This window comes from Homalodisca vitripennis, chromosome 3, assembly GCF_021130785.1.
Source record: "Homalodisca vitripennis isolate AUS2020 chromosome 3, UT_GWSS_2.1, whole genome shotgun sequence".
NCBI classification, from domain to species: Eukaryota; Metazoa; Arthropoda; class Insecta; order Hemiptera; family Cicadellidae; genus Homalodisca; species Homalodisca vitripennis.
In genome coordinates this window covers 142,694,928-142,767,016 of record NC_060209.1, presented here as the reverse complement: position 1 = coordinate 142,767,016, position 72,089 = coordinate 142,694,928, and the positions used below count along the sequence as shown (strand labels likewise).

The following is a 72,089-nucleotide window of genomic DNA, read 5'->3' as shown; positions in this document are numbered from 1 at the left end:
GGCTAGGAGCTGTAATTCGGGTCTTAGACTCTGGAATTTTTTTGTTCCCAAGTCTCATTTTTCTTTGGTAACTACTGTGTAGAAGTTGATGGAGAGATACAATTAGGGAATTTTGTGTCGGGTGTTTTGTAAGTGTAATGTTGTATTAATGAACGATGTGAATGAATGTAATGAACGAATTAAGGAAGAGAAGGAATTAAGGAATGAAGTGGAAAGGTGAGGAAGCAAATGGCGCGCCAACCACAGTTGTCATTACTCGGCTTGTTCTATTGTCATTACACTATGGCCACTCGTGTAAAGACTTGTCCCCAACCACTGAACGACAACCATGTCTTCCTCAATAAAAAGCGCGCCTGAAGCTCTGGGATTTGGAACCCAGAACCTCAGGCTTTGAAGGCAACGTCTTACCAACTGAGCTACGGAGAGTCTCGAAAGTTATAAGCTATATCTCTGCTATATAAGTTGTTCAATTAGGAGTGCTAGTTTACAAATTTATTAATAATTTTATATTTCAAAAAACCACTCAACCGATTTTAATGAAATTTGGTACACATATAGTAAATACTTAACTCTTTCGACTTAAACTTATCCATAAGGGTGAAATCATCCCCTATTTCTTAATATCATAAAAAATAAAAAAAAATATCAGAAAAATCTGAAACTTCAAAAACAACAAGCGAGTTCAACTTAAAATTTCATGGAAAATAACAAAATTTTCAAAAACTACCCCAATCATCCCTTATCTTAAAAGTCTTATATCTCGAGAACTATTGGAGCTTTTTTGCTGAAATTTGGTATATAGGATCAGTAAAATATTAAAGTATTTTTTAAAATCATAACTTCCGGTCCAACCCTTAAGATGACCTTGGAATAGTTTTTTGTTAATATCATCCCCATTTTTTAAGATATTCTTTTGAAATTAAAAATGAATACTTATATCAATGTCTTTAACAATTCTGTAAAAGTTTTAAAATTATCGATGAATAATAGTGAAAAATAACGTGATTTTTACTGAATTTCTCTAATATCGTTTCTTAATCACATCATAGGCTAAAAATTTCTCAGAAACCACAACCACATAACATGTCGAGTGTTTGTAACAGCTTTTTGAAAATCCATATTGATAATTATATCGTTCTTTGAACCAGAAATATTTGTCAAACTCTTTGTTGTATCAATGACATAAATAGGTCTATTCGCTAAAAATTCTTTAGGATTGTAATACATTTCCTTATTATTACAGTAAACTTTCTTAAAATCTTGATACATCTGATACATGATTCTGAAAAGACCTCCGGAAATGTTTAAATTTTTGTAATTCATCTGGATAATAAGAACGTTCAATTTTACTCTGATATTTTTTTACATCCAAACTATCAAACTTTGAAGGATTTTTTTCTTGATTATTCTGTCTATCTGTTTGAAAACCTATGATAACGAACTTGGGATTGAAGATATTTCTATAAAATATTTGTGATATCGAACGAATAAGTTGTTCCGGAAATACCTTTTTGTTCAATACATTGCCAATCTAGAAAATTAAACATAATGTTTTGGGACTTTTTGTAATTTCATCAATCAACCTAATTTTACTCGTGGTTTTTATAATCAATCATTGGAACTCTAATAAAAAAAATCTGTAATTGTTATTTTTCCATCAACAGGCATAACATTTCCAGTTGCAGTCTTCAGGAATCACATCATCGTCTTCTGCTCTTATAAAACTTAGATAAAATCCTCCTTTATAGATCGGAATAGTAACATTTTTCAAAAAAATCCTAATCCAAAATGAGATAAATTTCCAGCTGCTTCAAAAACACCAAATTTAAAATCTGATTCAAAGCCATTAGAAGTTTGAGAAATAACATCACTTTTTGAATACGAAATAGTTCCTTTAATTGTGCTTAATTGGCCACAGTTTTCGACTTCTTCTATCAATTTATTGTGTTTTCTTACTTCAATCTTAGAAAATAAAAACGGTATAAAATTATCGATTAATCTAACATTATCAGTTCCAAGATATGCTTGACCATCTTGTTTTGTTAAAGTTCCAGAAATATAAAACTGGAAGTTAGACGAGCAAAAGTTATCTCCAAAATCAATATTAAACTCAGTTCTTTTATTCGGTTCATTCAAATGTTGTTTACTAATTGGATAGAAATTTTTAAACTCCGCCCTTTCAATATCACTAGCATATTTTCTGTAGTCCGCCATTTAATAAGAGAAATTTTAAACATCGTGTATCATTTTTTCATCGATCTAATGTACGTTTTTATAAGAAAAGATATAAATTTTAGTAAAATAATTAAAAAGATTAGAGTCATTTTTAATGATCTACTTCGTCATATTCAGGATTCTCTTCCTTAAATTTTGCGATCTCGGTCACATATTTCAATAAAATCTGCACAGGATAGTAACCGCTATCTATAATATTGTTCCAATCAACTGTATCTTTATTTTCATCCAAAAACTTTATACTCAAGTGTTGATAGAGACAAAGAACAGACATATGATCTTTTAATTGATAATGTATATTTTCTTGAATGAACTCTGATGATAAAGTTTGATATTTAGCAATGTTATACCAATTCAATTTGTTTACGTATAATCTCATCATATCTTCGGATAATTCATATTTTTGAGAAATATCATCCCAATGTTCTTTTTTCAAATCTCTTTCGTGTTGCATGATAAAAAGATCGAAAGCACTGTAATGTCCCGCCATCTCTATTTATTAGGAAAAAATTTCAAAATCAAGTTTTTATAAATTGACTCTTTTTAGTGTTACATTCAGCACATTTTCCAGAAACTCTTTTAACTCCATTGATATTTGCATAGTATTTTATATCATTTGTTTCAGTTTTTGCCTTACACCTCACACAATATATGAGCGCCATTTATTTAGGGAAAATTTATCGTGCATAAAACCCTACGCGAATACCTATTTCAGTAAGATCTTCCTCCATATTATTAAGTTTTTTTTCTAATTTTTGAAATTTGATAGCATAAGAATCATTGTATTCAACAAATTTATGACCAATATTCTCAAAAGTTTTCGTAGCATCTAAACTAAACTTATCAAAAGACTCTTTAACATTAGTAAGTTTTTCATTAATTTCACCAACATCGTCTACTGATCTTCTATTTCTGGCTTCTAACTTGTCATAGACTTCTGTTGTAAAATCTTTAACATGCTGTTTATGATTCTCGTAATTTTGTTTTAGTTCATTAAACATTTTAATAGGATCTTCTAATTGAATCATTACAACAACATCAAATGGATTAATTCCTTTACTAACACCGCTAATTCTTTTTCCTTTAAAATCTAAGGCATTTTTAACATTCGGATCATGTAAATCAACAATATCGATGTTTTCTGATAATTTTAGAGGTTTTAAAATTTGTTCTTTAACAACAACATCATGTTTGTCAATACCAGGTCGAACACCGACAATTCTTTTTTTATTAGCCAAACTAACATAATTCTTTTCAACTTTGATCGCTTCAGTAATTTCATCAGCTTTTTTCGATGTGAGACATTAAATTGGTAAATAATTTTTTTACACCATCATCAACTTCTTTTTCCAATGTTTTTATTTTATCAGCAACTTCATTTGAACTCATGAAATTTGCAAGTTTGTTATCATATTCTGCTTTAAAATCTTCAATCTCGACAGCAAACATATCTGAATCTGGAAGGTTTTGTAATACATTTTCTAACTTGTTATCAAACTCATTTCTCAAACTATCAAAATTCAAACTATTATCTACATTTTGAATAATTTGTGTTCCAAATACGTCAAAAATATTTTGTGAATCCATATTTATTAAGCAATAATTTGTTAACAACTTCTTTAAAATCTTTACCATTACTCAGTTCATTCAACACAAAAACACATAAATGACCACAAATTGGGGGATCTTTATAGTCTTGAATCTGAGAATCATTGTAGTAGACGCTTGATTTTTTCAAATATTTAATCAATTCTATAGGTGGTTTGTCCTCAATTCTTCCATACGAATCAAAATAACATGCATTCTTATCATTTTTATAATAACAAATCCAATGCGTTCCACTTCCCATAATAGAGTCTAAATTCACAATTCCACATTCAAATTTCTTAACTTTTTCAGGTAATGTATCTCTCATGAAGATTCCTCTAAAATGTTTAATATTTTTGCAGATTTCTTCCAATTCCCCGAATGTTAAAGGTTTAAATTTTTTTTTTCAATGTTTGATTTCACGTAATTCAAAGTTTTTTCATCTAATCCAGATCCTTGTAACATCTTCCAACTCTTTATCTAACCAATTTAAAATGTTTCGAACAATAGGAATCACATCCTTTTTAACGATTGGAGCAGCTTTACGAACATAAGGAACAACATTTTTAACAACTGGAATATTTTCTCCAAAATCTAATAAATCTTTCAAAAGTCCACCATTTTTAAGTTCTTTCAACTGATTATAAGAAAATTCTATTCTGGTTCCTTTATTGTTTTTCTTATGTTTTTCGAGTTTATTGTATTGTCTATTTGTTAAAAATATCTTATCATCGCCATTTTTTAGTTGATCTATTTTAAATTGAATACTAACGGGTATTTTCTTCTTAAAAGCGGATTTTATTTTTTCTTTCTGATTTTTGCTGAAGTTTACGTTCACCTCCATTTATATAGTTAAAATTTCAAGTTCTCTTCGATTCCCATTCCTAGTTTTCTCTTCAAAAACATTGCTCCAGCTGTTGGAAGCGCAACAAATCTTTCACCTAAACTAGCATCTTTTGATAAAAATCTATCCATTGCCTTATCTTGCAAAACTTTATCTGCGATATGTCTGGAATTTGTGTCTCTATGTTTTGCATAAAAAATATCGTGTTCCATAGCAGCTTGATCTAATTTATTTATACCAGGATCTCCTCTTTTTAGTCTTTTTTCGAGTTTTGTGCCAGGCCCCAGATACTGATAAGTTGGTACGTGTAATTCAAAAGGTAAATTGTTGATAAAATCATTCAAAAGTCCACTACCCTCAATCATAGATGAACTTATTGCCGGCAAAACTCGTTTTAAATATTTAATTCCATCAGGTTTTTCAATCATTTCATCAAGTTTGTTCGAAATAAAATCTTTAATCGCTTTCTTTTCGTTCAAAAAATTGTTGTTTCCAGCCTTTTCTTGAGCATAAATATAATTAATAATTCCATCGAGTTTTGTCAAATCGTCGATATATCTGTATTCAATCTTATTATCACTGTATTTTCTTACACCTGATCCTTCGATTCGTTTTTCCCAAATTGGTTTAATCAAATTGAGATATTTTTTACCTTTACTTGACTTTGGTTTCTTAGTTGATGGATCATTATTTTTGTAAATTGAATCAGATTTCCATAAAATTTCTGTATACTTTTTCAAGTCTTCTTCAGAATATAAACCGTCTTTTGGAACATCAGTGCCTGTTAATAATCTCCATAAACCTTGAGTTCCTTCATATGTTTTATCTTCAATAATTATATCATTATGCTCAAAATTCACGGGCAAATTTCCAATCATAAAACTTTTCTTTTTTCTGTCCCAATACAAACCAAATTTATCATCCTTTGCTCTAGGAAGAAATTTTTTACCAATTTCACCAATTATTATATCCGTTGTTCCAGGACTTATTGGTTCAACTATGGTAGAGTCTTCAATGATTCGAGGTCTAAATGGTGTTGAAGATGGTAATTTTGGCAATTTAAACTCAGATTCTGGTATCGAAATATCAGCAAATTGTCGTACAACTGGAACCAAATTCATCAAATTTTGATTATCGCTTAAAACATTTTCAATTTTGCCCTCAACATTTTTTATTGCAGATGTTACAGGTTGATTAATTTTTTGAATAAATTCTTGTTCTTTTTTATCAATTCGAATCTGTTCTTTAAATTCTTTGATTAATTTCTTTTCTATTTGATCAAGTTTTTTTGCTTCTTCTGAAGTTACGTTCGCCATTTATTTAGGAAAATTTTGAAACGTAAACGTGGAACGTGGAAACGTGAACACGAAACGTGGAACGTGGAACGTGAAACACGAACGTGAAACACGAACGTGAAACGTAAACACGAACGTAAAACATGAACGTGAAACATGAACGTGAACGTGGAACGTGAACGTAAAAACATGAAAACAACTAGGATTATCACACGTTTATATTGGAAAATTTATTCAAATATTTGCCATTTTTAGGCTTCAAAGTTAGATTAATAGTTAAAAATCCGTAGTCTTCCTTCCAAATTTTATCACATAACTCAATAAAGTGGTTAAAACTCATATCAGATCCCACATAATTGTTATAAATCTTTCTCGAATAGTGATCATCTTGCTTAAAAATACACAACATATTCAGGTTATTTCTTATAACTTGTTTATCAACCTTTGAAAAGCATTGGGAAAGATAGATACAAGATATGTTTTTGTGACGAGACATTACGAAATATTCCTTAATAACGTCCTGATTTTCCAAAATACAATCATCAAAAACGATTAACGAATTGGGTTTACATTCGCTTAACGGAACTATGTCCTCAGAAGCATTATAAAAATGTGATATTTTTTTGTTTAAGTTTTTCTCAATATTTTCAAATCTTTCTTGTAATTTTTTATAGGCGTCTTGTTCTAAAGATTTACTAAAGACGTACAAATTGGAATAAGGAATCAACCTATTGTAGATGAAATTCAATAATAAAGTTGTTTTTCCACATCCACTTGAACCAACAATTAACAATCTGATTGGTTGATCTTTCTTATTTTCTTCAAACGTTTGAAGTTTTATCTGATCTTTTTGCTTTAAAAAATTTCTCCATTTAAATAGAAGATTTTCATCTTGAAGCAACGCTTGCGAAAATGAAGCTGTTCAAGTTGACTTCAGAAAGCTCTAAATTAGTTTTAAACTTGGAACATCCTATTCATTTAGAGGAAGAATCAAATTATTTTATCGGTTTAAGCGGCTTTTATTCTGACAATTTTGTAATAAATATTAGTGAAAGTTCTCCTTATTGTATAGGATTTAGTGAGAAGAACATAACAAAATATTATGGTTTAAACAAAGGATATTATACTTTCGATCAAATAAAAAATTCCCTTAAAAATTATCTGAAAACATTCAAACAATCAGATAAATCTTTAAACTTTGACGAAAACAAGTTTGAAATGCAAAAAAATTATCTCTCTAATAAAATTCAAATAAAATCACCAGTAAGAATAATGTTTTCAGCAATTATTGTAGATTTATTAGGGTTTGTTCAAGAAACTATTGAGCCAAATCAGGTATATTTAGGAAATAAAACGCCAAAATTTAGACCGTTTGATGTAATTGAAGTACATTGTAATCTCGTTGAACCTAGTTTTGAAAATCATACCGAACATTTACACAAAGAATCTGAAATTTTCTACACATTTTTCCCAAATGTTGCTTATGGATCAAAAATCAGTGAAAAACCGAATGAAATCGATTATATTCCAATTAGAAAAAATATTAAAAGAATTCAAAAAATCGTTCTAACTATACAAGACTCTGAGGGAAATTTATTAAATAATGAGAGTAAAACAACAATATATTTAAGATTGAAAAAGGAATAAAAATGAGTTGATGATGATGACAAAATTCAATATTTTTACTTAAAAAACAAGGGGCTATTCGAATGGCCCCTTAACAATCTTCATCCTGACACTGTTTTTATCAATGAATCTGGCCTTCATTCTCAAAATAAAAATTACTAGTTAAATTTCTTTTCTATCTAAATGGAGTCAGTTGTAGACCTACTCAATAATCAACTTAGATTTAAAAGCAAACATATCTTTACAATTGTTGACGAAAATAATGAATTTTGGTTTAAGGCTAAAGATGTTGCAGAAATATTGGAATTTAAAAATACGAGACAAGCTATCATAGATCATGTTAAAGAAAAATACAAAAAAAGCTTTGAAAACATAGATTCTGACAAGGGTATCGAATCGCGACTCTTACAAAAATTACATCTTAATTTTCATCAATGAACCAGGCATATATTCTTTAATACTGAAATCTAAAATGAAGATTGCAGAAACGTTTCAAAATTGGGTTTTAGAAGAAGTTTTACCGAGTATTAGAAAATATGGCGAGTACAAACTTGAAAACGAAAATAAGCAGTTAAAAGATGAAATAAAACAGTTACAAATTAAAGATGAAATGAAATCATTGAAAATAGAGAATCAAGAATTGCGAATGGAATTAATGAAGAGAGATATGGTATGTAAAGATTTTGATAAGAAAAAACACCATGTTTTTGTGTTAATTAAGAAGAATCACATGTGGGAATGGCCTTATTACGTTATCAGAGCTCAGAAACGAGAAATACCAAACCGATTAAAACATCTAAAAATAAATTATCCTGAATTAGAGATTTTGTTCATTGATGACGAACCAAATTCTATCAATCTGTATAACCAAATGAAAGAATCTTTGAATATTTTATACAACGGAAATCATTTTACTACAAATATGGCAGAATCTCGACTGATTTATAGAATATCTAAATTACACGATGAAAATGTTTCTAAATTTTACTAAAAACTCTCGATTTATTATATTTTGTTTGTAAATGTTTAGCATAACTAGGTAACCATCGTAGAATTTTTTTTTCATATTCACAAGGCATTTCGTTTTTATAACTTTCGCTGAAAATTTTTTTAGCACAATCTTTGCAAAAAGCATCTTTTCTATCTTTACTATACTGCCAGTTATTAAATTCAGAAATATTTTTAATTTCTTTACAAAAGTAACACTTTTTCTCTTCTAAAGTTAATTTGTTCATTTTATCATATAATTCCTTACAATAACAGTCTTTTCTATTCTCTTCTTGACACTTTGTACATTTCTTTTGAGACTCCATTTATATAGAAAAAATTATTACACGATGAAAATGTTAAACTCTTAACTTATGATATTTGGTTTGTAAATGTTTTTGATAATTATTTAACCATTTTATAGTTCTTCCACATTCACATTGAGTATCTTCATAATATAATCTATGGTGATTCTTCTTTACACAATCTTTACAATATGAGTCTTTCTTATCTCTACTATAGTGATCACTATTAAACTCTGAAATTTTTTTAGTTTCTTTACATTTAAGACATTCTTTATCTTCCAAAGTTAATTTTTCTATTTTATCATATAATTCTTTATGATATTCCCTTTCACAATCTTTGCAATTATAATGCATTCCATCTTTCCTATTTTTATCTTTATAAAATTCATTTAAATCTTTAAATTCTTTGCACTTTGTACATTTCTTTTGATGCGCCATTTATATATAGAAAATTTATATTACAGTTTTGACTTCTTCAATTCATATTCATAAAACTTTCCGGTTATTTCTTCATTATTTAAATCTTTTATACTATAAGTTACAGGATCTGTGTTATTAATTTGATAAATCACAAAGATTTCTCTTGACCAATTGTTCTTATATTTGTTCGAAAATGTTTGTTTTTTACTAACAATTCTTACATGATCATTGACTTTAAATTTAGTTTTCGTGTGAATTTCAGGTGGAACATACTTGAAAACCGACTCTAATAACTCTTTTTCTGCATCTTTATCTACGTCTTTAGGCTTCATTTTGATTGTGCTATGAACAGTATCGTTATATTTCTTTACGATTTCTTGAAGAATATCGATCCATTTAAAGTTTTTATTAATCTCAAAAAGAACCTTCATTCTTTCATTTTGAGTTCTGTTATATCTCTCTACAATACTTGATTTCTCTTCGTTTTCAGTATAATAAATCTTAATGTTGTATTTCCTCAAAACATCGTTAAATTCTTTATTTTTAAACTCTAAACCCTTATCTGTATGAAGTAGGTTAGGAGGTTTGTGATTGATCCTTATGGCATCTTTTACTATATCTTCGAAAGCTTTTGAAATATCCTTGCCGTTTTTTCTTTTGATAGCTCTTGACCAAGCATATTTTGAGAAAGTATCAATAACATTTAACATATACTTAAATCCATCATTTTGATCTGAATAGTTAGACATTATAACTAAATCTGCTGCCCATAAATCGTCAATTCCTAATGTTATAATTTTTCTCTTTTTAAACTTTTTTCGTACTGGTGCATGAATTTCTCGAGCTTCAATCTCTATCTCATCTTTAGTCTTCAATTCTTGCTTAACAGGTTTTGGATTTGGATTCTTTATAAACTTACTCTTGTTTGTCTTACATTTTGAACATTTTGCAGCAATTCTATACAATCCATTTTGAGTTTGAACGATTTTTGAATCTATATTTTTCGTTTTCTTTTTACACTTGTGACAGTGAATTAAATCATCTTCCATTTACATATCAAAGTTTCCAAGTTTATTTAATTCGTCTAATATATCTGTTTTATAGCCATACGGTACTGTATCGATCTTATTTTCTAGGACAATTCTCTTATCATCTTTAGCGTTCAGTGCCAGCTTGTTTATGGTAACAGTGTACAACTCATGTTTATAACTTTTGATGACTGTCATCTCCCTAAATTCTTCTTTATCTTCGAACAAACATCTCTTCAAGTTTTCGATATTTATTGTTTTATTTACAACGCTTCTCTTAATTCCTTTACACCTAACTGGGTTTTTATCTAGATATTTGTACGAGTACATCTTAGACCTTAAACCACAAAATTCTTCTAAAACTTCGCTATTTAACTCATCTTTGAATTTCCCTATTACCTTCTTATTTTTAGTAGTGAAACATTCATGATCTTTTGGATAATCACTTGTATCAAAGTCATCTATATTTTCTTTAATAATTTTAAAAGGATCTCGTTTCAATTCTAGAAAATAACTGTCTGTATCCATGTAACACAGATTCAAATCTGGATCAAACTTCTTTAATTTGTTGTAATAAAACTCGTACATTAGCAATTTTGAGAGGTCGAGAACTGAAAATCCTATGTAAATCGGTTTGTTAAATTTAACCTTTTGTTTGTACATGTGACTCGCTATACAGTTGTCGTCGAAGATAGTGAAGCTTTTGAAGTTCGTTTTCTTAGCTTGTTTCATTGAAAATTCTTCATTTCCAAGCTTAATATCACATCTGTTTCTCACATTTTCCATAGATCTTCCAAAAACTGAGTTGTTCATCAGCTTATAAAAGTCCTTTTCAAAGTCGCTTGTAGCTTTGGTTCTCATGTTTGTGTTAAAATCAATGTATTCTTTCATAAAAGGCTTCTGATCGAATGCAATAACTCTATTCACATGTTTCAAAATCATACCTTGTTCCAAATAGAACTTCAAATTTCTCGAATGAACAACGTATTCAGTTTTATCCAGTAGAGTTGTGCAAAGTTTGTTTTTAAAATGTTCTGGAGCAAGAGGTAAATCCTTGTGATGTTCGTGTAAATTCGTTGGATATCCAAGATCAACTTCGAGAATATAGCCATAATCTTCGTCGCCAGTGAGTTCTAAAATTGTTTCTTGCCACTCTTCTTTTGTATACGTTTTAGGATCCATCCACTTGATATCACTAAACGGCAGTTTTTGCATTAGGCCATACCCATAAAGGTTATTAGCATCAACGTATAACAAATAGTTTTCGGGCTTTGTCTTATCGAAATCTTTCAAATATTTGTTATTTGCTTTAACATATCGTTTAATACACTGAGAAATGCCCCCGCGAATGCCTTTTTCAATCATCAAATACATATCGTAATCGTGTATCAGTTGAAGCTCGATTTTAGTTAATTTTAACATTGCGTCCCATGCGAGACTGGGAGCTGTTAGATAGTGTGCCGGATCGAGTTTATAACAATTAAGGCAAATGTTTCTGAAATTTTCGAATATATCAGCGAGCAATAGAACATCTTGAATGTTATAGAGATCAGAGTAATTTCCTAGATTTTTCTCTTTTAATTTGTTCCAAACATTTAAGTAGTGTTGAAAATCTTTCTCAGATATGCTCTCATCTGTCAAAAGTGAATAGAAATCTTGAATTCTCAATTCTTCTGTGTAATCAAGTTTTTCAATACTGTCGATAAATTCATAGGGAAATATTCCTTTTCCAGATAGAATTTTAAAAATCTCGTCGTCGTCATTTGGCTGTCTTTCTATTATCTCATTCAGTCCATCTTGTATAAAATGATTTGTATGTTTGAAGTCTTCTCTCTTTAGATTTTTAGCTAACTTTTCTATAGACGAGGCCATGAATCTGAACGTGTCTACAAACGAAAACTTGATGAATTTTCTTGGCTTATCACCTTCGAATTCATAGCCATATCCAGAATTTACAGAATAATTTATATATTTTTCATCGGTGTTTGCAATCAAATCAACATTTCCATATTGTTTAGCCAATTCTTTTATGTACAAATGAGTATCGTAATTTGACATATTGTGGCAGAAAACGGGAATATTCTGAGGAAATTTCAAATTTAGATTGCAACATGCATGAGCTGCGCCTCGAAACTTGCCGGTTAAATGACAATGATCTCTCACTTTATTATAACTCTTATCTTTCCAACTATCAGGAGTAAAACCATACTGAATTGACCCAACATCATAAGCAGACCATTCACAGATATGACAAACGTTTGAATTTTGATACGAAATTTCTTCTTCTTCTGTCAATTTCATAGGTTTCATGTTCTTAGAATTATATTTTTTCGCTATGTATTTCGATAATTTATTGAGTTCTTCAAAAAACAATTTTGCCGGGACGTTTTTCAATCTTCTTCATTTTTGGCACGATAACATATCGGTTTGTACATGCGATTGGTCACATTCGACACTAAATATAGAGTAAAACCATAAGGAATGTGCCTCTGAATCTTGGTTGTAGTCGATCTTTGTGGATTGTTCTTGCATGTCGGAATTTTTTCTAATATGCTCTCAAAGTCCATATAAATTACGTACGGATGGTTAAATTTCTTTTGATAATTAGTAAATTTAGTTGTTTGACCTGGAAATGGCATAATTGGCTTACAAACTTCATGATTTTTACAAATTTCTAAGTGATCTGTTAAATCTCCAGATTTGTAAAAAATGGCTTAAACATCTTCTACACAAAAATTTTCTTTCTCTTTATGTTTAGACAACTGCGAAGAAACAAGCTTATTTAAATCGGTTATCAAAACATAATGAGATTTATCATCTTGTTTAACATACAATAAATCAATGTTTGTTTCAGCGTCATATTTTTCAGAAATTTTGTAACGGAACAATGTTAATATTTTCATCAAAACTGTAGACATTGATAGACATTGTTGGATACTTATACTTGGAATTGTAGCTTCGTTTTTCAAATATTTGTATATCTTTCAGAGACATTGGATACTCAAAACCTGAAAATATTTCGTCATTCACAAATTTTTCGTATTGCTTTACACGTTCACAGTCTCTTCTGGTTTTTCAATAGCACATCTTATTGAGTAAATAAAGCAAAAATCATCTCTATTTTTTTATTTATACAAGCTTTTTTATCTTTGATATTCTTTGGTAAATCGATGTATGATCCTGCATTCATCATTTCGTGTTTGTTTAAGGCTCAAAACTAGTTGTTTACAACTTTTAAATGTCCATCCGGAACCTTTATTTGGATTATTCGTTTGTTCTCGATGTGTTTAATTTATTAAATTGCTTAGTAATAAAGTCGTTTACGTCAAAGATTTCGTCTGCTTTGATAGTAAAATACATTAGACATGTTTGCGGTTCACCATTCACTAAAGTTCGTTCGTATTCACATTCCAAAGAGAGATAGCCCTTCATATTTTTAACATTTTCTTGAAATTTTTTCTATTAAATCTTTAATTTCTGACCGCATAATTGAAAGAATATTTGTAAATTGACATGGAATTGTCGTTCAAGTTTGTTAAAATGTATTGCTTGAAAAGACCGTGTATTGAGGATAAAAACTTCTACATCAATGATATTTTCGGATTTTACTTTAAGAGTTTTATCAATTTCTTCGATCATTTCAGACTTGGTTTTATCGTTAGTACCGATAGCCAACTTTTCAGCTATTGAATGAAGTTTTCATCATTAAATAGGTCGAGATTTTTTTCTTTTCAACTTTGAAATTTCTCTTTAATTCATTCACGTAATTTCTCAATATTAAACATGTTTTCGTGATCGGCAATTTTATTTTCTCTAGCCCACTGTCTTAAATAATTTAGTTCATTATTGTAAATTTGCTTGTTTTTTTCATGACTTTTAGAATTATAATGGCGATCATAGTTTTTTCTTACAATTTCTATTTTTGCAGAACGGACATGATATTTTATCGCGCTCCATTTAGATAGAAAAAATTTATTTAACTAAATGGTGCTTGTAAACCAACGATTGCGCCTCTCACGGCGTGATATCACTACGGATATGACGCATGCGAAGCGATTATCGTAGAAAATGAAAGATAAATTCGGGTTTACAATAATTGCCGAGTTGGAAGATTGTAAAGTACACTTGCCGAACAGATTTTTGACTGTTTTGGATGAGAAAAAGATTAAAGAATTAAACAAAAAAAATGAAAAATTACACTTGGTTGTTACTGAAAAGAAGACTATTAAAGATAAAGAAATTATAACAATTAACTTTGTAGAATAAAGTCTTAACTCTAAAACTTGCAGTCCCTCCCCACGTCATAGTACTGTTTTGATAAACCATAGTTGGTGTCTTTCTTCATAGGAATCACATGGAATATTATCTACAGTAATACCTTTTGTTTCACACAAAATGTGGCTATATTCTATAAGAAAAATTCTATAATGCTCTTTAATGAATTGTGTTGATAAATCTTGATACTCACAAAAATTCCTAAGAAATTCATCAATTAAGTCTTGATTATCTTGAAAGAACGTATAATATGGGAAAAATGTCATAAAAAAAAAAAACGATGAAAACTCTCTGTTTGTTTATTTTTTACTTTCTTTTCAATATCTTTCGTAATTATATTAAATATGTAATCCCTTATTTTTTTCGTTTTTTGTGTGTACACGTGTGCAGTTTTCGTTCTTTCTGCAAAAAGACTCTACAAGTTCTTTTAATTCTGTTTCATTTAAAGACGGTATCAACTGTTGTTGAGAATAAACCGGCAATTCACTGAATTCATCTTTGTTGCAACTGTTTTAAATGCTAGAAATTGTAGAGACTTTGGTGAGTTCATGTTGTTTGGTGACTATTTAGTAGAAAAGTTTTTTATTAAAGTATGTTTTTAGTAAAAATGTTTTAAATTGATTAAATTTTATTTAAGATAAATCCTTTATTCGTAGCAGATTTGACAACATTTTACAAAGCACAGCTTAAGAAAGTAGAAGCTCAGATTCGGTTAATTTTTTCATTCCACAGAGTAGATAGTAATGTACCGATCGCTTTTGGAGACGAACGACTGTAGATTCGGTTAATTTTTCATTGAGATTTGCTGTGTTATTTCTCAGCTTCCTTTATGGTACATTGAACAGTATTTTACATTGCTTTTCGGTCGGCTCCGAAAGTGCGCCAGGAACCCCATATTACTATCTACTCCGGTATATATATATATATATATTCTTGTATATGCTGACCTCCTCAAGAATGCTAGGTAGAAATAAATAGGCCCTATTGATTCATTTACTCGACTAGATTTTCTAATCATATCAACTACGTCTGACTTTAAATCTTAGAAGAGTGGTACGTGCTTAATACACTGTGATATATCGAATTCTTAGTAAATGTGTTAATTTTAAAGCCGGTTATAAAATTTGTAAATGAAAGCTATGAAACCATTACAAATTGAGCTTCGGAAAGTTAAGAGTGATTAAGTAGACGTTTCGAGAGTCCTGGAGACTCGACTGAAGTCCCCCCCCCACACCCGGGCCAACATTCCACGGCTACCTCGATCTGAACAGCTTCTTATGCTAATTCGATGCATAATCATTGCAGTATCGCCAGATTTAGAAGGAGGCATGCGGTGCAATTCTTGCGGCAATCTAATCCCATGACTCAGGTTCCGGTTTCGTGCCACATGAATGTCCATTTGTTTCTTTCAGCTTTGTTTCGAAAGATTATATGTTAGTCACAGTTTGATGAATAATAATTCCACTATCACAGTTTCCTGTGATCTCATTATCCGACTGAACAAACAAGTTATACCACTATTGTGACTATTGTGAGTATACCACAACGTTAGCAATTTATTAAATATGTACGCTATGTTTCTGTAATTAATTGTTTAATAAAGTACACATTGGTCGTGCTCTATAGTTTTCAGCACAATTACAGTCTTTGCTATTTAAAAACAATGTAATTTAGGAAATGTTGGGATTAAATACTGTATATTCTATAAAACTACATTGTGAATTTGAATTTACAATTTATTCTAAGTGTAACGTTGCCCTGTTCAAGGATAACTTTTATTTTTAGCTCGATACTGAGCTCACTAATAAGCTACCGGACAAGCAAGAATTATGTAAATTCCGTTATCAATCTCGGGGCGATATAATTATTTTCCCCTCCAACATGAAGCAAGTAACCTTCTGGTTATTCATTCTCTCCGTCTCGGCCCCTGACCTCCCACACATCCGCTCCTTTCCGCGGGCAACGCTCCGGTTCCATTTCGTCTTAATGCTGTTGTGTGTTCTCAGTCAATAATTTTGGGAATCGATTAAATTGCTGACCATTACTGCTTTTATCCAACTCGGTTGATCATGATATCAAATCTGATTCGGCTTCTGACGTCACCAATGAATTGTGAGGTAGGGTATTGTTTAAAATCGGAATATTCTTTTCACCTGAGTTTCAAATTCGGATGGCCAATCTGAGTATTTTATTCAACGAGGGAAAAGAAGTAATACTGTATATTTTAATTGTGCACGATGGAAAAAACTAAATCCCATTTTTTCAAATTATACTAAATAAATAGGCAAGTACTCTAATCTTAATTCACTGCATGTAAATTAGTTTGATAGCTTTCATTAATATTTGTTGCTGCAAATAGCTGTTTATTATCAATTTTTTTTAAGTGATTACATTATTTTCAGATTAAAATTAAAATCGTACATTTATTTTAATAAATATTTTTTTATTTGTGATATCTGTATAGTGACGTATATAAATTATGGGCCTCTAAAACAAAAAATCTACTAAATTACAAACCGTACATAATGCCTTTAGCAATCCTGCTTACTTGGATGAAAGAGCATTTCTCCCCAGTTAATTAGACGCGACAATGTGAATTGATAGTGACTAATATCCTAATTGATTACACTTATAATTGATTCAAACCAAAGCCTGGCACCATTATTATAAACCAGTCGTAACTGGAAAGTCCCTAGTTATTACAGGAATAAACGTATCCTAGATAAAACGTTGTTTAGAGTTCACCAACTATTGATATTTCCATGTGTCAATATGAATACAAGGAAGAGGAATGTGCGCATCAATAATTGAATGACGCGCATGTGTGTGATCTGACAGAGATGACACGTATGGCCACACTTCAGCAAGTTTTTATATGCACAGCGTGGCGCGGCAAGGCGCGGTGTAGGCGACACTGGGGCGCGTGGGTTCTGCACGCAGCCATTTCCTGCCTCGAGGACAGAAATAGTCCTGTCATTACCGGTTTTTTCGCCGCCTTTCCGTCGGGCCGAGCTATTAGTTAAAACTGCCAAACAGTCCCCAAACTAATGGCGTCGCGTTCATTCGGCCACAGCGATGGAACTGGAACTGGCTTCCTGGTCCCGGAGTCCGATGTAGACTGAGGAAACTTAGAAGAGGTTAATTACAATTCCTCTACAATATTCGTATTTCATCAATTTGAAATATATTCTAGGATGTCAGGATATTTTATACAAATGAATACTAAAATACAATGTAAAATTCATAAATGAAGAAATCAGTATCAATACAATGTAGAGTATATGCACTTTATAGAGTATTATTCGCAAAACGATGTAAAGCCAATATAAAAAATGTACTAATTATGTAAAAAAAGTGTAGAAGCCGTATATTATTTCCCATTATAACCATGCATTTTCTGTATTGATGATGTGCATGTTTGAAGCGTAGGGAAAGAGCAGAAGGGTAATCCAATGTCAATTTTTTTTTCTTGAGGCCCTGGTTTTCAATGTCCTTTAAGAATATTTAAATTGATTTGTAAGGTATGGATTATATTCAATCCACTATAACTTTAAGTCGTTCGGATTGAAGCAGGAACTACATTGTTGATCTGGACCTATTACAATTTGACATATCAAAAATTTGGGCCAAGCATTTATTATAGATATTGTATGTGTTAACCCAAAATGTATACCAGGTTTGGAGCCAAGTGAGCAAAGCCTGGGTGAAAACGTTTATCACCGTCACTGTTCTGGGCGCTTAGTTAGTCCTGGGTCCTTTCCAAAACTGACAGGCTTATTTAATGGATTCATTTCAAGGGTAGGCCTACCGTATAATTTGAAACTATTTCTTCGTTGAGCCTGCTGCGCGATTTATAGATTGTAAAGCCTAGTAAATTATAATCAGTGATTAGCATAAAAGGCTAAAGTTCGTTTTGGCCTACGCCCTACAGTAGCGATGACACTTAACATTTGCTATCAAGTGCAAATTGTACACTCAGAAATGGTATTTTACCACATTTCTGTCAACTTGCACATTCCTATAGCTGATAGATGGGTCAGCGGATGAGTCATTGCTCGTAGCAGGGATCGTTATAATAATAATAAGACAATGCAGTATTTACTGTTTGATTGATTTAAGCAATACTTTGTCGTTTTCACCGTATTGAATAAATACAGAGTGCGGTCATAATAAATTATAGTTGAGACGAGGATAATCTGAAAGTAACCAGTATATGGCAAGGAAGTGGGAAATATTAACGCCCAGTAAATGTTGGTGAGTGGGTGTTGGGGGGGAGGAAGGTTGTCTTGACAAAGCATGTACGTCATGTGAGTACTTTTCCTTGTTAGTTCCAACTATTTCCGTACAATCAAATTTCCCCTACTACATACAAGCTCAACTGTAACACCATAACTGAAGGTGGCTGATAAGTTAAACGTACGGTGATTTCTACATACGCGGAACACATCAAACACAAACAAAAATGGATGGAGAAGCAGCAAACATATATTTGCCTGTATATGAGAACCCTTGTAAATTAATTAAGTTGAACCCCTAATTAACTAATTACTTAACGAGTTAAAGTACACTTAAATAGCACAGTTTAAATTTGTAATTTAAACGTGTTCAAATTGTTTTCAATGAACTGTTTGGCACAATCCTAATCGGTCATAACATTCATTAATTACTCTATTGTACATAACGTAGCTATGGTGGGAAGGTTTGATTTATTGTGAATGTTGAGTTTAGCGCCTTTTCACCTTCCCTTAGTGCAGCGTCTGAAATCTGGCACTGCTAATCGGTCATAACATTCATTAATTACTCTATTGTACATAACGTAGCTATGGTGGGAAGGTTTGATTTATTGTGAATGTTGAGTTTAGCGCCTTTTCACCTTCCCTTAGTGCAGCGTCTGAAATCTGGCACTGTTTCCACTGTCAATATCAATAATTTCTCTCCTATCTTATTATAGAGTTTATCCTAGTTTTTAACATCATCAATTTAAACCCGTGCTATATAAGTGTGTAAAGTTACTAATTATATTTTGAACTAACTTGAGTTTTTAAAGTGAAGTAAATTATTTTTCTTCAAGAGTAAAACAAGAGTAAAAAGTCTCAATTGTTTTATATGAGTACTTATTATTATTTAAAAACCGTTATGCTTCATCTTTCAGGATAAATATTGCATAATACACAACTTAGAAAAATTAAAGTTACACATTTGAATATTGCATTTTTCTGTGTAACTGACTCAAGATATCGAACGAAGGTTTTCTACCATTAAACCCAGAATGAAAAACAGTTAACAAGGATATGTCAAGACTCTGTTTGTATTTAAAATATTTAACCCAAATACAAGTTGAAAGTCAAAATGGCATAAAAAATTCAAAACTAGCCATATAGAAACAAGGTTTTTTTTATTTGCAACATACTAAACTTTTAGTTTTTATTAGGTTGTATCATATACTCGTACATCACACTTTATGGGGACATTATATGTGATGGGGACATATATCGCTTGTAGCAGGGAGCACTTGTTATATTTAAGTTAAAAGAAAACTTTTGAACCTAATTTGTTATAAGGTAACGCATGTTTTCACTATATAAACACTTTTCTAGTGCGCACATGTTATCCATATACTCGTATACAGTGGAAAATTAATGCTTCATTGCGAACGAGATCGGTGATTGATTATAATTTCTCTCAATTATGCCAACCTTTACTCTCGGTTTTCCTGCGAGTTTTAAAGGGGAGATTATGAATACAGCAGAAGCGCTGAGAGAGAGGGCGTTGAGTTGAGGGAGCTCTCTTTGTCCTCGGGAGACAATCGCCCTTGTAACGTCACAGAAGCCCTGCGTTGCCTACCGCCCGCGTGCCGTGCCGTGCCGTGCAAGTGGAGACGGGACAAGCCGTGTGGGGGGTGTCGCACAAAGGGGTCGTTTTTATGGTTTTGAATTTGTTATCTCAGCTAAAATCTATACTCAGCGCCTCTTCGTTTTTGTGTTGGAGACAGCGGTGCTCCAGGGTTTGGGTCGTGTAGGGTAAATATTTTTAACAAATCAATACCGCTTTATTTGCAGCTCGGTTTTATGTTGATAATTACGATCTTCTCATATTCAAGTGTATATTAATACTCTAAACCAAACTATATAGGTAGCCTAATACTAAAATTGGATTTACCAAGGCCTTTTTTAGTATTCAGTGGACGTTCTTTTTTCATTGTTACGAAATGTTTCAATAATAAGTACTTTTGCAAACGGGTCTTGAACGTTTTACTTAAATATTCGAAATTATATTTGAGCTAGCTATTTAAAAGTGTGCAAACTGGCAATTTAGATCTGTGATTTACTCATAAACATTATTTTTTTATTGTATGGTTGATTTTTAGCAATGAAAAAACAGAAATTAAGAGATTTTATTACAATATAAAATCTATTTGGTGAAAAATCCCTCAGTTGACAAAAAAAAAACCATTCTCATAGCTTTTCTGCTTCTAATTATTATTGCATATCTATGACAATTTTCTACGTCTTATAACAGGTCTTTCAAAAATATGTTTTGCCTTACTTAACGATCCTTTTGTTAGATAGTAGTTAATCTTTGTTTGGTGTATTATTATATTAGCACAGTATTCTCATGTAATGTTAGAGATTTTGTTAGGTCTTATTTACTTTACAATGCGGCTTCGCTATACACTTTTCTTTTGTCTATATACTATATTCTATAGTCTATGTACTATATTCTTTGGGCTCTATCAACTTAATTTATTGATTGGATGCCTGGTTGCTTGCTACCTGTAACTTAACATAAATTGTTAAATTATTACCCTATCATAAAAAACAAACAGACTGGGTTACCATTTTGACAGTTACACGTTACAGGTGATACAAATTTAATGTAATATAAATGTACCCTATAGGAAGTTATATGTTTCTTTTTGTTATGTTTAAAAATGTATTTATTTCTTCATAAATTTAAGTGTCTGTTTTTCTTAGTAAGTCGACGACCTTGCTTTTCAAAGAATGTAGATTGACTGAATTTTCTGATTGTTTAACCTTCTTGAAGCTAAGTTCTCTGGCGTAACAATACTTGAGGCATTCCAGCAAAACATGCTCCATTGTTTCTATCTTGCCATTGTGCAATTTAGACAGAGTGGTGCATAGTATATTTTAATTTTGAATAAACACGTATTTACATTTCCTTGACCCATCCTTAACCTATAGTTATTAATGATTTCACATCTGCTAGGATTACATGATTTAAACCACGGATATTTTGTAAAGTGCCACTATATTTGTTTAAACCACCTAGCTTTTATAGAATGTTGTAAGATGTTTGTAAGTTGTTCACCATCAGTTTTTTTTTCTGACAACCTTTAAAATTTTTCAACAGAGACTGTGATTGTACCCCATTAGTTGCAGCTTCCTTCGCTAATCTGTCCATCCTCTTATTTCGCTAAATTCCTACATTTCCAGCTATCCATTGAAGATATATGCTTTTCTGTGTTTCCACTAGCAATTTAAAAATCATGATAATTATAGCATTTACTACAGTTTTTTAGTGCCTTTGTTGCTGATAGAGAGAGATTTCAGAATACATCTAGTTTATTAGTTTTTTTAATAGATAGTAAGTAGACTTGTAACCAGACAGCTGTAATAGTGACATCATATAGGTTCATAAAAAGGTATCAATGCTCGTATATAATCCTGTACAACGAGTTTCTGATCCAGTATATATATATATATATATATATATATATATATATATATATATATATATATATATATATATGGACGATGTGTATTATATGCGAGCACTGATACATTTTTAAAAACCTATATTATGTCACTATATATATATGGACGATGTGTATTATATGCGAGCACTGATACATTTTTAAGAACCTATATTATGTCACTATATATATAGTCTCTTAGAGCAGTTTCAAAAGAAAACTACAATAATTGTTTAATGTACAATATTTCGTTGTAATTACAACTTTGTCAAGTACACTTGTAAAACATACACAGAATAAAATAAACAAACAAAAGAAGAAACACCTGATAATAAACATTCTAAATGTAAATACAATTTTGACATGTAAACAAGTTTTGATTAGTTGTTAATTTCACAATAATAACATAATATAATATAATTTTGAATTTATGTAAATTTGTATATCAGAATCTAAATATTCAAGTGGAAAACAATAATTTAGCGAATGCTAAGTCCATATGGTTGTTTCGATTTTAATATAAGTTGGTTTGCCAATTCATTATTCTTTAAATTTAAATCATTTCGAGAGCTGTTTTCACAAGGTGTAATTTTGCTTATAGCTTTTGTTATGGTGAATAGCGTTTAAGGCTACTGGTTTTTTCGTCTTCGTGATTGATAGAAAAACGGTGACCTGTCCTTACCCGCATTCTTACCCGCAAATAATATGAGGTTTGCCCAATGTAGTCCTTGGGACAAAACCTACAGGCAGTGGCGTAGCGAAGGGGGGGGGTCCAGGGGATCCGGACCCCCCCCGAAATTTTAAGACATATTAAAAAAAAGCATGGAGTAGGAGAAAAAAGGAGAGTCATATCATTTACTCTTGTCTACAAACATTAAATTGATTGATTTAATTGATTAAAGTGACCGTTGTTAAAAATATATATATTGTCCTTTCGTTTAAATCATAAAGTATCAAACGATACTTTTGGGCTCGGCCTTTCGGATAGTGTAGTCTAATCACGGTATTGCTATAGAGCGCGGTTACGTGACGTCGCAAAGCAACCTAAATTGTAATACGGCGAACATTCGACATCAAGCGCTCGTTGTGTCAACAACTCCTGGAACAACATGAGTGAAATCTTCAAGAAGATGGGTCCAGCGTGCCTTTGGAAGCCCCGGGCAGCCCAGCTAAGAGGCCTAGCTCTCCACCTGCCAGCTCGGCGCCTAAGAAGGTCGCTGCTCCAGCAAAGGGCCTTTTTAAAGGCCACAACGTCACCACTGCTACTGTGAGACATCTGACCAACCCTACGGCTTCGGTTTCGTTTCTACGCCCAGGATACCCTTGCTATTCCTGGACAGTGTTCCGGACTGGCCTACCTACACCAAGAAGTTGGAGGAGTTGGCGCGGGACGGCCTGACGACAACGTTCCGCGGTGTTCACTATCGCTTGAAAGTGACCACCGTGGAGGACTTCAGGGGACATTCAGCAGTACCTATGTTCCAAGAAGCTGCCCTTCTACACTCACAAACTTGGCGGTGAAAGATCGCTTAAGGTTGTGATCAGCGGGACTGCCCGACACCGATCATGTGGAGCTCTTCGATGTCTTAACTGACGAGGGCTTCGCCGTCGACGAGGCTGCACGACTTCGGACAGCCCGGGGACCTAACCAGGAGCTGGCTGATCACGCTGAGCAGGGACAGTGAGCGAGAGAACCCCTGACACCAAGCGGGCTTGTCAAATCTACAACGTGACAAGCCTGCTCCACGTCAGGGTCTCAGTCACTGTCTACAAGAAGCCGGTCGGCCCCGCCGCAGTGCCTACCGGTGCCAAGGTTTTGGCCACGGCTCCGGAAACTGCGGGAGGCCGAGAAAATGCGTCCGCTGCGGGGAAAATCATCTGAAGATGAACTGCCCCAAAGTCTCGACGAAGAAGGGTCACTGCTGCAATTGTGGCGGCTGATCACAACGCCAACTATCGTGGGTGTCCAGCTTACAAGGAGGCCAGAGCGGCAGCTGTCCAGTTAGGCCGCAAGTCCCGGCCAACCAAACCAGCGGCGAGGCGACCAACGGCCCAGCCGCCCAAGCAACCAGCGCGGGACGAGTCACCAGCGGACTCCGTATCGGAGAGTGAAGCTGGAGGACGGCATGCCGCAGAAGAAGAAGCGCCGGAGGAAAACCCCAGAACCCAGCCAACCGACTTCCTCGCCCGCCGGCATCTGTGGCTGACCTTCCGGTCACACAGAGGCCCAGGGCGACTCCCAGGCAGAAACTAGAATGGCCACATACACCAGCCACTCCGCCGCAACAAACGGAGGCGCCAGCAGCTGGATGCAGCAGCAGAAGCAGCCGCCCCCGCCCAGCGCAGCTACAAGCCGTCTTGAAATAGCTGCGCAGCTGACCGCCCTCACCCGGCTCTTCAATGAAGCAGTGGCCCTCAGTGGCAACACCGACCAGCTGCTAGACTGCTGCAGGAGCAAATTATTCCAGTTGACAGGCAAGTCATTGAGCTCAAACTGCTCAGATACTGCACACACAGACCAGGAGGAGCGCCCAGAGGCCATCCTAGCGACCCGACTTGGACTTGGACAGTTTTTAAATTAGCGACCACTTCGTTCAAATTCGTCTTGGGGACGTAAAATGGCTGCTTAGAATTGTCATGACGTTGATTTTAGTGTCATTAAACTGTAGAACGTGTATATAATTATCGAAAAAATATAAAAAATCACTTTCGGTTGGAAAAATACACTTTAAAACGCTCTACTGATAAGAAGTTCCGACTACTTTGGATTTCACTGACTGAGGTATTATTTAATTTTCCTTAGTATATTTCCGATCGGAGTGATTACTTTTTTGTTTTTTTTTTTTCTCGATAGTTATATATGTATTAGTCGGCGTTGAAATTAATACCTAAAATCAATGTCCTAACAAAATTATAAATACCACTCTTACCTCAACCACTCAACCACTGAAATCCAAAATCGTCAAAACTTGAATCTGTAGAGCTTTTCTTCGGTATTTACCGACCGGAAAGTGATTTTTCGTCGATAATTATATAGGTAGTCGATTACAGTTTATTGATAACAAAAAAATCGTCGTCCTAACTCAATCAAAAATACCACGTTTACCTCATTAAACTGAAGTCCAAAGTAGTTGAAGTTCTAATCATTAGAGTTTTTTCAGGTGTATTTTATTTCCGACCGAAAGTGATTTTTTTTTGGATTTTTTCCGATAATTATATACTACTCGTCTACAGTGTAATGATACAAAAAATTGTTATTATAACTCATTCATAAATACCTCAATCGGCTTACCAAAGTAGCCGAACTTCTAATCAGTAGAGTTTTTTCGGTGCATTTTCCGACCGTTAGTTTGGATCTGTACCCGTAACGAATCAAACGCTCGAAAATTGCCCTCCTTTTCTAAAGGGTTTCGGCCGTCAGTGGCCCAATGTCCCCGAAGGGGTATTTAATTTTTTCCACAGAATATAGTTGTATCAATTATACGCTTGAGTGAAGCTCTGTTTTGTTCTTTTTCTTTCTTTATCCAGTGAATCCAACATTCACTTTGGTGACTTATACTCGGCCTGGGGGGGGGGGGGGGTGGGGGGGGGGGGGGGTGGGGGGGGGGGGGGGTGGGGGGGGGGGGGGGTGGGGGGGGGGGGGGGTGGGGGGGGGGGGGGGTGGGGTGGTTGTCTAAGTGCCATAAATGTATCAATTAATTTGATTTTTTTGTATTAGGCCACGTAGTTAACATTATTTTTATTTTACTTTAATGATTAGATAAGACTTGTATTTAAAAAAAACACCGTTAAACTAGGCCTATACATTTTTTGGGTGGAGGAATACCATACGTAATAGGCAGTGTCGAGTATTACAAAAGCAATAATAATAGAATTTTAACTTACTTTATTTACAAGAATTCATAAAATTAAAATTTACAACACTTAAAATTTGTAATAGGGGTCCTTGTTTTAGTTTTATCTGCCTACTTTATAGTGTTGCAATCAAAAGTTTTTTATGGCTAGGCTGAGTAAGAAACGGGATAACACTCTTTATAATCTGATTTTATGTTTCTAATTTTTCATATTTTCAAATTTGCATTACATTAAATTCATTATTTATAAACATAATGAACTTACCCATTTGGCGAGTAATTTGGTGTGCCAGCCATCTGGACTATTTTCGGCATGTAGCTATAGCTTTTTTAGAAAAATAGTCTTTTCATCATGCTCAATGATACTTACATTTATTTATTTTTTACGTTATTTTTTTCTAATAGTTTGGTGGTAAATTTAACTTATTTGTTTTTGTATACTTTTTTTAATTAATTAATAATTTGTTTCTGTTTAAAATTGCACTGCTAAATGAGATTGTACAATTGTTAATTACGACTGATTTCTTTGTAAATGTAATAGATTTTTCCAAGTAGATCTGCTACAATCATTTCTTTGTTGTTTGTTTATTTGCTCATAAAATTTAATCTTGTTAATTCTTAAATGTTTATCATGTATTTTTCTTTTATCTTGTTGTTTTGGTTGTTCTTGTTATTTTACTCAAGTTATATTAGGTTTTCGGGTTTGGTTAGTGTTATTTATGATTTGTTTATTTTTTGATACTTAATTTGCATAGTCAAAAACTAACCAACACACCATGTTTTATTATAAATTTGTTTCGTATTATGCTGTCTGCCCCCCCCCTTTTTTTTTTTTTTTTTTATTTTTCCCCGATACCCCCTCTTTTGAATTAATTAAATTTGCAACTATTCTTATAAAAAAATGGTGTGTCCGTTGATAAATAAATAAGTTCTATGTCTTAGTGGTATTTTACTTTATGTGTACCATTAAATTGCCTCATAGTTTAGTTAATAGTTTAATTGCACTGAATGACCAGTTTCTAATTTTACATGAATATGATAAGCGAATGCCTTATAATATGGGGTTTTAAAAAATGTTAAACCATATTAAAAAATAATTAATTACATTTAAAAATTTAATTTTAAATTAACGATATGTTGAGTTGTAATTTAAGAGCCGAGAGCGGCCTGGAGTGTATGGCGATCTGTTGTAAGGTCGGGCGATTTTGCGGTCAGGGTTTTCCGCCTATATTCTGGCCGATAATATCAGGAAAAAACGGACTGGTCTTAGAAAATAAACGTTTCGAATGAAAATAAAAAATAATTCAACTCTTTATCTCAAACTTTCCCCGCTTACGAAAACTCTTGCCTGTCCTAAAAAGAAAAAAATTTCCTCACAGACCCCGACTTTTTCATGTTACGATTTCCACAAAGGTTGTATAATATAAAACTTTTAAAGTTTTTTGCTCATTAAAATTATATAGAGATCAAACTGGTAATATTTGGAGGTTGCACCATTTGGGAATCGGTGTTTTTAATGAGATATACGTACAACCAAATTTGAACATTTTTGGCTTAATCCTAAGTGGGGCTAGGTGGCGATTTATTTATTTGTTGCGCGCGCACTGGCAATTTTTAAGCTTTTCTGGACGGCGTTGTGGCGTTTCCTAGATGTTTCTCAAGATGGCCGCCACTGGCTTCAACACCAGTCAATGCTGTAGGAAATATGGAGTGCTCCATCTATTGGGTCTTATGTGATCGCTGGCTCATATGGCCCTAATACTACCCTTTCAACAAATACAAACGCTATCTGTATGGCGGTTTGCGTTTACGTGCTAGGCTCTGAGATGAAGGCGCAACAATCTCTTTAAACGACTTTAAGCTCAACGATTTAGATTTGCAGATTAGTATTCCCACAAATACGTTATTTTCAAAAACACGTTTAAAGAACACTATAGCAACTGAAAAACAAGGATTAAGTCCTATTATTTGTATTCTCTTATTATTTAATCCCACCACAATCAGCACTGTCACCAAAACAGACTGTTTTTAGCAAATTGTAATGAGTTTTTATTTGAGGTCCAATTTACGATTCCTGAAAGGAGGGTATTTAACCCATGAGGTCACAAAAAAATGTTTTCGGGACAGCAGCGCATAATGCTACCCCGCCATCCCTCCCGCCTATAACCACACACTGAAGGTCACGCGCACAGCTAAAGTCCTCGAAAGTGTACTTCAACGCAAGGAAACTCGAAATACACATCGTATAATAAATATATATATATATATATAATATATATATATATATACTATATATATATATATATATATATATTCAAACTGTATAAATGGCAATAGCCTTATTTAATTTCAATAAACATTGAATCGCAAAAATTACTTGCTCCGCCGGGAGTCGAACCCGGATCTCTCACTTGCCGGGTGAAATGTGCTACCATTACACCACAGAGCGCTTAATTTTTCCGATTCAATTATTTTGTATTTGGCCGTAATCTGTCACATATGCGTTTAAATAAGCAAACTAAACATATGATCGGAAGACCAAATACCTGTCAAACGACTTTTATTTACATTAAACTGTATAAATGGCAATAGCCTTATTTTAATTTCAATATAACATTGAATCGCCAAAAATTACTTGCTCCGCCGGGAGTCGAACCCGGATCTCTCACTTGCCGGGTGAATGTGCTACCATTACACCACAGAGCGCTTAATTTTTCCGATTCAATTATTTTGTATTTGGCCGTATCTGTCACATATGCGTTTAAATAAAGCAAACTAAACATATGATCGGGAAGACCAAATACCTGTCAAACGACTTTTATTTACATTAAACTGTATAAATGGCAATAGCCTTATTTAATTTCAATAAACATTGAATCGCAAAAATTACTTTGCTCCGCCGGGAGTCGAACCCGGATCTCTCACTTGCCGGGTGAATGTGCTTACCATTACACCACAGAGCGCTTAATTTTTCCGATTCAATTATTTTGTATTTGGCCGTATCTGTCACATATGCGTTTAAATAAGCAAAAACTAACATATGATCGGAAGACCAAATACCTGTCAAACGACTTTTTATTTACATTAAACTGTATAAATGGCAATAGCCTTATTTAATTTCAATAAACATTGAATCGCAAAAAATTACTTGCTCCGCCGGGAGTCGAACCCGGATCTCTCACTTGCCGGGTGAATGTGCTACCATTACACCACAGAGCGCTTAATTTTTCCGATTCAATTTATTTTGTATTTGGCCGTATCTGTCACATATGCGTTTAAATAAGCAAAACTAACATATGATCGGAAGACCAAATACCTGTCAAACGACTTTTATTTACATTAAACTGTATAAATGGCAATAGCCTTATTTAATTTCAATAAACATTGAATCGCAAAAATTACTTGCTCCGCCGGGAGTCGAACCCGGATCTCTCACTTGCCGGGTGAATGTGCTACCATTACACCACAGAGCGCTTAATTTTTCCGATTCAATTATTTTTGTATTTGGCCGTCCGTATCTGTCACATATGCGTTTAAATAAGCAAACTAACATATGATCGGAAGACCAAATACCTGTCAAACGACTTTTATTTACATTAAACTGTATAAATGGCAATAGCCTTATTTAATTTCAATAAACATTGAATCGCAAAAATTACTTGCTCTCCGCCGGGAGTCGAAACCCGGATCTCTCACTTGCCGGGTGAATGTGCTACCATTACACCACAAGAGCGCTTAATTTTTCCGATTCAATTATTTTGTATTTGGCCGTATCTGTCACATATGCGTTTAAATAAGCAAACTAAACATATGATCGGAAGACCAAATACCTGTCAAACGACTTTTATTTACATTAAACTGTATAAATGGCAATAGCCTTATTTAATTTCAATAAACATTGAATCGCAAAAATTACTTGCTCCGCGGGAGAGTCGAACCCGGATCTCTCACCTTGCCGGGTGAATGTGCTACCATTACACCACAGAGCGCTTAATTTTTCCGATTCAATTATTTTGTATTTGGCCGTATCTGTCACATATGCGTTTAAAATAAGCAAAACTAACATATGATCGGAAGACCAAATATCTGTCAAACGACTTTTATTTACATTAAACTGTATAAATGGCAATAGCCTTATTTAATTTCAATAAACATTGAATCGCAAAAAATTACTTGCTCCGCCGGGAGTCGAACCCGGATCTCTCACTTGCCGGGTGAATGTGCTACCATTACACCACAGAGCGCTTAATTTTTCCGATTCAATTATTTTGTATTTGGCCGTATCTGTCACATATGCGTTTAAATAAGCAAACTAACATATGATCGGAAGACCAAATACCTGTCAAACGACTTTTATTTACATTAAAACTGTATAAATGGCAATAGCCTTATTTAATTTCAATAAAACATTGAATCGCAAAAAATTACTTGCTCCGCCGGGAGTCGAACCCGGATCTCTCACTTGCCGGGTGAATGTGCTACCATTACACCACAGAGCGCTTAATTTTTCCGATTCAATTATTTTGTATTTGGCCGTATCTGTCACATATGCGTTTAAATAAGCAAACTAACATATGATCGGAAGGACCAAATACCTGTCAAACGACTTTTATTATTAACATTAAACTGTATAAATGGCAATAGCCTTATTTAATTTCAATAAACATTGAATCGCAAAAATTACTTGCTCCGCCGGGAGTCGAACCCGGATCTCTCACTTGCCGGGTGAATGTGCTAACCATTACACCACAGAGCGCTTAATTTTTCCGATTCAATTATTTTGTATTTGGGCGTATCTGTCACATATGCGTTTAAATTAAGCAAACTAACATATGATCGGAAGACCAAATACCTGTCAAACGACTTTTATTTACATTAAACTGTATAAATGGCAATAGCCTTATTTAATTTCAATAAACATTGAATCGCAAAAATTTACTTGCTCCGCCGGGAGTCGAACCCGGATCTCTCACTTGCCGGGTGAATGTGCTACCATTACACCACAGAGCGCTTAATTTTTCCGATTCAATTATTTTGTATTTGGCCGTATCTGTCACATATGCGTTTAAATAAGCAAACTAACATATGATCGGAAGACCAAATACCTGTCAAACGACTTTTATTTTACATTAAACTGTATAAATGGCAATAGCCTTATTTAATTTCAATAAACATTGAATCGCAAAAAATTACTTGCTCCGCCGGGAGTCGAACCCGGATCTCTCACTTGCCGGGTGAATGTGCTACCATTACACCACAGAGCGCTTAATTTTTCCGATTCAATTATTTTGTATTTGGCCGTATCTGTCACATATGCGTTTAAAATAAGCAAACTAACATATGATCGGAAGACCAAATACCTGTCAAACGACTTTTATTTACATTAAACTGTATAAATGGCAATAGCCTTATTTAATTTCAATAAAACATTGAATCGCAAAAATTACTTGCTCCGCCGGGAGTCGAACCCGGATCTCTCACTTGCCGGGTGAATGTGCTACCATTACACCACAGAGCGCTTAATTTTTTCCGATTCAATTATTTTGTATTTGGCCGTATCTGTCACATATGCGTTTAAATAAGCAAACTAACATATGATCGGAAGACCAAATACCTGTCAAACGACTTTTATTTACATTAAAACTGTATAAATGGCAATAGCCTTATTTAATTTCAATAAACATTGAATCGCAAAAATTACTTGCTCCGCCGGGAGTCGAACCCGGATCTCTCACTTTGCCGGGTGAATGTGCTACCATTACACCACAGAGCGCTTAATTTTTCCGATTCAATTATTTTGTATTTGGCCGTATCTGTCACATATGCGTTTAAATAAGCAAACTAACATATGATCGGAAGACCAAATACCTGTCAAACGACTTTTATTTACATTAAAACTGTATAAATGGCAATAGCCCTTATTTAATTTCAAATATATATATATACATATGCAATTGTTGGTTTGTTGTTTTTGATACTACAGCTATGCATTAGTTTATTCATTATTTTGAGACAGCGTCTTTGGTACTGATGAAGCTAGTGAACCGTTTTCTATAATCTCTACACCTTGATCAGCTGGAGCTGAGGCCAACTGTTCCCAAACAAGGAAAACTTGTAACTGTCTTATATGTTTAGTGGTTTCTTGCCTTTTTAATTATCGAGATTATTCCTAATTTATAATTAATTGCAATCTTAATTTTCGTCAATTGTTCACTGCACTGTACATTGGACTCATAAGTAGGCTATCGGTAATTAAATAATGTGTTTTCAAAATATCTCTTTAGTTTTAAGTAGTCTTTCGCATATCAGAAAGAACAATCACATTCAAAATAGTGTACTATATGTTATTTGTTACTCTATGGAGTATACAAACTTATTTTCTACCTTCTCAGGTGTGTGGTATCGGCATCTGTACGTTGGGCAGTTGTTTGTTGTTTGTGTTTGTGGTGTTTATTTTGATTATGTTTGTGTGTGTTCGTGTTGGTGGGCTCTTTCGAAGTTGCACGTACTGGGACAGTAATTGAAGTGAACATTCGTACTGTGAAGGGAGTATTAGACCATCAGAACTTTTAAAGTTTAGGACAATATTACAGGTAATTTTGTATTATTATACTAAGTATTTTCCAACTGTTACTCACTGGTCAAGTTGAGTTTTAATGTTTTTAGGTTGGATTAGCCACATTTGCTCACGTTTATTTATAGCTAATAAGGTAATTTTGCTTAGTATTAATAATCTAGCTAGGTATTTTTGTAATATAGTTTGGCTTTTAAATCTATTTTGATTCAATCTTCTGAGGTATCACAAGATTAGGATACATTTATTTGAATAGGATACAATTCACAATAATGTTAGGCTAGTTTATATTCTTTTCCAGTTTTGGAAAGTAATGTAATAACATTGATAGCCTATGCTAAGTAAGTTGGAAGGCTATGCTGCATTAACCACAGTAACTAAAAGGAAAAAACATATATTTTTATTTTACTTGAATATGAAATGAAATCAATGGCATTGTCATTTTGGCTGCAGTATAATACGATTCCACCACAGCAATCAAATTAATTATCGATTAAAACTTTTGAACTGTCAAATGTCAAAACGGTATTTGTCACATTAACGGCTGGAGCGCAAAATACGAGTTTCGCGTTAACTTATTGGAATCGTCCTACAGAATAAAACAATATAAGTTTTGACAGGGTGAAAATGAGAAATAATGAAGTTCCAGAACGTAAAAAATGGAACAACTGTTTACATGTGGAGCAATATTTCCATGTTGTACATCCACATCGGGCGTCATGTGACCTTTTGTGACCGTGATTCAACCTGGTGATGACGTCATCGGATGCGGCGCCATCTTTGCAAACGTAAATGAAAAATAATACTGAAATGAGCAGAATTTTGATCCAAATGAACAATGTTTTTCTTAATTTTGAGCTACAAATAAATTAGTTATTGAGTTAGACGAGTGCCTCCGGCCATCAGCGCAGGCTTTGGCAGCACCTAAAAGCCTGTGCTGAATGTCAACGAAAGAAAAACATCCCTCGAGATAGTACCTATCAGAAAGATATCAAATTCTAGAGGAGCTGATCAGAAATATAAATTGAATTGTAATACAAAGGCAATTATAATAAAACTCGTAATATAAATATATAAATGGACATTAATAGAGAACACTTACCATTAGTGTGTTCCACAGAATGTGCAGAACGCCAATCTCCAACGAAATATAGCGTTGCCTCACTGGCTTCAAATGCAAAAACGTGGTCACCAAACCAAAATATGTCTCTATGTCTAAGCGCGTTCTCTCAAAATAAGGAACCTGCCCGGGTTGATTTTTTAAAATTACAATATTAAAAAATTTGTATTACTTTTACGAATTTTTCTGTCACAACGAAACATCAAAGTGTCCCGGTTTAAAAACAATGTTCCATGTTCTATTAAAAATGAAAAAAAATCTCCTGTTGGTCAAAATATAAACTCCCAACGTGCCCGAGAAAACACTCTGACACACACAATTCACTACGATTCGTCGGAACTAGTGGATGGCCATGATTGTCACGCACTCACTCGATCCAACCTGCAGTACATGATATCTTATGAAGCATTGACTCATACCCCGGAGCGCTCAGATAACAGATATGCTATCAGTCCCAGCCGCAGACTGATAGCAGCCTTATAACGTATCTGTTATCTGAGTTCTCCAGGGCAGAGTCAGTGCTTCACAAGATATTGTGTTCAGTAGATTGGATTGAGTGAGTGCGTTACAATTATGAATCAACCATCCACTAGTTCGACCAACCCTAGTGAATTGTGTGTGTCGGAGTGTTTAGTAGGGCACGTAAAGAGTTTACGTTTTAACGAAACGAAATTATTTCCTTTTTAATTGAACATGGAATTTTTAATAATGAGTGTATTTGTTCGTCGTGCGGTCGTGTGTTGTTTTTAAACCGGGATACTTTGTTGTTTCGTTGCGATAGGAAAATTAGAAAAATTAGTAAAAAAAGGAAGTTTTAAATGTTGCAATTTCTTAAAATCCACTTTTTTGTTGCTGCTGCTCAGTTATATCCGGCAACACACTAATGGTAAGTGTTCTCTATTAATATCCATCTATATATTTATATTTGAGTTTTTCATGATTTATTAAGTTTTTTAACTTTACATAATTGCCTTTGCATTACATTTAAATTTATATTTCTGATCAGCCCCTCTAGAATTTTATATTTTACTGATAGGTACTATCTCGAGGGATGTTTTTCTTTAATTGACATCAGCGCGGGCTTCGGCAGCACCTTCGGCCGGAGGCATTCGTCTCATTTCGATAACTAATAATTATTAATAATTAATTTGTTGCTCAAAATTAAGAAAAACATTGTTCATTTCGATCAAAATTCTGCTCATTTCAGTATTATTTTTCATTTACGTTTGCAAAGATGGCGACCCATCTGATGACCTCATCACGAGGTTGAATCATGGTCACAAAAGGTCACGAGACGCTCGACGTCGATATACAACATGGAAATATTACTCCGCGCGTGAAAAGTTGTTCCATTTTTTATGTTCTAGAACTTCGTTATTTCTCATTTCCACCCCATCAAACCTTATATTTTTTTTGTTCTATAGGACGATTCCAATAAGTTAATAATGCAAAACTCGTATTTTGCCGCTCCGGCCGTTTATATGATAATTACCATGACATTGATCAACATGCGCTTTTTGTGTCAAAATGATGTATTGTCAAACATTGAACGGCTGCAGTATATTAAGCATCCAACACCCGAGTGATTGATTATATTAAATCATCGATATCCATGAATAAGATTCGTGTAAATTTTAATAAGCGGCCTACACTCATTATTTGGTTATTTTTATCGAATCTATCGATTGTTTCTATCAAATTAATAATTCAATATTACAATTTATTTAACTTATAACTTCAGCGTATTTATAAATTATAATAATGTCTAATGTAAATAATAAACAACGACTATTATCTATTTTTTGGAGATTTTGATAATGTCGATGAGTATGAGATTGAAAGTTTTTGGCGAGCAGTTATAGCAGCTGAGGAGTGGAATACCGGCAGACTGTCTAGCAGACTATCTTTGTAATTGTTTGTACCTCAGAGAATTGCGCCTGTCGGGTAATCCTTTCCTCCATTTCACGAAAGCGGTTGCTCACAGCTATCCGGGCAAGCTGTAAGTATGGTTAGGTATGTCTAACATGTGATCCAAGTTAAAATTGGTTTTGTAATTTTTTAATGCTACTATTAAGTTATTTTTTTGTGTATATGTATTCATGTTGTCAATGTGTAATCATTTAGGTTGTACGATTATTATATAATATCGAAGTTGGGTAATATAAAGAATCATTTAATAATGACGATTGAATAACAAATGTAGGCCGCTTATTAAAGTCTCACCAAAGAATCTTCTCTACAACTACTTAAACCAAATTACGCATTTCAAATTAAGGTATAAAAAGTAATAATGTTATGGTGAAAAAAAAAAACAATCGAAGATATGTGTATTTATAATATATTACATACAAAACAGTATAAAATTTACTTTCTTTATACAATTTTGATGGATAAATGTGTCTAAATGTAAATAAAACATATGTGCATAACCGCTGCACTTGCTGCCATTACAGATCTGCAGTATTAGTGTCAGTAGACTAACAGGTAATTCAGTGGTAACCTATTACAGTACGCGCGCTGAAGGTTCGGCCCTGTCGTTGTCCTACTAACCAAATAAAAACATTGACTCTCCAATGATCCTTCACGGACGGCAATGTTTAATTCTCGCTCGACAATCAACTTATGGTTAGACCAACTTCCTGTACAAATAAAATTCTGAAACTTCGCAGATCTATTTTCCTGTTTATGCCAATGCTAATGGATGTATTAAGTTTCAATGTCTTATTACTTTTCTTCAATAAAATATATTTTAAAATTAACTGTACCAAAATTGTGATACAAAAAAGTTTGTATGTGAGGATTTTTTTTATTATTTGGTCAGGAAACATTCACCAGCGGGAAAGTTTTTCTAAATGAACTGAAGTTAATTTTAGATTTAAATTTTTTTAGATACATAGTTTAGGTTAGCCGTAACTTAGTCTGAAGTGGAATGTAGTCTGACACCGCTGCCCTACAGTTTATGGCCCATTCACGTAAATGCAACACGGCAATAAATACCATTTGGAAGTTTAACATTGAATCACTTTGCAATAGTTTATTTCTGAAAAAAAAAACACTTTATGCCATTGTGGTGATCTGTGATAAACTAAAAGTTTTAAACTTAAATGAAATTATGTTGAATTGTATTGTATTATATTCAAATAGAAAGTGTTTTGGGGTGTATTGTTTATAAACTAATTCATGAATGAATACGCTCCTTAATCAGTGTCTTTGAAACACCACAAGCTGCGGCAGTTCTTTCTAAACATTTATTTATAGGGATTCGTTCATCATTAGATAGTTTCGACTCATTTGCCATGACTCACTAACCCTCCATATAATTTCTCGAGCCTGGCTTCTCGTAGTTTTTCCTCGAACCACTTTGGAAACGTATCGGGCCATTATACCAACTGAGATGATGAATCAAAAGAAAACTACTAAAACTTGTAATATAACCTTAATAGCAAGGATAATATTAAATAATTTGTAACACCCTTCAACTACCAAAATTCACTAACCTCACTACTACATTTGTCCACTTCTAACAACAGTGAATACTCGACTGTGAGGGAGAACAGGGACAATAAATATTCAGACTGCATGGGGCCAAACATTGGTGGATGTCTGCAGAACAGTTGTTATATCGGGCAATTCACCCGCCCCCGCCATAGTCCGCTCGGTTGACTCGGAGCCGAACCTTCAGCGCGCGTACTGTACCAGGATATTTTTGTTTCAAACAACAGTTGGGATGAATGATTTGGTGGTCTTGTAACGAGTTTTTGGTTTTGGGTTATTCGGTAATCTGTAACAGCTGAGGTCAGTTCGTGTAAGCATGAGGCTAGGAATAGAAATATTACACTATGTGATGTTATTATGCAATATAAGTAGGTTTATCGATTAGGTTATCAAAAATATGTTACTAGTAGTACCAAGTTAAACATAACGTTTACAAGTGCTTACATAATCTAAGCTTGAATTTGGGTATTATCTCTAGAGATGTATTTCCTTCTTCGCCAGCAGTGATGGGTGGCGAGGTGCCACCGATGTCTACACTGATGGCCAGAAGCATTTCCGATTGGTACTTTTCCGATTACTTCCTAAATCGTACAACATGATCTGAGGTTGGGTAAATACGAGATACCAATCAATAATAACCCTGGCCATCAGTGTGGGCATCGGTGGCCCCAAAGGTGCCCTCACTGCATTTATGGTGAAATAAGAAAAACGTGTATCGAGATATTACCAAAATTCTAGCTCAGATCACATGAGTGCTTGTTAAGGTTATCTTTAACTTTTTATATTCATAATACATAGGTATGCATAGCCTAAAAACAAATAGTGTATAGTCAAATTTGAATTAACCTGTTTATAAATTTATTAGTTTATCAGTCTACCCTTGCACTCCAGAATCTCAACATTTGTGGTTAGTGATGTGCTCCTGGACATCCATAAGGTTGCCCAGATTTAAGTGACAGATCTGTTTTTGCTGTGCCCAGTGGTAGGTTCTACTGGAAGGTATAAACCAACCAGAAGTGATCCCTGCTGGGTGTACAACAACGCAACACTTCATTTTGTAATAGGTTCTGACAAACAAACGTATTTCCCATCTTTAGCTGCCATTACTCAACTACTATACACAGATTAAACTTCTTTTAAATTATTTTGGAACAGTAATGTCGAACTGAATTGAGTTAGACCTTTAAAATTGTACTATGGTGAAGCTATATTTTTATATGTTAAAGAAATATATGCATTTTAGATTATAGAAAATAATACAACTTTGGGTACATTGGTATTATCTGGAGGTCACTATTTTTGGAAGAGTTTTTCTTGCCAGGGATGTAAAACTACATTATTAAAGAACAAATTTTATTTTACTTCTGTGAAAATTACAGGCCATTACGACGATTGTTTCCTGTTTTCTGCCTCCTAAAATGAAGCAATGTCGTTAGGATACTCTTCTTCTAAAATATTTGTTATTAGGTAAATATGTACATATTAAAATATAAAAAGTTAACGAGCGCTCACGTGACATGAGCTTGAATTTAGATACTGTCTCTAGGGATATTTTTCTTTTTTTCGCCAGAAGTGTGGGTGGCGTCAAAGGCACTAATAAAATCCGCACTGACGGCCAGGGGCATTTTGAGCGGTACATTCCTGAGCTCAGATCACGTGCCAGATCTGTGATTTGATGTCAGAAAAGTTGGACGTTGGTCATCTTTAACTTTGTACTATTAGTAACATATTTATGATAACGTAATCTAAACCTGGTTTTATCGCTTAACGTACAAGTAGTAGATAGTGAAATAGTGATCTCTTTGCCAACATCGCTTTCTTTTGGAAGGCAGAAACTTCCTTCTTTCCATTTTTCTTTTACTTTTTATAAATATAAAAAGTAAGTCAGCGCCAATGTGATCGGAGCTTGAATGTAGGTGCTATCTCGAGGGATGTTTTTCTTCTCTGCCAGAAGTGCGGGGTGACGCTGAAGGCACTCTGACAGCCAGGGGCATTTCCGATCAATACTTTCCCAATCTCAGATCATGTCCCAAATTTTCTAACTTTTCTGACATTAGATCCTGCTTGACGATGTTGCACGTGACCTGAGGTCGAGAAAGTACCGAACAGAAATGTCCCTGAATGTCAGTGCGGACTCCAGCGCACCTTCAGCACACCACGTCGCACTACAGGTCAAAAAGGAAAACTTCCCTCGAGATAGTATAAAAATTCAAGCTCAGACCAAATGAGTACTCGTAAAGTTTAACCTTAACTTTGGTATCACTAGTAACATATTTATAATATCCTAATCTAAACCTCCTTATACAGCCTAATAACAAGTAATAGATGGGGCCAGAGTGGCCTCCTTCTCGATGACATTGCTTACTTTTGGGAAGCAGAAAACAACCACCTATCTTCATAATGACATGTAATCTTTACAGTAAGTAAAAAAGAACCTGTTCTTCCTAATAATGTAGATTTCTAGGGTCCCGGTAAGAAAAACTCCAAAATCACTAGTGGCCTTTGGATAGTACCAAAAGATGTAACTATTTTTAAACTAACTATTCAAAATAGTTAGTTTTTTATTACTATTTTTATTTATTTATTAATTTTTTTTGTATTTTGTAAGAATTTTAAATATCGATGAATATAAGGAAATTGTGTGAGATAAACAGTTGAAAGTTCTTGGTGAACGTCTATTTGACTCATTGAGAAAACTATACTATATTATGACGATCAGTTCTTGTTTTCTGCCCCCTATTGAAAATTGATGGCCAGAGGCAATTTTGATTGGTTCTTTTCTAACCTCAGGTTTCGACCCAGGCCCAAATTTTTTGGTTTTGGCGCCAGATCATATTGGATGATCTGGAAGGTGATCTAAGGTTGGGAAAGTTCTGATTAAAAATGCCCCTGGCCATCAGTGTGGGCTTCGGTGGCACCATCCCGCACTTCTGGTGAAAAAAACATTCCTCGACATAGTATCTAAATTCAAGCTCAGATCACGTGAGCGTTCGTTAAATTATATATTTATCTACTTATATAGCCTATAACAAATAGGGACAAGGTGGCTTCCTTCTCGTTGACATTGCTTCCTTTTAGGAGGCAGAAAACAAGAACTGATTGTGATAATGCCATGTAATTTTGTCTGTAAGTCATATAAAGTCAGTTTTTTTCGAATAATGTACATTATCAGGTCTCTGGTAAGAAAAATACCTCCAAAAATAGTGGCTTCCGGATAATAACATAGTAGCCTTTTCTATGCCGAAGCAATCAGTAGAAAAACCTCATCCATACTTTCTCTGTTTAACTTTAAAACTCCTAAAAGATAAAGTATACCAATGAACACTCATATTTCGATCCATCCAGTGATTTGGGTATCATGAATTTTAGTGTACTTTTGTTGTCTATTGGTAGTAATTTGTATACAAAACAATTTTTTTTCCAACATTTAGCTGTGAAGAACATATCATCTGCATCTTGGTGGGCCTGTCATTGTACTTGGTGATTGCGGCTGGTCAATCTGCAGCTGTGGTTATCTGTGGGTTTAGTTCATCGATCGTTTGCGGTTGTAGTTGATTGGTCATCTGTGGCTATTGTTGGTCAGTCATCGGCGACTGTGGTTCACTGAACAGGACTTTTCTTAAATTTTCTTTTCTATCAACCTTTACCTTCTGTATCGCCATAAAGTCTTTAAATATTTCATTGTCTTCTTCACTTATATAAAAAAATAAAAGGTGAAACTTTGCGTATCCCCATTGTCTTTGAAGCCGAATGTCCAAATTCGCTAAAAATGTTCAATAAAAAAATTAAAGGTGAAGCTTTGCGTATCCACATTGTCTCTTTGAAGCCGAATGTCCAAATTCGCTAAAAATGTTCAATAAAAAAAATTAAAGGTGAAGCTTTACGTATCGACATTGTCTTTGAAGCCGAATGTCCAAATTCGCTAAAAATGTTCAGTCATAGTGAAATGAGGTGCAAGGTTCTGAAGTATTAATCTGCGTTTACTAATTTCAATAGAAGGAAGATCTGAAAGATACAGGTATATATTATGTAGTTCATATTTGCCACATTATTTTTATTACACTCTACACAATTATGGTACAAAACGCATTCGCCATTAAAAAAAAAATCACTTTAGGAGCAAAATGTAGCAACATGTGTTCAGAAAAGCATGAATAGCATTGCATGTGGCTATGTGCATCCCTGCAGTGAGAATATGTGCATTTAATGAAAATAGAAGTGATGTTTTGTAACAAGCAACGTGTAGTGTGAAACTTTATCATTTTCAAGTTCCCAAAGTTTCTGCTTTTTTTCTTAGATTACTCTGTTTAAATATAACAGGGAACAAAATTTTAAGTAAATATGATTTTTAAGAAAGTTAAAAAAAAATTAAATACAATTGACAAAAAATAATATTATATACTGTATGTTGCCAAAATTTCTTGCTCAATTTCAATCAGTATTTTTTTTGTAAATTTTTGCTCAGTATTTGTTGTTCAATAGAGTAATGTACAGAATTAAGTACTTTTTTTGTTTTCAAGCTCAAATTACTTAACAATTTTGGTTTATTTAATAACAAAATTTTGGTGCTCTCTCTTTGAGTAATATAAAATATATTTTTGATAAATAAAGTTTTGAACATCGACCATTATTTGATTAAGTCAAATTATAGTCATGTTTATTAATTTATATAAAATTTATTCTTATATTAAAAATTTTGTTCAGTAAACATAGTTTTATCTTAAATATTAATCTAATGTTAGTCTTATCTTAACTTATGCTATAATAATTTTAATAGACTGTTCATCAGTTGTGTTGTATAGATCATTGAGATACACTTTATTCTAGTCAATGCTTGTTCTTTGATAAATACTGATGTTTCAGTTGCTAAAAATGACAAATTATAGTTAAGTAACTAAAAATATAATAATGATTTTAATTTTATATTTATTAGAAGTTTGTATTTTAATGACAAGTTACTGCTGGTGTGCATCTTCTTCAGGAGAGTCTTTGGTAGGTCTTAATTATGTAGCTCTTTAATTGATGGTTTCTCTAATAATTTTAAAAAGATTTCACTTCTTTTTGAGTAATTTAAAATTTTTGTTTCATGAATAAGGAAATCATAATAACACTTACTGTTAAGGTGTATTCATTTATTATTTCTGTAGTTCAGTAAAAAGTATTATATATTTAAACCTGTATAGTAAAACTTTGCAGTTTTCTCTAAAGGTTCTGGAGACCTAAAAATATCAAGAAGTAAAATAAAAGCAAATTCCTCTTGATGTAAAGAATGGAATATTTAATAACGTTTTTAAATAAACAATTTTATTCTTAATTTAAAATGAAAAATGTATTAATATAATTCTGTTCTTATATTGGAAGAATATAATAATTAAATCAATCTTAATAGGCGAGCAAAATAATTTTGGTACAGGCAATTATCAAAACTAATATTATGTTTAAATATAAAACATATTTACACATACGTGATTATATTAAAATAACATTTTTGGGCTAAAAACTCTGTCAAGTTTTAACTTTTACAACAGAGGCATTTTAACTTTTAAAAAGTCATTTAATTATTCACACCGTTGGATGCAATTCTTAGGGAAGCTTCAATCATAAATAAGTGCAGTGTCTTTCCTCTAGGATCATAGCACGCATTTGATCAACATATTCTTGAGTGATGGTGGACTGCGGCATTTCCAAACGGTCATCGTATTAACGTGAATTATGTCCCCTTAAAAATTCTGAATACCACTAAAAATCAGTAGCCCAGGATAGCACAAGTACTAAAGGCAGTTTTGACATCTTCAACACACTCCTCTTAAGACAAACCAACTTAAACATTGTAGAAAACCAGAGCCTAAAAATGCTATCCCAATAACTCCATAATGTCACGAAATTGACATCATTTTTCAGAACAGATAACTCAAGTACACTGATGAATCCAAGTTGTTATCAGGTAGCATACTGACTGGTGTTTACATAATCAAATACGAATGATAAGGTTATTGCTGTATGTGCTGTTTGCTGGTATCTCAAAACTTTAAGAGTGATCCTTTGTGGTTTGCCCCCTAATAAGGATCCTGTGTTGGTAATATGTATTGAATACTTAATGCTATATTATTTGAATTGAGGTGTATTGCAGGAAGCGATCATTGCAATATTATTTTTTTTATTACAAGAAATTCTACTAAATCTAACAGTAAATTAGATTATATTTTAAAGTTTTATATTGATTAAATTATAACAGTTTGGTCAGTACAATTACATGACATTGTATTTCAATTCAATTCCTTGAAATGTGGACTAACTTAAAATACAAAATTGCTTTTCAGATTGAAACCTTAACCACACATAACTAGCATCATACAATCATACAATGTTTTTGCTAAATATTTGTAATATAGATGTGGGGTATGCTCCCTCAAATTAAAATGTTATAATCATGTATGTTGTCATTCTTTAAATTTACGAAACTGTGGCCAAAGTCTATTTAGAGGTTGAGGTTTGAGGATGGTTTTAAATTATGATTTGATTATTTTAATTATGTTTTTACTATTAATATCTCAGATCATACACATACTACTCCTGATACAAAGTCCTCATGTTCTTGTGCAAGGGTGAAAATGTTGCATTAAATTGTTGTTTTATTTTTTTGCTGTGAGAATTTCTCAGGAGAAACTATCGCCTCCGTCCTCCTTTGCTCATCTGTCCTTTTCTTGTTTTGCTGTTCTTAACTGGGCTACTTGCTCCTAGCTTTGCCGCAGGTGTGGGTGTTCCCACCATTGAGGCCATTTGCACAGATGTCCGAGTGCACGAGTCTTGCATTTTAGGTGTTACCTGGACTGCTACATCAGTGTTGTTCTTTTTCTTTCACAAGTGCTCTGTGTGATCCGTTCTTCGGTCGTAGATTGCAAGCAATCAATGGCATCACATAGCATCAGAACACTGTTCTTCGCTTCAGAAGACATATTTTTTTGTTTTGTGGTGACCTGGTGCATCCGCTCTAGGATCTCCTGGCAATAACGCCACATACATCCTACATCACTGCTGTCTAGCCACTCTTTGTCTCTGGCATTACTTGTGCAGTTGTTCGTGGGCTTTCAGCTGTCTTTAGCACCTCTGCAGTTTTTTTACTTCCTCTGGTTTCTCATTAGGAGGATTTGCACCACAGATTTCACTAAACCAGATGGTGGTAACTTCACTATTTTTTGAGAACAGCTTTGCCTGAATGCCTTCTCCGTTTCTTGTTTCTCTGTTTTGGAACCTATTTCGCTCCTTTCTGTCATTTGAAAGAGTCTTTTCATTTTTTGCCATCCATTAGAAATAAGGGTATTTGCCCCCTGATTCAGGTGCGGGATTGCGTTCTCAAACCACAGCCGAGGCAACAGCCAGCGACCAGCAACCAGTGACCACCTGGCACCAGCATCCACCTCCCGCTCCCCCGCACTCCATAGAAGACCCGTGGGTCCAGTTGTCCATTCCCCTATTCGTCCACACAGGAGACCAACCACATGAAGATCCTGAGGGTTCAGTAGGCTCAACTAGAGACCCACCTACACTGTCTCCTGCCTGATGAAAGGATGCTGTGCAATCTCAAACACAGACCGCGTTCTCCTCAATCACCAACTACAACCCCGGCCCAGGTCTCTGTCTTACCCATGCGAAGAGTGACATGGGCATCCCTCATAGAAGGAAATAAGGTAAAGGGGATGGAGTTGTGATAAAGAGGTGGGGAGTTGATAGTTGGGTGATAGAAAAGAGATGAGAGAGAGAGAGGCCAGCGCCCAGAATAAATACCACTGGCTACAGATAAAGACCAAGAGAAGGGAAGGTTCTGGGCTCCCTTTTAGACAAGCCTCTTACGCCAAGCAGGGAATTCTCCAGGCCTATTTTCCAGTCCTTCTCGTATCTGGTGGAGGCTAATTGTGGATTGTAGCAGCCTATTAGCTCAAGCAGATAAATCTTTGTAGTTCTGGCCCCAGTAAAAATAGGTCCTCATTGTCTTAGTAATTTGAATGTTTGTTAACGATACATGCTGATAGGTTGTTGGTATTAACTAAGTTTTAGAGTTAGATAAACCACATTGCTATTGGAAAAGTGAGAACATATTACCTTTTAGTCCATTACACACTTGGTACTCTAATCATACCACCGAGAGTTCACTGCTCCTGTCTAAACAACTAATAATATGAGAAACACCTAACGCAGTAAGGGTTAACATCATACACTACACCTAGTGAAGTACTGCATTCATTTCACACTACATTACACATTACTGCATTCAATTGTACACAACATTTTATTAGGAACATTCATTAGGAAAAGATCAACAGCAACAACAGTAATACAACTACTTGAAAGTATAATAAATAAACTGGAACAAGGGTATATAGCAATAACGATACTGCTGGATTTCAGCAAAGCATTCGACTGCCTTGATCACAAAATGATCATCAAAAAGCTACAAAATCTTGGTATTAATGGAAAAGAACTTCAGTGGTTTGACAGCTACCTCAGCAACAGAAATCAACTGGTAGAGATCACATATAAAGACAACCAAATAGTAAAGAAAGCAAAATCAGACGTTCTACCAATCAGTAGAGGGGTGCCCCAGGGATCGGTCCTTGGCCCTGTCCTATACATTCTCTTGACAAACGACTTTCCAAATTACCTACAGAACCTCTGTGAAGCAGTGATGTTTGATGATGATACTGCACTGATTGTTGCAAATAAAAATAAAGAACAACTGGAAGTAGATACTTTTATAGCCTTCATCATGGCCAAACAATACTGCTATCAAAATGATCTAGTCCTAAACGAAAGCAAAAGTTACCAACTCATTTTTACACCAAACCCAAACCACCACCAAGGGCTCCCAGAAATTACTGCAGTCAAATGTAGTAAATATTTAGGCATAATAATTGATAATAACCTCACATGGGAACGTCAACTAGAATAGCTCTGCAAGAAACTTAACTTGGGCATTTTTGTTATACGAAGAATTAAACAGATAAGCAACATAAAAACAGCCATGACAGCATACTATTCACTTTTCGAATCACACCTGAGGTATGGGCTGATCGTCTGGGGAGGAACTAGTGCCACACTCCTTCAAAGAAAGAATCTTTATAATACAAAAAAGGACTGTAAGGACACTTAAGGGCCTGAGTGTACGGGATACTTGCAGAGACGCCTTCAAGGAACTCAGTATACTGACTGTAGCATCACTCTACATCCTTGAAACTATCTTCTACACTGTGAAGTCCGGCCAAGCCAGATTGGGAGACCAGCACAACTACAACACTGGACACAGGCACAACTTCACACTTAATATACACCAACTCAGCCTCTTTGAAAAAAAAGCTGTTCTACCGAGGCGCTGTCTTCTACAACTGTCTGCTTGAAGAATTGAAGAAGCAACCAGTGAGAAACCTGAAGACATCACTGACGCAGTGGCTGATGGACAGACCCTTCTACAACCTGCAAGAATTTCTTAACTGGAGGACTTCGAAGAAATAACAACCTATGTCATTTGCTAAATGCTTTTTATCGTATATATTAATTTATTTTATTGTATCTTGACGCAATACTGTACTCTATGTACATATAAATAAAGATGGTTTAACTTGACTTGACATTTATTTATTGCGACAAAATTGCTAACATAAAATATTTTGTTTTCACAGAGTGCAAAAGATTTGTCTTTGAGTAAATCACTTTCGTGGTTGCTACGACATGGAGCAATAACTGAAGGACTGACTGTGAATGAGAACGGTTACATACAACTGGAGCAAGTGCTGCAGCACAGATTGTTTGCCCGCCGTTGCACTGCTGCAGACATCCGTCGAGTCATCACTCTCAGCAAGAACCGTTTCTCTCTCCAGGCTAACCCCAAGACTGGAATATATGAAATCAGAGCCAACTCTGGCCATACCTTCAAGGTCAGATATGCACTCATACAGGCTAATTGTTTACACCAATTGCTTTTCTCATTAATTAAGTTATTTAGCTATGGATAGTTATCAAAATAAATTCTAATATTGAGGCTAAAAAATAAGTTGTATAAAGTTTTAATAAAGTGTAAGTGTTGGGATTTAATAACATAACAACCCAAAATACTAATTATTTTGTAATTTAGCATGGCTGCAGTCCATATAAAACCTTGACAGATTGAAAACACCCTTTGTAAACAATCCAAAGATATGTTTTGTATTGAGTAAACAACCTTATACAAAATTGTCTTAATTAGGTTGGGTAAACTAATGAATTAACAATTAGTGCTATTGGGTTCATAAAATGGCATATTATAGTATAATAAAAATGGATATACTTTAGAGGGCCGTGATGGGACTATGGTACTTGGTAAAACAAAGCAATTTTTCAGTAAATAATCGAAATTATTACAGTCAAGCAGAATTACAATTTATCACAAGCTGTTAACCTTGATGTTTCTAACAGTTGAACAATTTAATATACTATATTGATACTATACATACTTATCTAGGACAATTTAGGTGGTCTAGATACTCTTCCGTACAATGTATGAGATAAAATGTTTTAAGTTCAATTTTTAACATATTTCATTATGCACAATGTTATTTAAGTTTCTGACTGTAGAATCTGAAAAGTAAAATCAATTTCATTCCAAAGTTAACATAACACACATTGGCATTTACTCTCGTAGAAATTGAATAAATATTTCCTTGTTACATATTCATTCAAACAGCCAACACTAAGTATACGAACTAGGTTTCTTGAAATGAATTAGTGCTAATATTTTATTAACATGTTAACTGCCTCTGCATGTATTCCTAAGACGTCCTGAATTGCTAACTTTATATACTTAATTATATTTCATGTAAAACATATAGACTTTATTTAGGGTTAAAATTTTTATGGCATTAAAAATTTTATTTTGATGGCATAATTGGGTCAGACAGCTAAGATTTCGTCATTACTGGGTAAAGGGAATTAGTGCATTGGGGCATTGGTGTTTATCTTACAGTATGTTATTAAGTAAGGATCCGAATTTTACGTCAAATGTTTAATTAAGCATATTCTGCTTAAACATTAATCAAAGCTGTCTCGAGAAGTGTCCAGAAATAAATGTCTCTTGTGGCCTCCCTGGGGAAATAATATATTCCTATTGATGTCACCTAAAGCGTGCATCCCACACCTGGGCATCCATGCATAATTTCATCTCATTCAAATTTGTCTCATCTGTAATACACTGTTATTGAATTTTAATAGAGTAATTTTCATTTTCCAGTTTTATTTTGATTTATCTATTGAAATCCTTTAACTTAGCATTATTATACCAAAATGTGTTACCAAAACCTATAAATAATAATGTAAAATATAGCTGTGTTAGATTTCATTACATTAATAATTCAAAACTACTTGCTATATTACTCATAATTTATGTAACTTGAAAAATAATGCCAGTCTGATAGAACCGTGAATATTTACACTTTCAGCACTTATGTGGACAACTAAATTTAAGCCTAGAAATAATTATAAGTATTGATTGGTTTTGTATAGTCTTAAGATGTGCAATGTCCAAGCAGTATGGCCGAACACTGTTAAGAATGCACTCAACAATGTCATATGGGTAACACCAGCTCTATTGGCTTGGCAGTTATACTGTTAATGCATCCTAAAAATTTTCTCATGGTGAATCTGTAAAAGATATTGCAATAAGGTAATTATTTCTCATTTTATTATTTCAGGATTCAAACAATCAGGAAGTAAAAGCTGTTGTAAAATTGGTAAGTACAGTGCTATCTTTATAAATGTAAATATGAGCAATAAAGAAAGTGCTCTGTACTGCGTATTTCGTTTATATGGAATTATGTACGTGTTTGAATAAGTGCATACAAAGTCAGCGAGTGTAATATTATTTGATTACATTTAATCATTGATGGTAAATGTTTTGGAAGAACAATAGGATTATGAAAATTTGATGTTTCATTGTTACATCATTGTTCATTTTAAAATAATAAAAAAAAACAAAAAAAAAAAAAAAAAAAAAACAAAACACTATGCTTTGAAAACTGGAATCTATTGCTTCCTCAGATATCACATACTGAAGGATAAGTTTAAGCAGGTACATTGTAAATTATCAATGATTGGTAATGAATACACTAGTCATAGTTCACAATAAAAAATTTGTATATAAAAGACTATACATATCCAAATCCCCATACCATGTTAGGAGAAGCTTAAATATAAAAACACTAAACAGCGCAGATGTATTGCTAAACCACATGATTCATGCGCTGCAACAGGATGAGAATGATTAGTAAGTTCCACAACACAGCTGTTCAGTCCAGGGCTGTGGAATACCACTAAACTGGCAAAGGACAGGATTAATTATAATAAACTATAAATTTGTTTAAATGTTTCAAGAATAATGTATAATTTCTATTTTTTAAAAGCTTCTGACAACATGATTTGAATGTTTCATAAATTTTCATCAGTTTTCCTGGGAGATAATTAGGATTTATATTTCTCTGGGACCAATCAGTCTAAATGTTTCTTAGAACAAACAACGTTTTGAAGCTTTAAATGCTCAAAAATAATTAAGGAAGCAGTTAGAATATGTTTTCTTCTAAGCTGGATTAGTTCAGTCCAAAGATAAACTCTTTGAATAATAACAAATTTTTATTTTCAAAATTTACCTTTGGAGAAGGGAAATAGATCCTGACCTCTCATCCTGGATTTACCCCCAAAAATGTTGCCTCCTTGATTACACTGTATATTTTTTGCTAAGCTTCCCAGCTAATTCAAGCAGTGCACTGTTACTTTCTTCTTTGTAACTTTGATCCTTTTGTTATTTCTTGCATTAGCTCTCGTTGATTTAATCTGATTTACATTCACATCTGGCCTTTCTATATCAACAGTTTTTTGAGGTTGAGTAATAATCTTACTCGTACTTTGTCCAAATTATTAGACTTCAAAAGCAGCAACCAGTCTGTTCATTTAAGAAAACACACAGGCTACAATAATTTGCCAATAATTGACAGGATTTTACATAGTGTTTTGAAATAATAATCCACATTATCCTACTGGTATAATGGTCCTGGGTATATAGGACACACCGGTATTGTGTTTTAACACTTTCACTGCGGCTTTATACTGAGTGATCTTGAGTATCTTAACCATCCACTATGCACTAGTGTTTGCCACAGTCAATGTGTTATCTGCCTTTAGTCATCATAGTAAAAAATACTTCACAGGCAGATGTGAATTAAGAGGAAATAGAGTGTATTATGCCATGTTTGTACAGAACCGGGGCAGACCAATTCCTCAGCCAGGCCTCAGGACTGTCAAGAATAGTCATTCTCAGTCCGAGAACCTCAGGAACTACAATTTGCCAGTGGGTAACATCCGTCTCTCAGAAGAGGAGGAAGCTGATGGGGTTAGTCACTTATTTAACTATTTACTATTCAACTTAATATTTATAGTCAGTCTTAAGGATTAAAACATTTAAATCATCAGAGATTTGTATGATTGGGTTATAAAAAAAGTCAACCAAAGAACTGGCTGTAATGGTGGCTAACCTTATTTAGTTCCACAAGGACAATGTTAAACTTCAAACAGTTATACACTCTTATTTTTAATCGTAGAATATGGAAAATGTCTCATTTTTAATACATGATCAATAAATATGCATCTAAATGCTTCTTAGATTATTCAATAATATTTTTGTTTATTTATAAATAATCTGAAATGTTTTTAAAGTTAATTGTTTCAATATGTAATAAATATACACTTTACATGAAAAACTGAAACATGTTTGGATGTGTATTAATCATATCTTTAACCCTCCAAGTGGTAATTAAATCATTTTAAAGTGCTGGGCTGTTTTGAAGCAAAATACATGGTTTCTTAAAAGCCACTTTTTAGATACAAATATACCTTCAAAGATCATGTGTTATATATAATTCTTTTCAGAAAAACATGCTTTAGGAAATAAAGATAATTCAAAACAATTTTCACTTTTTTCATAAAAATAAGTCTTGATTAATATTAGATAATTTTTTCTTTTTGTTTTTTTTTAGATGATGAGGTTGTAAATGCGTTTTAAAACATGGTTATAAATATTTCAAAATATACAAATTGTTTCAAATTTCATTGGGAACAATAAAAATGTCACTTCAAAGCCTTTTGAACAAAAACTACACACACAAAATAAAAAACTTAAAAAATGTTCCGCACACCAAAATTTGCACAATGGACATATTCAAAGTAAACACTTCTCAAACAATATTGGTTTGGATGTACATATAACCTCACAAAAGCTAAATGTCTGTTATAATAATTATGAATAGTAAAAATAATCTTATGGAGCAAGTACTTTTTGCGATTCAATGTTTATTGAAATTAAATAAGGCTATTGCCATTTATACAATTTAATGTATACATATGTATATATACATATTTACATTTGACTAAAGAAACTTAGTCAGAGTCAGATTGCTGACTCAGAATTCAGAATTGTTGTGCTACCCTCTTTCTTCTTCCTCCCCCTACAGGCCTTCCTGAAGTGCTCCAAGGCACTGTAGCAACTCATAATCAAATAGAAAATACACACACAAGAAGCAAGAATCTATCGCACAGTGAATAATAACAGAAATCAAAACAATACGTCGCGGCCGAACAATAACTAACCTAGACGAAAACTACAACAAAGTACAGTGCGGCGAGCGTGGCAACAGCTGACAAAATCAGCTGACTGTTATTTTTGATTTTACTCAAAGGCTTACAAAATAGAGCCAGTGCGTAGAGAAATCTCTCCTACGTTGTACTATGAAAATTATAGAATAATTAAATAAACCGTTTTATGGCAATTTAACAAAAACTAACATATCGCACAGTGCGATAGTAGCACTTTAAAGTGGTTCGAACATATCGCACAGTGCGATAGTAGTGTTTGGAGGGTTAAAATAAAATAAGTCAATTCCCATAAATCCGTGACTAAAAGTAAGAGATTGAAAGTGTTTTAACATTGATCTTATGGGATGTTTTCACTACAGCTACCTCTCTCTAACCATGCAAGTTCTGTACTAGCTCAGAGATAATAAATATTTATTTATTCAGATTGTACAATTTATCAAACAAAGTAGATTTTGTTTATTAATTAGTTCTGACACTGAATATTAATGCAAGTTCTAGAAGATGTAGATAAAAATTATGTAAATATTCTTGCCACTAAGCATCCACTATATACTAATTATGGTTATTCATAAAAAAGTTAATACAGCATTTTATGAATTTCATAATATGCATTCATTATTTAGAGGCATGAGAATGACAAGTTGATGAAATATACTGAATTGAAGAAGGCTTTAGTGTGGATTTTACGTCATGGTGCAGAGAAAGAAGGATTAACAGTAAAAAGACATGGTTATGTCTCCATTGATCAAGTATTAAACCATGCTTACTTCAAAAACAAGTGCATGAGAGAAGACATCTTAACTGTGGTCAACAATGAACCATACAACTTCAAAATCAGAGAAGGTTCTCGTTCTCAGAAGCTGTATATAAGAGCAAGAAAGGAACATCCTATTAAGGTACAAGGACTTGTTAGCATGGGAGGACGTTGGAATCGTGTCTTTTTTATTTTAGTTATTTCTTTTACCTGTTTCCAGTGATTTTGGGATGTTAGAGTACAATTGTCTTGGGTCAGCATGCAATTGGGCACAAAAAAAAACAAAAGCATGAATAATGCTTTACTACTAGAATATTACAGTGTTTTGTATACTTATTGTTTAATGTATAACTTTGGGGTTCATAGAAAGTGGTAATTAATTAAGTGCTAGCTATACTACTCTTAATATTAGCTACATAAGAAAAAGGTTAAACAGAATAAGAACTTTATTTTGCCAGAACATATTTCATACAAATACATTGGCACACCACAGTTATTATTATACCGGAGAATAACAACACTAAAAGTCATTCACAGTCCAAGCCTTTTCAATATATTTTTCCACAGAATAAAACAATTTTTTACAGAAAAACTTATTAAGTTTATATTTAAAATCCTTATCACTAACTTGTCTTTTCTCTAATGGCAATTTATTATACAACCTAATAGCTATTATCATGGGGCTATTGTATGTCTTAACCAGTCCAACTTGTTAATTCATATTAATGAGACTAGTCTACATAAATCATATCCAGGCAATGAGGCATATTCAGAAAGCAAGTGTACTGAACTTTTGTAGGTTACAACAATTTTTATTTGAAAACAAATTATCTAGCTTTTTTTATCCTGAGGGAAAAAGACGGTTTGTCCCCGTGCTTAGTCCTTAAAAGGACCTTTGCGCCTCCCTTACTTATATTATTTGTGTCCTTAGAATCTGACTTTTACAGAAGCCGATCAGATTTGAGGGCTCTTGTTCTCTGATGTCCTTGTGGCTGAAGAGATATGCTCCCAGGAATCTTTTCCAAATTTTTGATATGGCAAGAACAATTTAACCAAATATTCTCCACTGATTCCTCCTCTTCTCCGCAGAGTCTACATTTGTCAGTCTGGCTAAGGCCTATCCTCATAAGATGTTTTCTTAGGGGGCAATGTCCTGTCAACATCCCTAATATCAGTCTTATATCCTCCTTACTCTGATCTAGGAGAGCTGCCCACCCTTTAGCATAAGGAGAGATAAAAATATACCTAGTTACATTAGTACATATGTCAGATATTTTTTGACATAGTCACCATTCCTCTGAATGCAAGTGGTGAATCGGGGTGTGAGTATTTTTATGCCTTCCTCAAAGTAGTTTCCCTCCAATCCTTTTGTCCCATTCTTCACTTTACTTTTCAACTCCTCGTCAGTTGAAAACCTTTTTCCTCCCATATGCAGCTTCAGAAAAGCAAAGAGATGGTAATCTTAAGGTGTGATCTCGCTTTCAGGCGGACCATTGTTACTACGGCATCCGTGCTGTTGTGATTTTCTGCTTGGTCCATTACCATTACCTTGGCCTCACGTGGATCTTTCTTGCCATGAGGTGTTGACTGTCTGGTCGCGTGCGGGTCCGTATCTCGTCAATCCCCTCCAGGAGCACATTTTCAGTTTTTCCCAGAATTTTGTCAGTCACAATTCAAGATATTACGCTCCTCTGATCATCATGCACAGACATACTTGCGACACCACTTGAACACGCTTGTATGATTCACAGCTTTATCACCATGTGCATTTGATAAGTTGTCTCATTATTAAGCTCAACTGAAGTTTTTCCCTTCCAAACGAGATAACGGATGACACTGCATATTTCACACTTGTCTGGAGATTGGATTGACAATTTTTACAAAACGTATTGTTGCATTGACAGTTCTCAACATACCGACCTCTAATTGGTCTCGTTGCCGAGGGGGGAATCAGGCTACACGGTAGTATAGCCATCAGATGAAAAACAAATCCCTCCAGACGTGAGAACCTCAGCACACTTACTTTGTGGATATGCCTTGTACCTAGCAGCTAATGCTGGCACTACTTATAAATGTTCTTTATTCATTTTGCATGTATAATTGTCTGCCTGAGGATTACGTAATAAATTATTATTTCTTTTCTTTGTGATTTGCTAAATTAACTGGATACCTGTAGTATAATCATCAAATAACGCCTGCTCATCACTCATTAACGCTGTAAGTAAGGTGCATATGAGTAAAACTGTCAAAAGTGTCTAGCTTCTAGGCTATTTCTGAGTTTCACTATCAATGAATTGGAAACAGGTCTATACCTTTATTTTATTTATTAATTTCATCAGACATTACCAATTGAAACAAATAAAGTTATAACATATATAGACAGTGCTTAACCTTTTGAATGCCGCCCATATTTCATAGGTAAATGTGAGAAATGCCAGGATGTTTTTGTCATTTTGCAAGCTTTTTACTTAAAACACTATAACTATTTTATTTTTCAACATATTAAGTTATTATTTTTATAATTTTATTACCAAATAACCATACATTTACGTAAAACCTCAAAACTGTATTTCAAATTCAAAAATAAATAAATAAAATTGGAACAGTTATTGACTTTTTTTCTCTAAAAGCTTCATTAAAAAATCTAGTGTCTAATTTGAGACTATTATGATACTCTACACTTATTTGTGAGGCAATATTACCTTTTTTAGAAGTGAAGGTACAACAGATCTTCCATCGTTTGATCAACACCAATCAACATTTGCATATTTTTTACAAATTTAAATGCTTTTTGTTTTATATACATTTTTGATAAAATATTAAAAATATATTTGATCAAACACTCACACAATTTCTTCAGTATGGTCTTAGTGTGTAAAAACATGTATGTACATTTTATAGAAATTAAATGGTTAAATCACTATTTTGACTCTTCTAACATCAAAAAGACTTAATGTTACTGTCTAAATTTCAGCAAGAGCAAGAAGATTGGTCAGTAATTCAGGGGTCAATTTATCTACCCTTGGACTATATAGTGCATGGGATCAATGGCTCAGATTGGGACTATGTTTCACAGAATGGTCTGAAGGTTTCGTCTGTAGGATATCTCTACTTCTCACCCTACGAGCCATCCGATTGCTGGCACACTCGTGGTGTTTACCGGTACGATGATATATATGTCTATATCAACGCCCATGCTGCTATGCAAGGTGAGGCTCATTATTAATGCTATTTTTGACATTTATATTAGCTTTTTAACCCTATCTATCACAATGTCTATAAATACTGGCATCTACAGAATGATTATAAGTCCCAGTGTATCAAAATGAATTCTCACTAAATATATGTTATTAAAAATCAAATGTAACCATACTTTCATTTATGTATTACTAAAATAATCAAAAATAGTTATTATTTCTAAAATTGTATACAACAGTATATTTTCATAGTATACAACCAATGATTTTTACTCTACGCTGTGAGAGCTTAAATTGTTTTACTGAATATAGTTAGGTCCTTGATTATGAGTCCTTCTGCGTAGATAAACTTTTCAATGGTATAAGTTGTGTCTGTTTTAAATCCCTCAATGTATGTGCCACCTAACGGCTAATGCTAGAAACACTCGCTATTAGTGACCGACAAGCAGTGCCAAGCCAAGCGGAGTGTAGTAGAACTTGTACAGTTTAGAACTGTAAAACAGTGGAGCGATGTTTACATGTGCACTCTTGCCATAGCTGCTCCCATCATTATAAATTCTTCTGAGGTTGCTATCCTGCAACCATCTACCTGTCATGATTCTGCACATGGGTGCTCAACAGGTCTGTAAAGTTGGCGTTACAATCATGAGAGATCACTGTGAGAGCACATGTGATTCAAAACAACCAAAATCTTTTCAAAAATTACTTCAACTTAAAAACAATTTATCTTTTAGAAGCAAATCCTGGACATCATTTGTCTCATTTCAGGAATCAGAATCTTGATTTCTTTCAAATCACACAGTAAAATATAGAGCCACATGAGACGAATCATTTGCCTTAATGATCTTATCAGGCAGCCATTTGAAAACTGTGCCAATGAAACTCTCATAAGAAACCGAGGGTATGTTCAAGGATCTGAGAATCACACTTATCCTAATGATGAAAAATTTTAGGTTGTGAATTTGGTCCTCTCTGTTTTTGAAAAACAATTCAAGAAAAATATTCATGTGGTTGGAATTGAAAAACGTTTATTATTTAAATCTAAACGGTGGCTTCACAAGTATCACAACTCTTGGATTAAATGTGAGACTGAGTATAACAGCCACCGCCTCTTTGTACTCAAGAGAATAGGTAATTCTAAACTATTAAGAGCATTTCTTGAGTTGAGCCAGGTGGCAAACACAGCGGATTTTTTGGAATAAAGTCCAAAATCTCCAGTGCAAATAGTCTACTGTATACTTCAGTGTTAAATGTACAATGTGATTTATAAAATTGAATACATATAATGTAATATTTCATGTGTATAATATTATATAATGTATATATATATATCTAGTAAGTAATAGCTTGGGTATAATTAGACATAATTAGTGTATTATTTTTTATGTTTAGGTGTATAGTGTTATATTTAATACGTAAATGGAATTCTAATATTTATAATCTATGAAAATATGTAATAGAATTGTCTTTCAATTTGGCTACTGTATAAAATTAACAGAATTAACGTATAAATGTGAAGTCATTATAGTTCTATTTATTTCCATTCAATTATTTGTTTATTATGTAATAATAGTTTAAAACATTTTGACTAGATCCGTAAGACTTTCATACCTTAATGTAGTTATACCATAATAAAAATATATATTTTTACAAATTGAGTACTGTCTGCAAGTTCAATATTTGAAAATATATCTAAATTAGTTTCTTTTCTTGAAAATAAACATAGTTTACATTATGTTTATCCAAATCCATAATGGTTCAACTTAATTTACCTTATCCGTCAGTGGAGACAGTGTAATAATTGTGGTATTGCACAATTGGGCTAACACTTGACAAATGGATTGCCGCTCGGTGACTGGATGAGCTATTCAAATTCACAAGAATTTTGCATGAGCAAAATATATTGTTTCAGAGGCCTGAAACAGGCCATGGCTTATAGCAAAAGAGCAGGTAGACAGAGCCGAGCAGTTCCGACTACTACAGACAAACCCTTAACATCTGCTGGCCTTTCCTAAAGGGTTGTGAATTTTGCGGATAGACGAGGGATTAGGGGATGGAGGGGCTGATGAGTGACTCTGGTGGTGGGTACGCAAACAACGTAAAACCGTGTACACACACCCGTTCCGTAGGGATGATATATCTTCTCATAAATATTCATAATCAAGTGTTAAGTGTAGCATAATGACTCGTTTGTTTTTCTGTCAGTCACTTTCACTTTTAGTCAGATGAGTTTAACACTCTTCTTTGACTTTATTATTTGTGCAGTATTGGTCTGCTTATCAATAGTTTTTTTACATGTTTATAGATATTTTATACTTACATTTTTTAATCTACACCATTGTTTGACTTTTTCAAGTAATGCAGTCTATTTTCAATTATAAAAAAATAATCAAACAAATTTTTTGTTAAGTAATAAACTGTGGTGAGTTGGTTTTTTTGAACAGACTAAAAGTAATGTAATTACTGTCAAATATTTGTTTAATTATAATGTTAATAAAAAAGAAATTCATAGATGTGTAAAGAATCACAAACTACAAGGCTTCAAAATTCATGTGCATACTACAAAACATGCCATTCACACCACAGAACATAAGAGCTGAATATTGGCACATTCCTTAGCATGTGGTACACATGAAAACAGTAGACCTGATGCCAGTGGTTAGGATGGGGAGGGTGGCAGACACCTTTGGCCCCACATTATTGTTCCTGATTATAAAGTCATAGTGTGTGTTTGGATTTTATTGACTGAGGTTTCTACAATTGTTATATTAAGTATATGTTTCAGAGTTATTTCTTTAATATTGGTAGTTAAAATGCCTAAATGTTAAATTAATGGCTGAGCTGTTAATTTTATGACTTTTATTGCCAAGCACATTTTAGTTGGGTAAATGTAGAAAATACAAATACGTTTTTGGTAAAATGTCACAATTTACTGAAGATACACCTATTACTTTAAGGATTATACTTATAGGTATAATCCTTTTTTTGCTTCAAAATTACTAAATATTGTTTGTTAAAATCCATTTAGAAAAATACCAAACGTTTTTTAATTGTTCTCTTATTGCTTTGTAAATGGGATTTGGAAATTGTGTGTAGCTAAAGCTATTTATTTTAACTTATATTTATTTCTTGGTCCAGAAAAAAGTTATAAGCCTACATTTACAGTTTATAACTGTTTTTTATGAATAAAAAACTTAGGTCTAACATTTTTATTAATTGAAGCAAGTTGGTTGGAATCCTTTCAACATATTGGCAAAACAAATAGCCAATTTCTTTTCTCCTCTATAAATAAACATATATTATTATTGGGGATTCCCTACTGAAAAATGACCAATTTTTACAAAAAAATTAAAATTAACTTTTATATTTATTTCAATTCTATGGCTTATAAGAAACCATAAAAACATAACATTTACTATAATGTAACTTTTCATCACTGTGAAAAAATATTTGAAGAGGAGCACGCACATCTACTTTTGGTCTAGTCAGCCAGTGCCAGAACCAGACTCCAGCAATCCTTTTTTTAGTAATAATATAGCAAATATAGCCTTTTCTTTCTTGTTAGTGGTTTATTAGGCCTACATATGTCTTCAATATATAAATATACTATTCACCGACTACAAGTACCAGTATGGTAAGTTACTTTCATCTATAGCTACTAAATAGCTAGTGTAAACTTCAAACGCTGATTCCAGAAGATTTAAAATTTTTATATTTTTCACACAAAAGTTCTTATAACTTTTTAGCTATTAAAGCTAAAGTAGTGAAACTTTTACTACATATTATTTATAATGTTGTAAAACTTTTTGTGCATGGATATTATTACATGTTAAATAAAAGTTTTAATAAAAAATAATTAAAAATACTATTTATAAAAAAAAAATTTTAAATGTTTTTGTCAAGCCATAAATTTAAAACTATTTGAGAAATAAACTTCGGCATGCACAAAAACTTAGTACTTGTCATGTTCTTAAAAATGAGATAATAAACAATAATATTGGTTCATTAGTTACAAAGTTATGAGACATTCAAAATCCCATGTATTTTTCTAAAAAAAACAACTCAAAAATTCCAAAAAGGAGGTAAATATATGTATATTTTTAAAATATAACAGTGGCAATCATTATTCTAGGACCAAAGGAACCCAAATATATAAATATTAAAATCATTAAACATGTTTGAATGAATATCACTAGTTTCAGTAGGGAATCCCCTTAAAATATTTTTATATCTGGATAACTTATAAAAAATATAAATCATCAGTATAAAATAATAGAGCTATACACTGTTAATTTTTTGTTTACAGATGGTATAGAATTTTTCCGGACTGCTGAAGACTCAGTTGCTACCAAAGGGGACAGTGAAGGTTTTATTGGAACTCAGTATTTTAGGAAAGTTGTTGAGGCTCAAACAGGTTGGTTATTTGTTATCAATACTGATACTATGAGTAGATTAATTATTGTGAGCAAGTTTTGTAATGACAGAAGTATGGTGATCTAAGTTGGCTCTATACACATGAAGTAGAAATGATTTGCTAAGAATTGATTGAAAAAAAGTTATTACAAAAAGAACCAAACATATATGCTGTATGGTCAGAAAATCCAGAATATAATATGTATTAGTCTTGGCACCCAGAGCCAGTTTGCACTGTTGACAACCTGGTATATGTATTTCTTTAAATTGTTAGAATAATTTTTCCTTAGAAAGCAATTAATAGTCAAAATAGGAGTTTCTTGATAAAGATCAAAATAGGAAGGAATCAAAAAGATTTAAGATATGTAGCAATAATTTGTTTCTGGGATTATATTATTTCTAGCTCAATTCACTTAAAACCAACCATCAGACTCATAAATAATAGTTATACCACTAGATAATTGTCAGACAACTAGTTAATGAGACAGAGTCACAATTTAAAAGAATCTGTAGGTCAATCAATTTCTTTCTTTGGGAAACTTTCTCTATCATTGTTTTTAGACTCAGGACTGTATGTTCTAAAATTTAAAAATGTTTCATTTTGTGTTGTATTGTACAAATATTTTTCCATGAAGGGATGAATTTTTATATCCATTAGTATGCAATGACAATAATTGTACATAAATAAGGAAAATTCATTGTGCAAGAATGAAATATCATTGCAAAACTTATTTCTGCGATAGAGATATATAATTGTGAAACAGTTTTCGGTAAGAACACAAAACAATGTATTGTTGCAGAACATCGAAAGGGGTTAACACATTCACTGCTAATGTCACCTATTGGAGATGCGCTGAATTTCCTCTGGGTGCTGCTGTCTCTGATCGGAGACCATCAGCAATTGTTGCAATATAAGCTAAATATTTTTAGCTTGCCTAATGAGTTTCAATACTTTTTTTATAATTGAATTTATGTTAAGTGAAATTGCCAACAGAATACTGCATCAGGTTAAAAACATCAGATTAACAACATCATATTAATAACATCCTCCATCATCAGGTACTATGTGTATGAGGGCATCTCATCCATGTGGTTGTGAAAGCCCTCCTTGGGAGGGACATGAGAATGGTTTGAAGGAAGGTATTCCTCTCATGGATGTATAAAGTTGCACTAAATAAATAATAAATAAACATGTATTTTTTATTGGGAGTATATTTAGGTTTGAATAATTTTTTTCCATATAAATTCTTGTAAAATTTATAAATTACTAAATAAACACTTATAAAGTAATACATTAAAAACCATTTCACTAGGTAAAGTAATTTTCTGCTTAAACCTTATCACAAAAACATATAGCCAAAATAATTATAACCATAGTTATATAGATTTACAGAAATAACATATTGGATACGGTTATATGGATACTTGTTAGCCTTTGTGATAACCATAACTATTTTACGAAAAATAGGAATGATCCGTTGCCGATGAAGTGTAAATACACAAGCACGCAAAGTAGCTTCAGGTATCTGGGAATCAAATTGTACAATGCTTTACCTGAACATACAAAAAAATTATCTAGGCCTAGGTTTGAAACTTCCATAAAAAAACATGTTGCTTAAGAAGTATATATAGTGTAAATGAATTTTAAAATGCTAGTTATAGTATGCTTCTTTAACTTGTTTCACATGTTATAACTTGTTGATGTTGTTATACACTATTGTAAATGTCCTGACAATAAATGATTTGATTGTGACGTCAAATTAAATATCATCACAGCTACACATTTTCAACAATTAGCTGTTTTAAAAAGCAACAATCAGTGGAATAATTGATCACACTCAGTTGCTCTTTTTCCTTAAAGAACAGCTAATGTATAATTTATTTCATTTTAAATATGTTACTTAATTTTCTATAGTAATGGAATGTTTTTCCATTTACAATTTTACTTTTACTACAACATTTTATATTTTTTCTGTCACTATTTCTGACAGTTTCAAATGAACTAAATTGGTTGATTAACAAAGTTAGACATAGCTTCTACAACCAAATAAAAAAAAGGTATTTTCACATGTCTTAGGGTGTTATTAAAAACTGTAGGCCATCTTCCATCATCTACATTTTAGAAAAGTTGTACTGTTGTATTGAGGTAAAAATGAGAAGTCAGAAAATATTGAGTAAAACGTTGGAGCCATCTGTTATTTTTATTTATTTTAACAGTTGGTTTTTTAATCTTCAGGTAATCTCTTATACTCAGATGGATCCGACGACGAGTAACAATGTTTTCTGCGAGGCGTGTAACATCACTATGCACAAGAACTCTTCCGAGTCACACTTCAATGGCAAAAAACACATGATAAAACAGCAACAATTTGATAAGGTTAACAAAACAGCCGTAGTTAGAGGTAAGTTCTACAAATTGTTTATGATACTTGTAGTTATCCAAATGATCATAATAATGCTTCAATTTAATTTTGTTACAAATTTTCAAAACAATTTTACACGTGTTAAAGAAAATTTTGTTTGAGTTGTCTGTGGAGTCCTCTTGAATTTAGAAAATACTACTCCCTATTGAAGCACTATTAGACCTGATTGGGAAATATCAATTAATTTTATAAGGTAAAGTGTGCTGAATAAAATGAAAGGGATTTGATATTGAAGCTCACAGCTGCTTTAGTTCTGTTATATCAGTAGCAGTTAAGATCTTGTATAGTTAAGTCAGTTTCAGCCGGTCTTGGAAGCATCATATAAAGGGTCTTTTAACAATACTGAAATATTTTAAGTGACAATATTATATTAAATTTGGGAAGTTTGTTAGAAATGTGAATAAATTGATCCAATTTAAGTTGAACACACATTAACATATTTGTGATGATATGTTTGTATTGAGATCCATATTGTTATTTCATACAGCTGGCTGGAGATAAATAAATGCATTCGTTATCATAGATGGTAGCAGCCACATAATCTGCTGAGTAGACACATTAAAGTACTATATCACTCCCTAGAATATCCGAAGATTATACTGCTTTTTCAATGAGGAGAAAAACATGTTATCAATTAGCAAACAACTAAAATATTTCTACATTTTGCTGCCACTATCATACAGTATACAAAAAAAAACATTTACACAATTAAATATTTTTAAACAATCAATAACTGTAAATTACTCGTAATGTTAAAAAATGGTTGAATGAATATGTTAATCCTTGAGTTGGCATTGTCAAGAGTTGGGCATAAAGAGAATAGTTGAAATGGATTATGCAGACTTTTTGGAAAATCATATATTTTTTGCATAAAATTGGCACTAACATATTACTCTCCCCACTGTTTGAACACAAATACACATCGTGCGGCAATTTGCTTACATCTTGTATAAACGGCTATACAATGATAAAAATTTAAGTAAACTTCCAAAACGTGAGCAAGTTTTTCTGTTAGTTCATTGTCTTTAAACATATACATGTTTTTCCCTGGAAATAATTTTCTGAATTAAAAAGACTGAAGAACACTGTAATGAAATGTTAAAATTGGAGCAAATACAGTTTTACTAATGATAACTGGTCCATTAACCCTTTTAACCCCGACGTCCGTACTATACGGACGTCGTAAAAATGGCGTCAACTCCCGACGTCCGTATAGTGCGGACGTGCACTTTTTATTACTTTACTGGCCACCTATTTCACCAAATGCTTTGAAATTTCACAGACTTGTGCACAAAGATATTTTGCATCGAAATATATTAGTTTGTAATGGTTTGACTTCGTATTTTGTCAGTCTGTGACTGAGCAATTGCAGTTCGTCTCGACTGACTGCTCAGCTGTTTATCACGTGGTTGTGAATATGCCGTTTTCTTCACAGTTTTAGGTTAAAGCAGTATAAAGTACGGCAGTTAAAGTTTAGTTTATTATTTGTTTTATTTCAAAATGAGTAAAAGACATTGTTCAAAGTCTCCCGTAAGTGAAAATACAATAATTAGTAACCTAGTTGCAAATGGTGTGGTTGTGATTAGTGACGATGATTTGAGTGATGGATATCTTGAAAATTTACATTTTGTAGTGATGTAAATATTGTTTTAAAACTTTTTTTAAAATTTAGATTATGAACAGTTTTAGTTATTTTGTCAGAAATAACTTTGGTTTTATGTTTATTTTAAGTACTGTGAATTTCAAAGGTCTTGTTACATTGCCTTGCCCAGAAATGGCAAAAAGGAAAATTTTATACGGCTTTACAAAAATTGATGTTACTCCACTTGTAAATAAGGTAGGCCTATAATTTTTGTTTCCTTTTATTAAGGATTAAATATATCATAAAGTAAATGGGTATTTTTGTGTCAAATATTTTTTTATATATATGGTTTCCATGATCAAACTTGAAATTTTTTCATTTTTATTTATTTTTTATATATGTATATGCATTAAAAAAAAACTACTTTCAAAATAATAATTTTATTTGTATATTTATGTAAGCTACATGTATAAAGAAGTAAAACAAAAAAAGAATTACCTAAATATCTTAAAAAATAACTGAGTTATGAATTTTTTACAAAACCCTTACATTTTGTCTGAAAATGGCTTGGGATTTCTGGCACATCACTTGATTTAATGGCCGGGGTTAAAAGGGTTAAATCAGTGGAAGTAGCTTTTTATTAAGATATTTTCCTTTTTTTTACTATTACTATAAGTGTTATTTTGCAGTTTCTTTATCAGTTTATAAATAATATATTTAACAAACAATATTATAAGTAATTTCAATCTGTATATTTTTAATAATATGTGTAATTTTAATAAATTCTGCTTCTTTTCAGTGTTTTAAAATCAGTGGAACATTTCCTCACTAATGTTATTCTTATATAAAGTTATAAAAGATGTATGAAAACCACAACTATTAACCCTAGTGTTGGCAATCGACGACTATTTGTCGGTGACAGTCCCGCAGAGGTTGGTAATTGACGATTAGTCGTCGATAGTCATGGCGTTACTATTTCACTTATTATAGTATGTAAACTTGTTGTATCAATGTGATTCGGGCACCATTGCAAACATCAGAATCTGTCCTGTCTACAGAGAGTTTTTTCAATAGTTGTAGTGAGTGGACGGATGACGCAATCAGCTGTTTATAAAGTGGAATTTATTTTCAGTTCTGTTGCTACTGCTCGGCACAGTTTTTTACTGACTTTATTGATTATTTTGTTCATTTATTACGTTTGTTAATTGTAAATATTTATTAATTATTGCATAAAACGTGCATATGATCCTGTAATGTTCTTATGTGAGTAGTTTAAGTAAATAATATTAAGAGTAAAATACTTGTTTACTAAGTTTAGATGCATATCGTAGTTTTGTTTTAGACCAAGTCAGAAATAAAACCATTACAAACTAATTATTGATTAATTTTAACACTGTAAATATAATTTTGTTACTTTAATTTTTTTTAAGTTTCTTTTTACTATGGCTCAAATCAATTTATTATGTTTTTGGTTACTACATTTCAAATTGATAGTTGCTGTTTTATTCAGTTGGGTTATAGGCACGTTTTCAAATTTTCACACATATTTTTAGTTTCTTTGTATATTGTATATATTCATAAAAAGCTGTATATTTTCAAAAACTACATAATATTTGACAACTTTTGGCTATCCTGACATTTCGAAGTTCTAGGAATAAAAATATTTTCAAACCATGATGGTCCCTTGCAATTAATGTAAAAAAAATATAAAAATTTGGGTAAATTTTATATATATATATATATATATATATATATATATATATATATATATATATATATATATATGTAACAAAAATACACCTGTTATAAATTCAAGTTATCTGAACAAAATGTTATTCTCCACTCTTTTCTGTAAAAAGAACAATGTATAATGCACCATAATTGCTGTTATATATGTATTTTTTTTTATATAAAAAGAAAAATACCTTACGCAACACACAAAAACAGCCTGCCATTAACAAGAGAAATGACTGCCACTACTAAAAAAATGTTAACAATAAAAAATAAAATTGTCCATTTAACGTGTTTCTGGACCTATTTAAAAGCTCTGGAGGAGCTCATCTGATCCTATTGGAATTACATGTACTAAACCTAACCCTTCTTGTACTTGCATCTGTGCAAAGCTGGAGCCATATAAAACATTATTTCAGTTCTGATGGAGTCCTGTGTCCACATTTCATAGCTGTAGTCTAATTAATGTAGTTTCTTCTTTTTACATGGGAGAACTTGTTCATACTTGTAATCATAGTGGTGTTCATACTTGTAATCATAGTGGTGTTCATACTTGTAATCATAGTGGAGATTACCGAATGTGACAAGTATGGACAATAATGGTTGTAAAATTAGCTTTCAGCAATCATTTGATCATTCAATCAACATTGTTTTGAAATCTGAGGACTGTGGCTAGCTACTAAAACTCTTATCTGATATGTGTAGCTAAGTGGGACTTTTAATCTTTAAATACTCTTGAGTGACGCCCAAGTAGTGTTTTAAGAGCTGGCTGCACTGCCAGCGATCTTGATTTCAGCCCCATAAGAACAATATTACACTTCCAACACTCTTACTTTACAACCCAATTTTTGTCATACATTTATAGGAGATGTCTTATATTAAACATATTAATTATATGTTTAATATAATGTCCAAACCCCTTATATATTAGTTTTTTTTAGTGTATAATTTTTAAATATTGCAGTACAAAATATTTTGAGATTGTTTCTGAATAGCCAATGAAAATATTGAAAAAGTTAAAATGGTTTGGATGCTTATTTATCAATTATATCTTTAAAATGAAACATATCTCATAAATCTTCAACCATAAATATAAGTGTAAATGTTTTTGAGCTTAAAGTTGTTATCATAGCGTAAAACTGAAGATCATGTTACTACAGTCCTAATGTGTCTATATTTAGAGGTATGCTCCATAAGAATGCATCGGTTCACTTGTGTGTTTCTCTGCTTTAACATTAGGTCTGATATAGAAGCTGGACATTGACAGCTTTGATGTATAGTCTGATAAAGGGCGGCAGTGTCAGAGGAATGACAGTTGATGTCAGGTAGTGGATGCGGCAAGGTTCCCTTACTATAGATAAATGCCATAGCTTTAATATTTTAATATGTTGCCAATTATTAATCCTAGGGTTCAGGTGTGGTGGAGGTAGAGTGGTGGAAATTATACAATTGGGTGCAATATCTAGTAGTTTTAGAATAACGCTAATTTAACCAGCTGTTAGATGTACTCAAGTGTAATGGCAAGTAAGGCTGAATAAATAGTTGTGAAGCCTTTTGGCTGTTTGTGCATTTATTTATTAATGAAATTACATTCTGGCCAAGCATTGATCAGTTGTTTTAAAATAATATTATATGTTATGGCTGTTAAATTTTGAGCTGCCACTGGCAATGTGAAAGTGAAATAGTGTATTTACATAACAATTCCCAGTCATAAATTATAATAATGGCCTACCCTAGCATTTAGCTTATGGTGAAAACTACCAGATTTACTTTGTCAGTTCAGGAGGTTACAATATAAATTGAACTTAGATGGATGTTACTATTCATTACCAAACTATCCTCAAACTGTATGAACAAAATTAGATGATATTTTATCTGCTTATACGGGCACTAGCTCCAGGATTGTTGTTCTGTATGACACATGGATGTCAAATGACCGTTTATATAACTTTCTACACAGATAATTAAATTATTTACAGAGCTGATGTGTAATATGATGTCATCTGCACTGATAGGGGGGAGGGAGTTTGTTTAGCTTGCTGCCTTCAAATCTCATTCAGTAGAACTGAGCTGGAAATTTCCCCTGGCAATATGCGAGACGGAAATATTTGTAGTGCAAAATCTTTTTGTTTTTTGCAATTCCCTTCTTCAGTTATTTTAGTGTACTCTGCCACATTCTTTTAAATGCTGTTGGGAAACATTGCCTCAATAAATTATGCCTCGATGATAGCTGACTTTGTGCCCTGGTTTTGACTACAGTATTCCTTTTCACCTGGAAGTAATTTTTATTCCAGGGATATAATAGGTTTTAGATTCATGGATTATTTGCATCTGTCACAGCTCCATCTGATCCAGAAACAAGTGTGTTCTGCGAGGCATGTAACATCTACTTGCACAACAACCTCTATGAGTCCCACATCAGTGGGAAAAAACATTTGTTAAAACAGAACAAATTTGAGATGGCTAATAAAGCGGTTTTTGTTAGTGGTAAGTTCACACTGCCGTACACATTAATTAATTATTCTACCTTAATATGACCCTACAAGGTCTGTTTATCCCATTTTAAAATAACAAATTTTATGTTTGTTGATTTAGTTGTAGGCGTGAAGTTTTTACCACATATAGTTTAATTCCATGGAAAAATCTATAACATTTTGTTTTAAGTAACCCTTTAATTACTAATCATGATTTATACAGAACTACATTGTAATCCCATGCAGGAACCTCTTAAGACACTGAACAATAAACAGTATTTTTGAATGTGATGTGTATATGGTAGTGTAAGTGCAATATGCAATCTAATACAGACTTTCACTTCGTTTCTATGCTTCCTAATAAATTACAGTTGCTTTTTTTTGTTTCTTTTCAGTTCTATTTTACTATTATACTCTAAAGAAATGTACACATATTCTTCTGTATTAAAACTAATCTTTCATATTAATTTTGTGATAATTTTATGTAAACAGACTAACAAGTTATTGTTTATTTTTCATATTACGAGTGTTATCCAGAAAGTACCTGCCTTTATGCATAGCACGAAAAGTTGTGGAGATAGTGTCACCAAATGTGCCAAGCAGAACATCGTTCATTCACGCTTTGTCGAGTTATAACTTCAAAACATAAGTGCTGCAATAGGAAAATTGTTGCTTCACATTTTCAGAACTTAACAATTATTTTCCTAAAATTTCTCAAAGTTATTTACACAGGATAATGTAATGAAAAAAAACTAGGCTTGTTTGGTACCAAAACTCCTTACTAACAACCACAAAATAGAAAGAATAAGTTCTGCCATAGACTTTCTTTGTCTGTATAAATTTGAAGAAGAATACTTTTTGGACAGGATTTTTGCTGGCAATGGGATTTGGTTTGCCTAAGTGAATCCTGAGACAAAACAGAAGTCAATGCAATGGAAACATACCACTTCTGCAGGCAAGCTAAAGAAAGTATATCAAACTATTACCAACGAAAGTCACAGCTACAGTTTTTTTTTTACATTAATGGCCATGTTATTACTCGTTGATTTGATGGAACGTGGTACAACAATCACTTCTTAAGTGTTTTTGATCATCCTCCTCACACAGCTCAGACTTGACTTCTAGCGATTTTCATTTGATCTCGTACAAGAAAAGGTGGCTTGCATCTCAGTGGTTTGACAGTGACAAAGCACTTCAAAATGCTGTGACTGGTTGGCTACATTCACAGGCAGCAGATTTCTACGTGGAGGATATTCAAAAAATTGTTCAAAGATATGCCAAGTGCTTGAACCTGTAGAAACATATAGGGAATTAGTGTTCAGATACATATAATATTTTAAATATTCAATATTTAGTTTTATTTCAAAGCAGAGGTTACTTTCTGGATAACCCTTATTCAAATATAGTGAAACAAATTATAGAAAAGTTAAATAAAATGGTAACTTCAGTGTTTTGATTTAAAAAACCTAATATAACAATCAAACAAACAAAACTCACTTTTCATGGCATTAAAATAATGAATTAAAAAAGAGTTATTGAAAAATTCTTGGAATGGATTAGAGAGAATTTATTATCCAGATAATAAAAAGAATGTTAATGTAGTCTCACAGTACACTAGTAGAATTTGTCCTATAATAACCTTTCTTGAAAATGAGATTCTTCCAATCCTATAAAATACATGTTAACTCTGGCTGTCATTCTTTACTTGAAGCAAATATATGTCCACGAAGGAAAATTTTGACATTGTCACAAGATGAAAGTCTGATAGAGCCTATTAGGAGAATGCTAGGATGCCGAAACAATTCATATTGTAGTTTTAATGTATTTTGATGTGGCAATAACACTTGTGAATGGTTATGCATTGTCTTGATGACAGATGTATTTCTTCCCTGCCAAGCCAAGTGGTTGTTTCAGGATGTTAGCATAGTATGTTGTCCCATACTATTCTCACCTGTGGGAAGATTAATCTATCAGCAGAATGTCATTTACTTCCTGGAAAACTGATGTATCTCTTTGTCACACTTTGCGAGTGATAAGCACTATCAATGATGCACTCTTTGAGTGCAGTAGTAAATGTCTCTACTGCTTTGATTTGCTTCTGGGATGTGATTTTAGACCCAAGTTTCATTTATGATCACAAATCATTATTAAAAGTCTGATTAGATGTTCTTAGAGTGAGTTGCTTAGATTTTGATTGAATCGAGATTTTTTTCCTATCATCACAAATCACTACATAGGAACAGTAGACAAATGTTCACACTAGACACCTATATGCAGAATACTGATGAATCATGTTTACTGATAGAGAGAATTAACCTATTCTTATTTGAAAATCTTGTTGTGTTAGCGAAATTTGGTGGTAATTTAAAGAAATGTTCAAACACTCCTTGTATAACAGAGAGAATGAAAATAACTGCATTGTGATATGGAATTTGGTTGCTGAGTTTTTTTTCTTCGAAAACTTGGAAAGCTACTGAAAAAAGGGAAATTAAGATTTCTTAATACTTGTTTAGTTTTAACGTTGATTGGCTAACTGAAATAAAAGTAGCAATCCCAATTTTACACCTTCATTGTGGCTCTTTACTGATTGGTCTCAAGTGATCTAACTCTGTAGCATGCACACTATGGTGTCTGTCACAGCCAATGTGTTAACAAAAATAAATAAAATTGTCTTTTTACTATCAAGCGTTTCTCAGATATATCTATTTTGCAGAACAACTCTCATCATTAACCTAAATTATTACTAACTATAAATACCTGGATGAACCCCTAAGTCTTCCCAGAGCTTTCTGACAAACAACGTGATGTGGTCAGTAAATGTGATATTACTGTCTAGCATTACGTCAAGGGTTTTGATAACATTGTTCACTTTCAATGCTGTGCCTTCAAGCATAACGCCCTCCTTCTTCTTCTACAATCTTTGCATTGTGTCAACTGAAGAGTTTGAGCTCCCTGTAGATGGCCCAGTGAAGTGATATCCCACTGGTCGGGAATGAGTTCTACAGAGGCTGTTTTATCAACAGTCAACAGTGTATTAGTGCATTGCTGCAGAGCCACAGTAATAGCAGTCTCAAATAAAGCCGCCACGTGTGACATGCCTGTTTAGTGGCACTAATATGAGCTCCTGGACAACACTCCAGGTGCGCTCCGTTACAATCACTACTTCTACTGGAGTGGCTCACCAGGAGTCCCCTATAATTAACACTGATGTTTAAGGTATCAGCCTTATTTTCTGCAACTGACTTCTGAGTTAAGTGCATCAACATCTTTTTAAGATTAGCTACCTCTTTGTACTTGTCATTAAGTATTGTGAATTTGGTTATCTGTTTAAGTTGTCATACACAAAGTGTGATAGAAACACATTTTAGCATTCGATAATAAAAACACATTTTAGCATTCGATAATAAAAACACATTTTAGTACTCGATAATTTGGGTACTACTGTTTAGATGTTGTCCATAAATAAACACAGCAGACTCCCAGTGGTGC

At 33.1% G+C, this 72,089-nt stretch overlaps 1 protein-coding gene across 3 annotated transcripts; it reads left to right on the top strand.

Annotated features, from left to right (window-relative positions):
• The first annotated feature begins 32,594 nt into the window (after nt 1–32,594).
• LOC124357610 (tRNA 2'-phosphotransferase 1-like) lies at nt 32,595–68,654 on the top strand. 3 transcript variants are annotated; one of them, XM_046809542.1, is made up of 10 exons: nt 32,595–32,763; nt 44,697–45,047; nt 47,034–47,288; nt 49,077–49,115; nt 50,636–50,767; nt 52,650–52,922; nt 55,755–55,989; nt 60,284–60,391; nt 62,627–62,792; nt 68,467–68,654. In XM_046809542.1, exons 2-9 carry the CDS (start codon nt 44,928–44,930, stop codon nt 62,662–62,664), a joined length of 1,200 nt encoding a protein of 399 aa, XP_046665498.1. In that variant the 5' UTR covers nt 32,595–32,763; nt 44,697–44,927; the 3' UTR covers nt 62,665–62,792; nt 68,467–68,654. The 3 variants fall into 3 exon arrangements, with proteins under 3 accessions (XP_046665498.1, XP_046665501.1, XP_046665499.1); XM_046809545.1 differs by lacking the exon at nt 52,650–52,922 and having other exon boundaries at nt 32,597–32,763; nt 68,467–68,632; XM_046809543.1 differs by lacking the exons at nt 32,595–32,763; nt 44,697–45,047 and adding an exon at nt 42,154–42,351 and having other exon boundaries at nt 68,467–68,633.
• The last annotated feature ends 3,435 nt before the right edge of the window (nt 68,655–72,089 follow it).

Coding starts and splice junctions, on each gene's coding strand:
- LOC124357610 (XM_046809542.1), top strand. CDS start 44,928: ATGCTGTGCAATCTCAAACACAGACCGCGTTCTCCTCAATCACCAACT. Junction 49,116..50,635: donor TAAAAGCTGTTGTAAAATTG/GTAAGTACAGTG, acceptor ATGTTTGTACAG/AACCGGGGCAGACCAATTCC. Junction 55,990..60,283: donor CGCCCATGCTGCTATGCAAG/GTGAGGCTCATT, acceptor TTTTGTTTACAG/ATGGTATAGAATTTTTCCGG.